A 62,307-nucleotide genomic window follows, 5' to 3' on the forward strand; every position below is an offset into this window, starting at 1 on the left:
ACGTAAATGGAACATCTGGCAACAGAGGAGCTTCGTCCAGCAGCCAGGTATTCAACCCAATTGAAGGGGAAGACGGTCAGGTACTTGGAGGTCGTCATCCAGCAACTGACCACCACAACGACAGTAACCAACAGCCTGAGATTGGAGCTACAGAAGCAAAACAAAGGAAGAAATGGACAAGAGAAGAAAAAAAGGAAATATGGAGATGCTACATCAGAAGCACCCACGGAGAGAGGATATAGAAGAAGGTTGGTCAACCATCTGGAATAGAGGAGGTAACACTCCCCAAACATAACAGAGGCTGGCAGACCAAGTAAGAAACATAAGGAAAAAGAACTGGCTCTCCCCAACAGGAAGAGAAGAACTGGAAAGGGAAATGTCACACGACAACGAATTACACAAAGACGAACTGAGCGACGATGCCACAGAAGACGACAGGGATGATGAGGTATCAAACAACGACACACGAAGAAACACCGACGAAGTAACAGAGAGGACGGAATGGGTAGAAAAGATTAGCCAATGGATGGAACCAGATACAGAGAGAACAAAGATCCCCTCCATGAAAGCCTACAACGCCAAGAAATTAAGGGAGAAAACAAGTGAAGTCAATGAAATAATGGGCATAATACACACCACCAGTATCAGAGAAACAAATAACTTGGCATATGCAGGAGCAAGATTAGTAGCAGAACTGATGGGTATACAAACACCAACACCACCAACAGAACCAACCCAACAGAAACCAAAACAGCAACCGCCTTGGAAAAGGCGCCTGGAAAAGCAAATCATGGTGATGAGAGCTGACTTGAGTAAACTGAAAGAGATGGCAGAAAAAAGGCTAAGAAGCAAGAAAACAAGGGAGGAACTCAACGAGAAATACAAAGTACAAGAGAGGGGACTAAACAACATGATAGAAGATGTAAAACAGAGGCTTAAGGCCAAAGCACATAAGATCCAACGGTACATGAACAGGAATAAGGGATACCAACAGAAAAAACTATTCGGAACTAACCAGAAAAGACTAAACAGCCAACTAAGAGGGAAAGACAACCACCAAGAAATTCCTGAAGCCGAACCAAGTAAGAGACACTGGGAAAACATATGGAGCAATCCGGTATCACACAACAAACATGCAACATGGCTCTAGGAAGTCAAGGAAGAAGAAACAGGGAGAACAAAACAAAGATTCACAGAGATCACGACAGACACAGTCAGACACCAACAAAAGAAAATGCCAAACTGGAAAGCCCCAGGTCCCGATGAAGTCCATGGATACTGGCTCAAAAACTTCAAGGCCCTACACCCACGAATAGCAGAACAACTCCAGCATTGTATCTCAAATCACCATGCACCCAAATGGATGACCACAGGAAGGACATCCTTAGTACAAAAAGACAAGAGTAAGGGAAATATAGCCAGTAACTACAGGCCTATCACCTGCCTACCTACCAATAATGTGGAAGTTACTAACAGGTATCATCTGTGAAAGGCTATACAACTAACTAGAGGAGACAAACACCATCCCCCACCAACAGAAAGGCTGCAGAAGGAAGTGTAGGGGCACAAACGACCAGCTCCTAATAGACAAAATGGTAATGAAAAACTATAGGAGAAGGAAAACCAATCTAAGCATGGCATGGATAGACTATAAGAAAGCCTTCGACATCATACCACACACATGGCTAATAGAATGCCTGAAAATATATGGGTCAGAGGAAAACACCACCAGCTTCCTCAAAAATACAATGCGCAACTGGAATACAATACTTACAAGCTCTGGAATAAGACTAGCAGAGGTTAATATCAGGAGAAGGATCTTCCAGGGAGACTCACTGTCCCCACTACTCTTCGTAGTAGCCAGGATTCCCATGACAAAAGTACTACAGAAGATGGATGCCGGGTACCAACTCAAGAAAAGAGGCAACAGAATTAACCATCTGATGTTCATGGACGACATCAAGCTGTATGGTAAGAGCATCAAGGAAATATATACCCTGATCCAAACTGTAAGGATTGTATCTGGGGACATCAGGATGGAGTTTGGAATAGAAAAAATGCGCCATAGTCAACATACAAAAGGGCAAAGTAACAAGAACTGAAGGGATGAAGCTACCAGATGGGAGCAACATCAAACACATAGATACATCAAACACATAGATGAGACTGGATACAAATACCTGGGAATAATGGGAGGAGGGGATATAAAACACCAAGAGATGAAGGACACTATCAGGAAAGAATATATGCAGAGACTCAAGGCGATACGCAAGTCAAAACTCAACGCCGGAAATGTGATAAAAGCCATAAACACATGGGCAGTGCCAGTAATCAGATACAGCGCAGGAATAGTGGAATGGACGAAGGCAGAACTCCGCAGCATAGATCAGAAAACCAGGAAACACATGACAATACACAAAGCACTACACCCAAGAGCAAATACGGACAGACTATACATAACATCAGGAAGGAGGGAGAGGACTACTAAGCATAAAGGACTGCGTCAACATCGAGAACAGAGCACTGGGGCAATATCTGAAAACCAGTGAAGACGAGTGGCTAAAGAGTGCATGGGAAGAAGGACTCTTAAAAGTAGATGAAGGCCCAGAAATATACAGAGACAGGAGAATGACAAACAGAACAGAGGACTGGCACAACAAACCAATGCACGGACAATACATGAGACACTAAAGAACTAGCCAGCGATGACACGAGGCAATGGCTACAGAGGGGAGAGCTAAAGAAGGAAACTGAAGGAATGATAACAGCGGCACAAGATCAGGCCCTAAGAACCAGATATGTTCAAAGAACGATAGACGGAAATAACATATCTCCCATATGTAGGAATTGCAATACAAAAAAGAAACCATAAACCACATAGCAAGCGAATGTCCGGCACTTGCACAGAACCAGTACAAAAAGAGGCATGATTCAGTGGCAAAAACCCTTCACTGGAGCCTGTGCAAGAAACATCAGCTACCTTGCAGTAATAAGTGGTACGAACACCAACCTGAAGGAGTGATAGAAAACGATCAGGCAAAGATCCTCTGGGACTATGGTATCAGAACAGATAGGGTGATACGTGCAAATAGACGAGACGTGACGTTGATTGACAAAATCAAGAAGAAAGTATCACTCATTGATGTCGCAATACCATGGGACACCAGAGTTGAAGAGAAAGAGAGAGAAAAAATGGATAAGTATCAAGATCTGAAAATAGAAATAAGAAGGATATGGGATATGCCAGTGGAAATCGTACCCATAATCATAGAAGCACTAGGCACAATCCAAAGATCCTTGAAAAGGAATCTAGAAAAACTAGAGGCTGAAGTAGCTCCAGGACTCATGCAGAAGAGTGTGATCCTAGAAACGGCGCACATAGTAAGAAAAGTGATGGACTCCTAAGGAGTCAGGATGCAACCCGGAACCCCACACTATAAATACCACCCAGTCGAATTGGAGGACTGTGATAGAAAAAATAAATTAGAATAATATCAAGTTAAGACAATCTAAACTAACAGGATAATCAAGCATGAAAAGATGAAATATTACAAAAGATTCTATTACAGTATATGATGATAATAATTATGAAGGATAAAAAAAAGACAAAAAATATAAATATAATAAAATACTCAAGAAAATTTCTATAGAAAAAAAAAAAAAAAAAATAAAAAGAAATAAAAGACATATACATATATGCTTAAAAAATCACGGTAGATGCACGTGACTTCATAAATAAGCGAATCCCACAGGAAAATGATAGTTAGAAATCCAAGCGCTTTCGTCTTTACTCAGACATTGTCAAGGAGTTAATACAGTACAATTAACTGGAGTCAAGCAAGAGCCTTAATCCCATGTAATGACACTAATATGAATGTTCTAAATTTAAGTCTTGGTTTATTTAAACTTGATGCTTTCATTTTGAAAAAAGTTGTAGATAAATATAAGCAACAAAATTAATATATTCAGTTTTTACATGTTTTGACTGGAAAGGTACTTTGTAACTTCGGTTAGGTTTGTGACCGTGTGATATCGATAATCCTGGATTATCTCTTTTAATTTTTATCCTTTTGACAATTAACCATCTTGAACTTGTTTTGTACCTGAGACCTTTCTCTCCAATTGTACTTCATTAACTCCTTGACAATGTCTGAGTAAAGACGAAAGTGCTTGGATCTCTGACTATCATCCTGTGGGATTTTCATATATATATATATATATATATATATATATATATATATATATATATATATATATATAGTGTGTGTGTGTGTGTGTGTGTGTGATAAAAGTTCTTCACATTCTCCACTATTTTTAATTTTCAATCTGCATTTTCCTTGGCCAAATTTCCACAAAAGCACAGAAAGGAGTATATAGAAAGTATAGCATACAAATCTATTTATTGTCTTTTGAGTAATGAAAATGTGCCTATTAAATCTTAAGGTAACTGAAGTTATAAGGTAATGTACTGACTTATTATTATTATTATTATTATTATTATTATTATTATTATTATTATTATTATTATTATTATTATTTGGGAATCACTCCCAATCGCAAGAGTATAGTATATAAAGTTCTAAGAGGTCCACAATAATTAAATATGTTGCGAGTTCGTGTATAATTTAAAAACCCTTTACAAAGCTTTCGAACCCTTCCCTGGGTTCATCTTCAGTCAAAAAAAAAAATTAATTAAAAGGAGTTCGAAAGCTTTGTAAAGGGTTTTTAAACTATACACAAACTCGCAACAGTTTTTAATGTTGTGGACCTCAAAGAACATTATTATTATTATTATTATTATTATTATTATTATTATTATTAATTATTATTATTATTATTATTATTATTATACAGAAAAGTGTAAACAGCCAGAAGCTGTTCAGGCTTTAAAATAAAGCTTATCTAAGCCCTCATTTGATAGGGGGTTAACAATTTTCTAAATGCAGTAAACTTCGTCTTATTAACGAAAAACTTTAATGAAACCACCTTATTTGACTGTATACAAAGAAATAAAGCTATTTTCATGTTATTAACAATGAAGATGTTTCCGATTAAGGGATATCGAAGGTGGAAAAAAGTTAAGTATATCTTAGTTTTACCAGACCACTGAGCTGATTAACAGCTCTCCTAGGGCTGGCCCGAAGGATTAGATATTTTTACGTAGCTAGGAACCAATTGGTTACCTAGCAACGGGACCTACAGCTTATTGTGGGATCCGAACCACATTATGTCGAGGAATGAATTTCTATCACCAGAAATAAATTCCTCTGGTTCCACGTTGGCCGAGCCGAGAATCGAACTTCGGACCACCGGATTGGTAGTCGAGCTCGAAATCCACTTATCGAAGGTGGAAAGTACCGAGATTAATATAAGCGAGAAACAACGGGAAAGGGATTCTAGAGAGAGAGAGAGAGAGAGAGAGAGAGAGAGAGAGAGAGAGAGAGAGTCTCAAATTAAAGGCTTGTGTACTCTCTATATGTTTTCTCTCTATCCCTGTCTCTTTATATTTTCCCTCTCTCTTTCTTTCTCTTTACATTTCTCATTGTCTCTCTCTCTCTATTTCTCTCTCTCTCTTTATATATCTCCTGTCACTCTCTGTCTATCTAACTATATTATAGCTCTCTCTCTCAGACTAATAATAATAATAATAATAATAATAATAATAATAATAATAATAATAATATGAATATATATATACCTAGATCGATAACATCTACTCCATCCCCCATCTTTTATTGCATCCCTAATCTTCCCATCACCTTCCCCCATCTTCTATTGCATCCCCAATCTTCTACCCATCCACCATCCTCCCATCACGCATCTCCTGTCATTTAGGTTATAAATCTCTTGAATATCAGTTACTCTTGCCTGAAATATTTATTATGGAAATAAACCTTCTTAAATATTCATTTAAATACATTAATTTAAATATACTCATTTATACACTCATTCACTGTTTTGATTATATATCTCAACGAACTGGAATATATTTAGAATAAATCATTGTTGTTTGCGTGAAATAAAAATGCTCCCATCACTTTTATTACACATGATACATGGCTTTTCATCTGGTTGAAGTCTGATGCACCAACCTCTTAACACTAAACAATTTCAGGACATCCATATCTTAGTTTCATTTCAGCAACCCGCAAAAAATTGGACATTAAAAAGTTGGGAGTAATGCCTTAAAATTAAACACTTTCAAGTATTTCCAATCATTTTCATCACTTTTTATTCTTTTTTAACTTTGTAAAGTTCTAATTACTGGAAATAGTTGAAGTATCATCCAAATCGGGCCAGTATTAATTAAGAGAGATATGCCTTGTAAGTTTCACAATCGAGCGGCCGCCATCTTTAATGACGTCATAACCGGAAACCCTACTAGATGGCAGATGTCCTACCAAGTCAAAACTACTTACCAAGATACCTACAAAGCATTTCTGAAGTCAAATTCGCCATACTCAAATTTTCCTACAGAACCATACCCAGCACCTGGACTATATTAGTTCTTTCTGCTCATCTGTGGTGATTGTCGCTGGCAAGGTCTGAGAGAGAGAAAGAGAGTATAAAAAGCAATAACATAAGACAAGGGGGCAATGCAAAGGAGTTGTCCTAATGTCATTACTATAACAGAAATCTGACATATATCTCTATGCATATAGGATTTTATATTCATATACGTATGCATACGTATGAATGTATGCATGTATGAATGTGCATATATATAAATGAAATGTTAAATATCTTTATGTATATGTGATTTCATATTCACACACACACATACACACACACACACACACACACACACACACACATTATTATTTATATATATATATATATATATATATATATATATATATATATATATGTATATATATGTATATTATTATATATATATATTATATTATATATATATATATATATATGTATATATATTATATATATATAATATAAATATGGTATGTATATATATATATATATATATATATATATATATATATATATATATATATATATACATAAATAAAGGTTTTTTGCCACGAAGGAAAAAATGAAAAAAGCGAGATAGCCAAGTACTTTCGGTCCTGTTCGGACCCTTTACTGAGGCAAACAGATTTTACAAAGAACAACATAGTCAAAAGAAGGCTTAATATACAAACTGACACTACCAGATTAGCCATAAGGGCGATTTTCATTCTACAGAAAGGATGAGCCGCCAGAGGCTAGCCACATCTTGAAGGATACCCGCAGTAAACAAGTGATCCTTCCAGAAAACAGTACATTTTTGAAAAAAACACGGGAGCATATACAATTTAATATCATGAATTTTTTCACAAATTTTCCCAACAAAAATTATTATTAATGAAAAGACGAAAGAAGATATAAATATTATATATATATATATATATATATATATATATATATATATATATATATATATATATATACATGTGGACTAATTTATTAGTTGTTCATTTATTTTGATGTCCTTCATAAACATCTTACAAATATATGGGTCCAAATGGTACATTCCCAGACTAAGATTTAGGTATTTTTTATTAATGATTTGTATAATTGCCGATTCCAGTAAATTTCTTGAAACATAATCATTAGATCTAGCAATTACCGAGGTATCACCCCAATTAATACAATGAGATTTTTTACTCAGATGGATAAACAGTGCATCTGAAGTCTGGGCTGTTCTAACTGAATACATATTAAAATTTCAATTTTTTTCGTCTATGTTCCTACGCGCTTTGCGTATCACGAGTCCACAATATCTGGACCAAGAAATAGAATACATAAAAAAGATAGGAAACGATCTCTGCTACCCACCTCATTTAATTCATTTATGTTATCAAAAAGCTCACAAAAAGTTTTATAATGTTGCTATTAATGAAAAAGAAATGCCTAAAAATGTACTTAGCTTACCTTATTTTCGTGGATTTGAAACCATAAAATCAATATTTAAATCGTTTAATGTTAATGTAGTGTTCTATTATAACAATACCATTAAAGATATGCTAATTAAGAATAGTCCCGTAACAAATAACAACATCATTTACAAAATTCCTTGTAAGGATTGCCCTTCGTTTTACGTTGGTCAGTCAAGTAAAAATTTATGTGTACGCATAAAGCAACATATGTATTCAGTTAGAACAGCCCAGACTTCAAATGCACTGTTTATCCATCTGAGTGAAAAATCTCATTGTATTAATTGGGGTGATACCTCGGTAATTGCTAGATCTAATGATTATGTTTCAAGAAATTTACTGGAATCGGCAATTATACAAATCACTAATAAAAACAACATAAATCTTAGTCTGGGAATGCACCATTTGGACCCATATATTTGCAAGATGTTTATGAAGGACCTCAAAATAAATGAACAACTAATAAATTAGTCCCACATGTATATAGTTATTATTTCTCTCTCTCTCTCTCTCTCTCTCTCTCTCTCTCTCTCTCTCTGTCTGTCTTTCTCTCTCTCTCTCTCTCTCTCTCTCTCTCTCTCTCTCTCTCTCTGGTTCGATATTCTCTCTCCCTCTTTCTCTTGCTCGATATATATATATTTATATTTTCTTTCGTCATTTCATTAATAATAATTTTTGTTGGGAAAACTTGTGAAAAAATTCATCATATTAAATAGTATATGCTCCCGTGTTTTTTTCAAAATGTACTGTTTTCTGGAAGAATCACTTGTTTACTGCGGGTTTCCTTCAAGGTGTGGCTAGCCTATGACTCCTCCTCCTCTCTGTAGAGGAAAAATCGCCCTTATGGCTAACCTGGTAGTGTCAGTTTGTATATTAAGCCTTCTTTTGACTATGGTGCTCTTTGTAAAATCAGTTTGCTTCAGTAAAGGGTCCGCACAGGACCGAAAGTACTTGGCTATCTCGCTTTTTCATTTTTTTCCTTCGTGGCAAAAAACCTTTATTTATACATAGCATCACGTTTTATATACTTCGTGATCAAGTTATTCATTCATATATATATATATATATATATATATATATATATATATATATATATATATATATATATATATATATATATATATAAATGTCACATATCTAAGCATAAAGAATTTTATATATATATATATATATATATATATATATATATATATATATATATATATATATCTATATATATATATATATATATATATATATATATGAGTGTGTGTGTCTGTGTATGTATACATTGAAAATGAATTCTTGTCAATACACAAACGTCAGAATACAAATCTCGTTTGATATGTCATTTATTAAATCTCGGGAATAACTTACACCAAAGTGGAATCATAAATAATAAGTGCTTTGTCATCAGTGGGATTGGAACTGCCACTGCATGGTTGGGAAACGCTTAAGAACAGTCACTGTGACCACTGAGCCAACCAATTAGGGAAGAAGCCCTTGCCACTTATAATTCCCATTGGGTGCGAGGTATTCCCGAATTATATTGAACTGGATATAAAAACGACATTTGTGGCTTTATATAAATAAATATTATTTATGCATACTTACATAAATAAATATATATATATAAATAATGAAGAGAAAATGCTCATAAAACACTATTTGAACGTAGCAACCATATATTTAGAGCGCTTCCTTCTGTGCTCCAGATCAAATAGTGTTCTAATGGCATTTTATCTTCATATTGTACTGTTGTATTACAGTAAAAGACATTCATATATACAATACATACACGCGCACACACACACAATATATTATATATATATATATATATATATATATATAGTATATATATATATATATATATATATATATCAAGGGCAGGAACACCAAGAGATTCACATTATGCTATAATCCTAAGTTTCGTGACAACATCGCCACATCTTCAGGGATTTTTCTACAAAATAAAGTATAATATGTTAACATAAAATAAGAGCTGATTACAAGATCCCATAGTTGAAAAGTTAAAACATTTTAATGGTAAAATTACAACTCTCACACTTAAATTACATGCACACTTGATTAAAACAGACCAGAAGTACCAAACAACTTACAAATGACGAGATGATCATTTAAAGATCTCTGCTAAATTACGCATATACATAAAAATAACAACAAATACAATAAAAAGTAAAGGTCATATATTCTTAAAACCACAGCCAAAAGCAGCTCTACACTAAACCAACATTTCAGCATCAAAGATAAAAAGACACTAAAAATAAACAACGTTAAGAGGCACAAGGAATGACAGAATAATTAGGCTAAAAACAAGGGGACAACAGAGGAATGGTTGTTTAAGGTGATGTTCAGAGATTCAACGAACTGTTGATTTTGGAAACTCTGAACATCCCTCCACTGTTTCTCCTCCTCCATCCCCTGTTTCTCCCCCTCCCCCTCTCCTGTTTCTCCTCCCTCCCCTGTTTCTCCTCCTCGCTCCCCTATTTCTCCTCCTCCTCCTCCCTTGTTTCTCCTCTTCCCGCTCCTGTTGCTTCTCCTCTGTCCCCTGTTTCTCCCCCTTCTCCCTCCCTGTTTCTCCCCTTCCTCCCTCCCGTTTCCCCTCACCCCTCCTCTGTTTCTTCTCCTCTCTCCCCTGCTCCTCCTCCTTCTCTCTCACCTGTTTCTCTCCCTCCCCCTCCCCTCTTTCTGCCTCCAATGCTTCCCCTGTTTCTCCTCTCTCCTCTGTTTCTCCTCTATCCCCTGTTTCTCCCCTAATGCCTCCCCTGTTTCTCCCCCTCCTCCCTCCCCTGTTTCTCCTCCTTTCTACCTTGTTTCTCCTCCTCCCTCCTCCCCTATTTCTCCTGCTCCTCTCTCCCATTTTTCTCTTCCTCCCTCCCCTGTTTCTCCTCCTTCCTTCCCTTTTCTTCCCCTCCTATCTCCCCTGTTTATCTTCCCCATGCCTCCCCTGCTTCTTCCCCTCCTCCCTCCTCTGTTCCTCTTTCCCTAACCCCCTCAGCACCTCTTTTCTCTCATTCTCATTCTTCCCCATCCTTCCTCTCCTCTAACTGGGTCATTAATGAGCTGGAACAAATTGAGGAACTTGAAATGCTTCCCATTCTGAAAGTCAAGTTGGTTTTCGGGTTGTTGCAATATAACAACCATGGATTACTGATGGAAAGCAAGACAGAGGGATATCATCCTTCTCTCTTACCTTCTTCCCCTCTCTCAGCATCATCTTATGTCTCTCATTCTCATGCTTCCTCTTCGCCCCATACCCCTGAGGAATTTAAAGCTCTTGTCAATTACATCAAAGAGATCTTTCAGGTGTTACGAATGAAAGGCCAATTAAATCGATTGGTAGAAGCGAAGCAGAGAAAGAAGAAGACGAAGGAAAGGCAAAGAAAACGGGAACAGCGCCTGGCTAAAAAACAAGGTGAAGATGTCAATCAACCTGACCCAAATGCTTATCCTGGATATGGACAAGGTTGGGAACAGCAGGGATATCAAGGAGCCCCAGTGGGTCCAGGATATAAACCAGGCATGGGCCCACGAATACCTGGGCCTCATATGTACGTTGCCTGGCGATCCTCCAAGATACAGTGGTCCTCCACAAATGGGACCCAATGGCCAAAGATACCCTAGTCCTCCACAAATGGTACCCCGTGGTCAACCATACCCTGGCCCTCCACAAATGGGCCCCTATGGCCAAAGATACACTGGTCCTCCACAAATGGTACCCCGTGGTCAACTATACACTGGCCCTCCACGAATGGGTCCTGGTGGTCAACGATACCTTGCTGGTCAACAATATCCTGGAGGTCAATGTCCTGGAGGTCAACAATACCCAATACCCTGTTGGTCAACACTATCCTGGAGATCAAATGTCAACCATACCCTGGAGGTCCACAATATGTCCTGGTGGCCAAAGATACCCTGGTCTTCCACTTCCCAGAAAGTAAAGGCAGTAGGTACTTCTCTTATCTTCCCACCCGGCCCCTTCTCCCTGGCTTATAGGTTAGGTTAGTTTAGTTTAGTTTAGGTAAGCTTGTAGGTTAGGTTAGTTTAGTTTAGGTTAGGTTAGGTTAGCTTATAGGTTATTTTAGTTTAGGTTAGTTTATAGGTTAGGTTAGTTTAGTTTAGTTTAGTTTAGGTTAGGTTAGCCTACCTTATAGGTTAGTTTAGTTTAGGTTAGGTTAGGTTAGCTTATAGGTTAGTTTAGTTTAGATTAGCGTAGCTTAGCTTATAGGTTAGTTTAGTTTAGGTTAGCTTAGCTTAGCTTATATGTTAGGTTAGTTTAGTTTAGTTTTGGTTAGCTTAGATTATAGGTTAGATTAGTTTGGTTTAGGTTAGGTTAGCTTAGCTTATAGGTTAGGTTAGTTTAGTTTAGTTTTGGTTAGCTTAGCTTATAGGTTAGGTTAGTTTAGTTTAGTTTTGGTTAGCTTAGATTATAGGTTAGATTAGTTTGGTTTAGGTTAGGTTAGCTTAGCTTATAGGTTAGGTTAGTTTAGTTTAGTTTTGGTTAGCTTAGCTTATAGGTTAGGTTAGTTTAGTTTAGTTTTGGTTAGCTTAGCTTATAGGTTAGGTTAGTTTAGTTTAGTTTAGGCTAGCTTATAGGTTAGGTTAGTTTAGCTTATAGGTTAGTTTAGTTTAGGTTAGGTTAGCTTAGCTTATAGGTTAGGTTAGTTTAGTTTAGTCTTGGTTAGCTTAGATTATAGGTTAGATTAGTTTGGTTTAGGTTAGGTTAGCTTAGCTTATAGTTTAGGTTAGTTCAGTTTAGGTTAGGTTAGCTTATAGGATAGGTTAGTTTAGTTTAGTTTTGGTTAGCGTAGCTTATAAGTTAGGTTAGTTTAGTTTAGGTTAGGTTAGCTTAGCTTAGTTTATAGGTTAGGTTAGTTTAGTTTAGGTTAGCTTAGCTTAGCTTAGTTTATAGGTTAGGTTATTTCAGTTTATGTTAGCTTAGATTAGCTTATAGGTTATGTTAGTTTAGTTTCGGTTAGGTTAGCTTAGCTCTTAGGTTAGGTTAGTTTAGGTTAGCTTAGCTCTTAGGTTAGGTTAGTTTAGGTTAGCTTAGCTTATGGGTTAGGTTAGTTTAGTTTAGATTTGATTACCTTAGCTTATAGGTTAGGTTAGTTTAGTTTAGTTTAGATTAGATTAAGTTAGGTTAGTTTAGTTTAGATTAGGTACCTTAGCTTATAGGTTAGGTTAGTGTTGCTTAGGTTAGCTTAGCTTATAGGTTAGGTTAGTTTAGTATAGTAGGTTAGCTTAGGTTAGGTAAGTTTAGTTTAGACTAGATTACCTTAGCTTATAGGTTAGGTTAGTTTAGTTTAGTTTAGATTAGTTCAGGTTAGGTTAGTTTAGTTTAGATGAGGTTAGCTTAGCTTATAGGTTAGGTTAGGTTAATTTAGGTTGGGTTAGATTAGCTTAGATTAGGTTAACTTAGCTTATAGGTTAGGTTAGTAACAACAACTGAACACAACTTCGGCTATGAGAAGCTTAACCTACTAACACATCTGTTTGGCACAAGTGAAACCACAGAGAAAGTTCTTCGTATTCGAGAGACAGAAAGGGTTGAAAATCAAACCCCAAAGACTATAAGGACAAAATACGTAAAAAAAAAAAAAAAAAAAAAAAAAAAAAAGACTAAAAATGAACCAAGGAAATGAGCCTGTTAGATACTAAACTTTTACTTTCTTGGTTTCAAACCAGGTAACAATGAGTCAAGTGGCACTTGATGATACCCTCGCCTCGAGCAAATAATACCCCGTTTTAGGTGGGGGGGCGGGGGACTTGGAACTAGAAACAAAGAAAAAAAACACTAAGAACTATTAGAAAAAAGGAAGGCAGTCTGAACTAAGCGCTAGTGAGTATTTAACATTTGTTTGTAACATGTTTTTGCTCAAAGATAAGTTTTTTCCACGAGTGCCAAAAAAAACACACACACACTCACACACTTGTTGACTTTTCGCTTTTTTTTCCACTTCAAACGCTAACTACTTTTTTTTATTTTAAGTCCAATTTTAAAGTTAAATATACCATTGGAAAGAGGAGAGAGAGGCGAATAGTTGTTGGGGTTATATTTTTTTTAGGTTGACGAGGAACCCGTGATAACCAAATAAAAAAATAAAAAATAAAAAAAAAAATTTTTTTTTGGGGGGGCCGGGAATTCCTCCTCGCCCCTATCCAAAATAAAAAATAATGGAAAAACTGTTCCCAACGTGTTTTTCCTACGCTTACTGATCACAAACCCATTTGTGATACGTTTAAAAAGAGAACTTTTACCTGTAACATAAAATTCAATAGATGGTTCATTAGTGTATTAGAGTTTGCTCCAGAATTCAGATATATTCCAAGGATATTTAACACTTTAGAAGATGCCTTATCCAGATCTCAAGAAGAAACAGAAAAATGCACTACAACTAATACCTTTTGTTTTAGTTGCAAATTGTAGATTTAGATTTAGAATGAGTGAAAATACAAAAAAAAAATAAAGATGCAGAAATCAAACAAATAGTAGGACAGCTATTACTTAATGAATCCTTAAAACCTGATTTTCAGTTAATAAACGGTTTGTTGTATAAACTACCATCAGAGAAAAATGGTTGTTCTCTACTAGTATATATCCCAAAAACACTAACCAGAGAAGTTTTAGAACCACACTCATATAAGTTGGCAGGACATCCAGGAATTAAAAAGACCACCAGAAATTATTTTTGGCCACACTATAGTGAAGATACGAGGGACTTTGTACAAAATTGTGTAGTTTACAATCAACATGAAGGTAACGTGAATTGAATCCATTTCAAGTAGTAACTATAGATTGTTTGGGTCCATTTCCAACAACTATTAAGGGAAATAAACAAATATTAGTCTTCTTAAAACTATCTAACCAGATATGTAGAAACAGTACCTGTAAGAAACAGAGATGCATACAATAGCCGAAGCTTTTGAATCTAGAATTATCAACAGACATTCATGTCCACAAGTTCTTTCTGATAATGCTGCTGAATTTACTAGTGATCTTTTACAGAAAGTATGTGAATTTTATGAAATAAATAAGTGTCAAATAACCGCTTATAAACCCAGTTCAAATGGAGCAGTGGAACGAACAAATCATAAAATAAAGGATATCATGAAAACTTTAGTAAAACCACATACAAAAGATTGGGACTTAGCTCTAGAAGGCGTACAGTTTACACTGAATGATACAGTAAATGAGATAATAGGAGAATCCCCACATTCTATATGGTCATCAGAAAAGAATGCCAAATACATTGTTAGGCGATGCAACACCACCCAGACATACTTATAACTATGATGAGTATGTTGCATGGAAAACCAGGCATACTTACGAGATCATCTTAGTCTCGTTGCACGTGCAGCAAAGATGGTCAGAAATCTGAAGGCTACAAATAATGGAAGAAAATTAGAAATATTTTCCATAGAATAGAGAGATGTCGTGGGTCAGCTGGATATTTTCACACCATATTCTAGAGATAATAAAATAAATCACGTATTTGCATCGTCCATAGATTTCGTACAATACAATGTATATCATACTAACGTATTCTACTGTGGTCTACAACGTATTTCTTCTTGTTATAAAAAGAAAATCTTGCAAGTCATACGTTATCATAATTATTCATGTGCTAAAGTACAGTTTTAATCGATGTTTAAATATGATACGAATACCAATGCTTACATCACTATATCTGCTTATTAATACTAGGATCATTTTGTCCATGTGTTGAAGTCTCTTCTGATCACGAAAGCTTGTTCAAGTTAATTCCTTGCAAGTACAAGTTATTCAGTAGTGAGCCAGAGAAAATTAAATTACCCAAAAAGCATTTTCATTTAAAATTAGCATTTACCTTATGCTTCGATTTAATGTATAATGGCTTTTATAATTTTCATGTATATCTAATAAGTCAAGAATTAAGTCAAGAATAAAGTTTTAAGTGTTACGTAATTTATACTTTGGGTGAAATTTTATATTATAATCAATTTCATGGCAAGTCTCCGTTCGCTGCCCAGAGCGGACATTGACATATTGTGCTCAGTCAAAACTCTTTATAAGACGCTGCCATCAGGACGAGCTAAAGAGATACTTCCGTAAGTGAAACACTAAGTGGGTCATTCATCAAAGTTTTAAAACTCGTAAATATTGTCAGGTATTGAAACACGCTCATTTATGCATTCATTCGCTGTTTTTTTTTAAATTGCACACAACGCAACAGACTGGAAGTTAACTGAAATATTAACGGAACTGACTGATAGATGTTCATATTTATATAAAGCGATCATGACCAACTTTTCGAATACTGTATCCATACAATTACCGTGCGCGCAATTTACTTTTAGTTGCCCTGCAGCTAATCATTGCTCACAGTAGAGGTAAACAGAATCATTAACTGCCTATGGATTCGCAACTTGTAAATGGCAATTGGTTACTCATTACTTTTGATTATTTTCTCTTCTGTTATTTGTAGGAGAAAGGCAAATGATCCGAATCCCATTATAACATAAATTAACAAATTGCACGGCGGAATAAGGAACGGTAAAATATACTAATTAATTACGGTTGTTAAAATTGCCCGATTTTGCTTAAGAGTTCGTGATAATTTTTTTGCTGCTTATATGTTTATTACGCTGCCATTTCGACAAATATATCCACAGATGAAACTCTTGAGAACTCCCTCTAAGATAAGAGAAACTCCCATAGCTAGTCCTAATATCATGAATGTAAGAAATCATAGGGTTATTATGCATATTATTTGTACCTAATTTGTTTTTATTTTATTTTATTCAAGTTAAGTATTTTTACACTAACACGACCTCCTTATATATCCACCCTACATTCTAACACGTATGAAGCATTAAAATTCACAGACTAAAAAAATTAATTGAGTCTACTGGGTGTCATTTCATATAGAATAGACAAGTAAGGATAAAACAACACGAATACTATTGTTCATGGAAATAGATCAGGGAGCAATGGACCACACCTTTTGAAATGTCCACACGCTTTTCCTTGTATTTTATGTGTATAAAATATATTGCCTTCAGTCACAAGATCTTTCATGAAAATGGCCCTATGTATCTACACAAAGAGGAACGTATTATTTTCGACTTGCCCTTTTAATTTTTACCGTAAATTCTTGCCTTAATTTTTACCTTAATTCCACGATGTGGAAACCTTAGCAAAAGCAACAATCATGATAACTACGCTTCAGAAAACAGCAAGCAGAAATTTATGTATAGGCTTTTTATTTATTCCTGTGTGAGTTGCTTTGTTAATATATTTTCATCTGGGTTATGTGATCTAACAAAGAAGATTCACTGTCAAAGTATATCTTTAAAAAGTACCTCTTGTTATTAAGTAACGACATACTCGTCTTTTAAAAATATGCGAATCTAATGACATGCGAAATCAAATAAAAATCGACATTGTGGAATTAAGGTAAAAATTTATGGCACGAATTTACGGTAAAAAGAAAAAGGGCATAACATATTTTTCGATCAACAACTAATAACTACAAAATAGACAAGCTTTTACAAGTCCACCATGAAGAGTTACCTTCCATCCCACTGAATTTTGCGAACCATTTAACAAGTATTTTGAAGAGAGGAATATTCGTCATTTAAAAATAACAAACAAATGCTTCTCTTGCACAGTCCTATAAAAAGCTTTCGTTTCCAACTCCCTGGCTGGATGCAATTCATAATTGAAGGAATTATGAAAGCCTCTTGGCTTTTATCGCCCATGCCTGCCTGGATTTTATGACATCGTATGGGGGGATCTCGGCCAATAAAATTCGGCCATAAAGGGAGGGGAGAATTAATTCTGCAGGGCTAAGCAACGGAAAAGAGAGGTGACCTTCGAACGAAATTTGAACCTTTGGCTTGCTCTGAAGATTCAGAAATGTGATAAAGTGGTATTTGTGTGGTTTTATGCTTACTTGTCGATTCTCAATGAAATATCGCCCAGTAGACTAAATCAATTTTAGAAATCTGTGAATTGTAATGCTTCATACGTGCTATAATGTAGGGTGATATAAAGGGAGGTCATGTTAGCGTAAGTATACTTAACTTGAAGAGAATGAAAAACAAATGGAGTATAAATAATATGCATAATAACCCTATGATTTCTTGCATTCATTATATTAGGATTGGTTATATTATTATTATTATTAACCAAACAAAAACTTCTTTCAGTTTTCTTCTGAAGATTGAAAAAGAAACCCACAAATTCAATTTGTAACTTGTTTACTTCTAAGTATTTACCATTAAGTTTACTCCACACTCGAGTACTTCCAGGCCCTTCTGTGGCCCATTCTCAAGAGATGTTTGGGATGTTAGCCTGGGTCAAGGCCACAGCATCCTTCTGGAACTTCTTCTCGTTGTGCTGTCATTTATGCGATGGCTGTTCTGGTTTTCTTGAGAGTTGCCAATCCCCTCTTGTCGCTCTGATATCCTGAGCTGATGGTCAATGGGATTCACCCTTGTGGTAAGGGTGTGGTCACCGAAAGTCTGTTGGGCAGGAAACCTAATCTCCAGGTCAGCAGGGTCAATCTTAGCTTCTTTTAATATCAAAGCTCGGCTTATGGATCTTCTGAGGTAAAACCTTTGTTTCCTTCAATTACTTTGATCCTCTCTGATAAGCGCACCCTTCTACTACCCTCCTGTGACTAATTTTGTTGCTTTTGTATATAAGCCTACTGTTTTTGAAATCCATCCTATGGTCATTTTCCCAACAGTGTCTAGCTATAGCACTCCCCTGAGAGTTAAGCTGTACTGCCCTTCTATGTTCTTGGACTCTAGTCCTTATTCCCCTACCTGATTCCCCCACATATCTGTCTCCACAATTATTGCAATTGATTATGTATACCCCGCTACATCATCTGTATTACTGTCTTCTCCTTCCAATTTATTTTTACATACTTTGTTTTTTAAGGTATTATCAAAATGTATATACAAATTTATATTGGCTTTCTTTCATTTTTGAAGTGATTTGTTTCATTTTAGGCATAAAAGGAAGGGCAACTATTTTCTTGTTTTCTTTATTCCATGTACTCTCTACATTCGCTCTGTAAAATATTTTTCTAGCTTTGTTGAGTGCCCTTTTTCTGAACCATTCCGCGTATGCTAATGCATCGAAGCTTTTATCGATGTAATTTATTTCTTGCTCTATCTTGCAAGGGTCACACGTTCTCATTGCCCTAAGAAATAAACCTGTTAGAACCCCTATTTTTATATCATGACTATGAAAAGAGAAGAAATGAATATATGAGTTTGTATGTGTGGGCTTTCTATATGTGCTGAATTCATATCCTGTTTCTTTTCTTTCTATGAGTATGTCTAAAAAAGGGCAGTTTATTATTGTTACTTTTTCTCTAAAGTGAACTGGATATTGTTATCAAACTTATTGAGCTCATCTAGAAAAGTTTCTATTTTATTTCCATCCCCTTGCAGAATAGCAAAAATATCATCCACGTATCTCCACCATCCTTGCAGTTTTAAGTTAGGGACATTCACATTAGGAACTAGATTAGTTTCGAAATATTCCATATAGATGTTTAGCGAGTATAGGTGATAATGAGGACCCCATAGCTACTCCATATTTTTGTTTGTAAACATGTCCCTCAAACGTGAAATAAGTATCACTGACACACAATTTGATCAACTCAAGGAAGACGCCTATTTCGATGTTTGGATTGAAAATACCCTCATTATGTTTTAGTCTGTAGGAATTCTAATACTTTATCTAAGGGGACATTGGTGAATAATGCTACTACATCAAAACTAACCATGTGTCCCTTTATATTCTTTTTCTTAACTTTGCAGGGACTACAAACAATATTAACATAGAATTCAACAGCAAGATTAACTACCTTAATGTTGAACATCACAATGATTTAGCTCCGTCTCAGAGGAGTGATGATAGGAAGTAATGAAAGCAAACTTGGAGATATCTTGCCAAGGAGATTTAGTATCGCTCTGAAGGGATTAAAAAAGCTACAAAGATATTAGAATTATGAAAGCTGACAAAGGGGGTAGTATTGTCATCATGAATAGCTCAGAATATAGGGTTAAAATGTACAGGCTACTAGATGATGAAACTACTTATGCTAAAATAGAGAATCCTCCACAATCCAAAAGCTTCAGAATACCTTTAATCAGAATGTGAAGAAAATAATCAGTAGACTAGGTAATGGGAAGACATGCTATGCACTAAATTATTCTCAAGTAAAATTACCTGAACTTGCATATATATATGGCAGCCCCAAAATACACAAGGAGGGCTGCCCACTACGCCCTATTGTTTCTCTAGTAGGAAATCTCCTAACAAAAACTTAGCTGTGGGTTTAGCTGGAGAACTAGGAATATACTTAGTATATTTTCAGAATCCCATATTAAACATTCAGTAGATTTCATAGACAAAGTTAAGAAAAAGAATATAAAGGGACACATGGTTAGTTTTTGATGTAGTAGCATTATTCACCAATGTCCCCTTAGATAAAGTATTAGAATTCCTACAGACTAAACATAATGAGGGTATTTTCAATCCAAACATCGAAATAGGCGTCTTCCTTGAGTTGATCAAATTGTGTGTCAGTGATACTTATTTCACGTTTGAGGGACATGTTTACAAACAAAAATAGGAGTAGCTATGGGGTCCTCATTATCACCTATACTCGCTAACATCTATATGGAATATTTCGAAACTAATCTAGTTCCTAATGTGAATGTCCCAAACTTAAAACTGCAAGGATGGTGGAGATACGTGGATGATATTTTTGCTATTCTGCAAGGGGATGGAAATAAAATAGAAAACTTTTCTAGATGAGCTCAATAAGTTTGATAACAATATCCAGTTCACTTTAGAGAAAAGTAACAATAATAAACTGCCCTTTTTAGACATACTCCATAGATAAAGAAAAAGAAACAGGATATGAATTCAGCACATATAGAAAGCCCACACATACAAACTCATATATTCATTTCTTCTCTTTTCATAGTCATGATATAAAAATAGGGGTTCTAACAGGTTTATTTCTTAGGTGGGCAATGAGAACGTGTGACCCTTGCAAGATAGAGCAAGAAATAAATTACATCGATAAAAGCTTCGATGCATTAGCATACCCGGAATGGTTCAGAAAAAGGGCACTCAACAAAGCTAGAAAAATATTTTACAGAGCGAATGTAGAGAGTACATGGAATAAAGAAAACAAGAAAATAGTTGCCCTCCCTTTTATGCCTAAAATGAAACAAATCACTTCAAAAATGAAAGAAAGTCAATATAAATTTGTATATAACATTTGATAATACCTTAAAAACAAAGTATGTAAAATAAATTGGAAGGAGAAGACAGTAATACAGATGATGTACGTATACATAATCAATTGCAATAATTGTGGAGACAGATATGTGGGGAATCAGGTAGGGGAATAAGGACTAGAGTCCAAGAACATAGAAGGGCAGTACAGCTTAACTCTCAGGGGAGTGCTATAGCTAGACACTGTTGGGAAAATGACCATAGGATGGATTTCAAAAACAGTAGGCTTATATACAAAAGCAACAAAATTAGTCACAGGAGGGTAGTAGAAGGTGCGCTTATCAGAGAGATCAAAGTAATTGAAGGAAACAAAGGTTTTACCTCAGAAGATCCCATAAGCCGAGCTTTGATATTAAAAAAGAAGCTAAGATTGACCCCTGCTGACCTGGAGATTAGGTTTCCTGCCCAACAGACTTTCGGTGACCACACCCTTACACAAGGGTGAATCCCATTGACCATCAGCTCAGGATATCAGAGCGACAAGAGGGGATTGGCAACTCTCAAGAAAACCAGAACAGCCATCGCATAAATGACAGCACAACGAGAAGAAGTTCCAGAATAAGACTGCTGGGCCTTGACCCAGGCTAACATCCCAAACATCTCTTGAGAATGGGCCACAGAAGGGCTGGAAGTACTCGAGTGTGGAGTAAAACTTAACTTAAGTAAATACTTAGAAGTAAACAAGTTACAAATTGAATTTGTGGGTTTCTTTTTCAATTAGTATTAGTATTAGTATTAGTATTAGTATTAGTATTAGTATTAGTATTAGTATTAGTATTAGTATTAGTATTAGTATTGTTATTGTTATTGTTATTATTATTATTATTATTATTATAATGTACACGTTTACATAGAAATAATAACGGTGCATATTTGAGTCAAGGAAATAAATAATCTAAACGTAAAAATAAAGAATAATAAAAAAAAAAAAAAAAAAAAAAAAAAAAAAAAAAAAAAAAAAGGAGTACGTCGATTTATTAAATTCTTCCATTACTGATAAAGCTACATGTTTATTCTTATATTATATGATATATATATACATTATAGTCATTGATATATATATATAGTAATATATATTATATATATATATTTATATATGTATATAATGTATAATATTATACATATATATGCATATATTATAATTACATTATTCTATAGTATATATATATATATTATTATATATCAGTATATATAGATATATATATTATAGTATTATATATGTATATATGTGTGTGTGTGCTCATCTTCGTCATGTTGCCACATACCTGACTTTCCACTCTCCAACTTTCAATTTCTTTTTGAAATATTCAACCAAGCAAAAACGTCTTACCTTCTTTCTTCTATCAAATACATAGCCACCACCCACCTCTTAGTCTAATGGATCTAATGCTTTTGGACTAATGTTTGATAAATCGGCCACGTGTCTCACGGATAAGTTTAATTGGACTCTCTTGACCAAGCAAAAACTCCTGACTGATTTCAGGAAAGTTGGATGTGACCAGATTGCCACGGTAATTGTCAATACTTTGAACGAACTGAAGCATTTCAGACAACAACTGCAGTGTAGAACTTGCTGCAAGAATATTGTACCTTCGTTATATACTGAGATGATTTCAGTCTAGACCTTGGATATACCAGATTATTTACTTAGCTGAGAATGATACATTAATATGAAGATACATGTTACGTGAGGTATTCATACTGGGTGTCCATAAAGACTCAGTACTATTACAAGTATTTATTTACTGTAATGTTACTGGGACTGTATGGACACCCTGTAGAATAAAGAACAAAAAATGGAGCAAGGAAAAATCAACGAAGCAACACAACCTTATTGTGGGAAAAGGGATAAATAAAAGAAAAAATCAGCAAAGTAGTTGGACTATGGTGGTCCATAAGATTTGCTCGAGAGCGTGGGATGTACTTTCGATTGATGCAAGTCTGTATGAGTCACGCATCCGTGTTATGAAACCATAAAAAAAATTAAGTTGAGGATCAAAAGGACTCAACTGGTACTTATACCCACACACAAACCCAGAGCTATAAAAAAGAAAAAAATGTAGGTGACGATCAAAATGGCTCAGTTGGGACATACCCACACACACCCGCATATATATCCCCGACGCTCCAACATCCTGAACAAAGCCCTTGAGGGCAAAAGACTGGAAGATATTCCCGGAAGGTATCTTCTAAAATAGACCCGAATAAGTCGAATGAATGATACCGGATAAGTGTGACAAAAGGAGAACCGAGAAACCTTTCAACTGAAAGAAAATGGATTGAGCGCCCGACCGGCAGATGGAAGGAAGATATTCATGCCACGGGGAGGTTCGATTCATCTCTCACGAGATTAGGAAGGCTCGGATTGCATAGGACAGACTAATCTGGTAGAAAATTTGTCCGTTCACGTTACTGGTTATAGAATGGAAGTGACGAGGCGGAGTTTTTCGTTCCCAGTAATGTAATTACATAGCAAGACTGCTGGAACAGAAAGAGCATATCAGGTAAAGGCACCACTGAACGCTGTGAGTTCTCGTGTTCAGTGATTCGAGGCCGTAAGGCGACAAACTTCTTAACTATAATTCCCTTTCAGTACACACACACACACACACACACGCACACACACACACGCACACACACACACACACGCACACACACACACACACACACGCACACACACACACACACATATATAATATATATATATATATATATATATATATATATATATATATATATACACGCACACACACACACACACACTCACATATATATATATAATATATATATATATATATATATATATATATATATATATATATATATATATATATATATATAGACACACATATATTATTTCCAACGTAGATCTGAAAGTGTGGAAGGCCCTGAGCTGAGTGAGGGCTTTGGATGCCCGGTCTCATGAACTTTTCGACACTATATAAATTCTCACTAGGTTAGGAAGAGAGAGTAGAGAGGGAGGAGAGAGAGAGGAAGAGCGAGAGAGAGAGAGAGAGAGAGAGAGAGATCTGTCAAATTTCAAGGGTTCTCAGAATTATGTCTGATTAATTTTAAGACCATATTAATGACATTTCCTATTTATTGTGATTACTGAAGGAAAACAATCTAGGCCTAATGCCACCGTGGTTTAATTTTTTTATCCATTTTACCATTAGCTGGCAAGATGGCACTTTTATTGTACTCATAAATGTCGCCGATATTGGCATTATCTTTTATGCCAACTGACACTGTAATGGGAAAATAAGGTAGGAATAGGGCGAGTTTACAAAAGTCACAACCATGAAATGGTGAAGATGTGGATTAATTTATGATATCGTTCATTTCCTATTGGATTCATTCCTGATCTTCGCAAAGCCTAATACGAGGACTTGCTAAGGCCCCACAGACGTACCCCTTCCAGGGGAGGCATAATAATGGAATCTCGGGTCAGCCGAATTTCGCTTGCATTAGTGATCTCCAACTGAAAGCATCTACTCCAAAGACATAAGGCTGTTGTTTGAATTATTTTTATATCTAGATTCAGGTGACATATAGAAACGGTAAATTAAAATATATACATATACAAATAAGGACAGCTGTTATCCATTATGATTGGTGACAGAATTTCCCATACCTTTGCTGAGTTTGTAAAAAGAATTCATGAATATAGCGGTAGTTTCGATTTATGTTAACTAATGTTCATATCGAATATCTATAATAAAAGAATATGTTCCGTGCATGTCGACACTATTAAGAGAGCTGAATATACATCGGTGACATACAACAGGGCATTAATTTCGTTGTCAAGATGTGGCCCGTTCATAAACAGTTTTTGCAGGGCTTCAATAATTGATGACAAACTTTTCTGACGGAAAATGTGGTAATTATATAAGATATTAGATGTATTAATTCTTCTTGAAACAAAAAAAGAAAAAAATAGAAAGGGAGAAGAACGAGGGCCACGTAATTAACCCCATTTAATCTAAGAGCAATTACTCTATTGTCATTATTGTAATGAGCTTGTCATTACCAGTAGCGAGCAACGCGTAATTATTTCCTTCTCGGTTGTTTTCATATCAGGGAAATGAGATCTGTAGGTCAGCGTGACCTACAAACGACAACAATAATTTAAAATAATATTAGTACGTCTTTTATTAGCAATAAAAAAAGAATGATAAAGGATTTGGTTAGGAAATCTAAGAAATTGGAATATGCAAATGAAGTGAATAATCTCTTTCTATGTAGGTTTGTGCTGTCTAATCGTTTTAAGTGTTGCTGCAAACTATATTTTTAAATTATTACTAGTACTATTAGGCAAGTTCATTCACTAAAGATGGAATGTGGACATAAGGAGCTAATTTTTTATTTATATAGATTTTTGGTATTATGCCAAACACTGAGGCAACTAAGGCCATTCAGCGCTCAAAAGGAAATTGAAAGTAAAAGGTTCGAAAGGTGTAACAGAAGGAAAACCTCGCAGCAGTTGCAATATGAAAGAATTGTTAGGAGAGGGTGGACAGCAAGATGGAAGAAAGCGAATATGAATGGAGGTACAGTAAAAAGGAATGATAGTTGTAGCTAGGGGCCGGAGGGACGCTGCAAAGAACCTTAAGTGGTGCCTACATTGCACCGAATGAGGTGCACTGACGGCACTACCCCCCTATGGGTATAAGGAGCTGGTTTCAAAACGCACAATATTTTCTTTTGACTTTACTTGATTGTCATCGGCTGTAATCGCCGGCATAATTGTCATAATGTCAGTTCATGAACGACAATACCAGCAGAAATTGTTAATAACACCTTCCCTCGTGTTCCCTTTCGAGAGGAAATTAATTAGGATATTCTTTCTATTTTTGTTTAAGATGTAATGGCAAAGGTCCTCATCATTAGAATTCCTGTTTCTCGCGATTTTATTGTTTAAAAATAATTCATGTACCTAAAAGTGCTACTATTAATCTTGTTGTGCATGTGAATTTCTTTATTCATTTATATTTAGATAATATTTAAATCCTCAAAGCACCATGGAATGAGCTACCACGTCCTTCAATCCTTTTAAAGATTTTTATATTTCATTGTTAGAAAGTATCAAGATTTTTTTTCTTCTTAGTCTTCCAAATTTCCTTTGATTCCTTGGAAAAAGAACACGCCACAGGAAACAGCAGACGCAGCTCGAGACAGATTACCGGAAGTGGAAAAGATGCAGAGGCTGAATAGGCGGGGTGGCTTTCTTTCTTTTGTTTCGATTCAGTGTTCTTCCTCCGTAGTGTGAAGAGCGCTAACGATTTCTTCATGTAAATGAACCGCTATTTCCATATCGTTCACAATGCGCAAGACTCATTAATGACAACACCAGACAAAGGCATTCAAACTTAAGGCAAGCTGCCATTTATAAATCCATACATAACAAAAGTACCTGACATTCGATATTTTTCTTTCCTTTACTTATCAGCATTATAGGTATGAAGTTGTCTTTGTATAAGAGATGTAATTCACTCTCATTCCGTAATCCCCTTTATTTATAAAAAAACAAAAAAACAATAGAGGTTGGCCCGTTAAGTATCGTTACCGCTATTTGTTTGTTTGTTTGTATGGTGTTTTGACGTTGCATGGAACCAGTGGTTATTCAGCTACGGGACCAACGGCTTTACGTGACTTCCGAACCACGTCGAGAGTGAACTTCTGTAGTTTTTGTGTAAAATATATAGATTTGTGCAATTTTGTAATTCTCATACCCCGGAAAGGGTCGATAGAATAAAATTTGCCTTTGCCTTTGTCACCAGAAATACACATCTCTCACTCCTCAATGGAATGCCCGACAATCGAACTCGCGACCACCGAGGTGGCAGGCCAAGACCATACCGACCACGCCACTGAGGCGCTATAAGTATTAGCACGATCTATTTATGCGTATCCCGTTTTGATTCCTGTAATGGGATTCATCACCAGATGTTTAATACCAACTTCAGTGTCACTGTGGGCAAGAGTTCTCGTAATTCGTGTTTGGAACCGGTACCAAAAGGCAATTAAAAACCCCGGAAGCAAATACTGGCTCGTTTGATGTTAACCGTTTGATTCTATGTACTTCATGATGAAGACTGGTGCATTTCCTCTCTCTCTCTCTCTCTCTCTCTCTCTCTCTCTCTCTCTCTCTCTCTCTCATATGGTGTAAAGAAGAACATATTCAGTTCGTGAAAGAGATACGAGTAATTGCTAATTCAAGTTAAACTGTTTCTTTGAAGGTCAAAAGATGAAAAAGGAGAGAGAGAGAGAGAGAGAGAGAGAGAGAGAGAGAGAGAGAGAGAGAGAGCTCTTTCTGTTATTTGCATCATACGCAAAACCGTTGTGATCGGATATAATTATGTATATTGGTATCTATGGCCCGCTATTCTATGGTACTTAATATAAAAAATATATTAAGAACGATCGATGTTCGTTGATAAATCTGCTTCTTTATATATATATATATATATATATATATATATAGATATTTTATATATATATATATATATATAGTATATATATATGTAATATATTATATAATATATATATAATATAATATATATATATATTATATATATATCTTTGATTTATCTTAGACACGAGAAGAATCTGAGTTACATATGCATTTGTCTCTTATGTATAAACGAGGAAGGCTTTTCAAAAGCCTCTTTATATTAGAGTGATTAAACCGAAAACCTGTTGTATTGCAGATAAAAGCGATGCATATCTAATTTCTAGGGATCATTCTTTCATACCAGTGTATTATCTTGAATTATTATTTATAAAAAGACATTTACGTTCCAAGTGAAATTTTGTGCTTCTATTTTTACTTTCTTATATACACGTTTTTAGAAACGAACATTTCACAAAGAACTGTTCTAAGCTAGTGATAGCTCGCTATCGTAAGCCTATACAGCAATGCTTTGCGAGACTGCTCGTGTGCAAAAAGGCTCCAGTAGAAAGAAGAAAAAAAAAAAATTCAACTATGAGTGTATTTCCTTCCTCTCTTGAAGCTTGAATTTAAAGTCGATGTCACCATTAGGGTAACTCTAGGTGATATTAGGGTTAATTTTTTTGATAAATTTTCACATTTTTATAATCGTTATTGCCATTACGATCTGAAAGTCATACTGATTCATATGCAATAATAATGTATACAAAACTGGTAATAAATTCGCAGGCAAAAGTCCACGCCAAAGTAAAGCACTATTTCGCAAAGGAGGGAAATGATTAAATTTTCAGATTGAAATTTGAAAGTGACCGCAAATTGAATAAATATGCAACAAAGCATAAACAATAAATGGTGAAAATGAGAAACTACATGCACACACACAAACATACACACACACACACACATATATATATATATATAATATATATATATACATATATATATACATATATATATTTATTTATTTATTTATTTATATATATATATATATATATATATATATATATTTATATATATATATATATATATATATATATATATATATAATGTATAACAGTATAACAGTATGTATGTATGTATGTATTCGAGGCTTAAAGAAGAAATGTAGATACAGGGCCCCTCCCCCATCCCAAATGCTCTCGCTCCTAGCATTCAGGAGCAGCCTTTGAACTCCAACAGGGTTTGCACTGCTGAGTCACCAGTAAAGGCTGGGGTGGTCACTTCCGGATTTTACGTTGCATAGAACCAGCGGTTATTCAGCAACGGGACCAACGGCTTTACGTGACTTCCGAACCACGTCGAGAGTGAACTTCTATCACCAGAAATACACATCTCTCACCCCTCAGTGGAGTGTGATGGGTCTGTTAATGGAGTGAACATTGGATGTGGAGTTGTCATACGAGAATTTGGGGATAGTACGTTTACTGATGAGATGGTTGTTAAACCAATGCAGGAGAATAGTTCTGCGACAACAGCAGAGTTACGTGCAATCCACGAAGGACAAAATTGTCTCGGGTAAAAAGCGAGATGTGCATATCTTTGTAGTTTCCTGAAGACTTTGTCTGCACTGTAAGGATCCTTCTAGTGCTGATTTGGTATACTAATGTAAGGCTTTAATACATGAGATAGAACGAAGTGGTTTTTATGTTCAATTTTACTGGATACCTTCTCATATAGGTTTACATTTAAATGAAGTTGCTGACAAAATGTCGAAGTATGCAACGTGTAAAACCTCAATTGATATTGTTGGTGTCGTAAGTTTTCGTCAAATAAAGAGGTTACGAGACATCAGAAAGCTGCAGGGCGGGGGCGAGGGGGGTGGGGGTGCTCAGGGATTTTAGCAGCTGGCAGAAATAGCATGAGGCATCATTTGTATGTCTCTGGAAATAGCCGTACTGCAAGTAGCAAAGCCCTTTCTAAGATTGACATAACAGGCTTAAGGTTACGATACAAGTATTCGTGGGAATATGTTGCTGATGGTAATGATTTTTCGTGTAAATTATGTGACGAGCCAGACTCTCATACATTGTTCGTTACGTATTATATTGTACCGAACTTTCAGAATTTAGGGATATATCATTGCAGATACAGTGCCAGAGTTGTTGTGTCATTTGCTTAACAATATAGTTTTAAGAATTGTGAAGAAGTTCCTCAATTTCTATTAGAACAGGTAGTTTTGCAAGGAGAGTGATGTATTGTTAAAATATTTTGATGGGTGTACCAGCATATTGATAGTATTTGATACATCCCATATATGTAATATATGCCCAAAAAAATCTTTTGAATTTTAATTTTTATTCACGAGGCCCATGAATACCTAAGAGGATTGTTCCACTAACTGTCTTTTCCCTGAGAATCTTCTGAGGACCAGTCGCCTCTCGAAGGAATCAGTTGGGGATTTCTTAGTTTCTGTCTTCCGCTATAATAGGATAAAGTATCCTTTCTCATATCCCATTATTCAGTCATTATTTTCCTTAAGCTTCTATGCCTTCGTATTTATTTGAGTTAATAAATTGATTGTTCAATATTTTGCTGCATCGCGGTGACTCTTGTTAAATCCAGAATGCTTTCATTTGATGCAAAAAATAAACTGAAGAGATTACAAAGCTACAAAAAGGAGAAAAGAAAGTATAGTGACAAACGGATTACACTAATCGGATTATGGTAAGTTTAGTGTGTTGAAATACCTCACACAATATATACTGAAAATTAAATGGTAGTAAAATTGAACGCTGAGCAAAATAAATAAATAAAATACATAAATAAATAAATATTTCAAATTGCATGATAACATGTAAAGACTGAGCTCAAAGGGGTTATTTGTTTATTTAAAGTCTCGAAAAACATATCAGTCGGTCATATCACTGGACGGGATCAGAGTAGAATAAATGAATAATGAATATTCACCTACAAATAGAAACAAGTGAGACGGTCTATGGATATGTGGATTAAAAAGAGTAATTGGAAAATTACTTAAAAATCCAAAGGTTGATAAAAACTTTCTAATGAACCTTTATAGGTTAATTATCCCGAGGAAAGCCTTAAGGGATTATCAGTTATTCCTTTTTCATATTAGTTCGGAAAATGAGCAGTCTACTACTGCCCACAAGGTACGTTAGGTGAAAGAGAGAGAGAGAGAGAGGGAGGGACAATGAGAGCTCTACCACTGCACCACAAGGTACGCTAGGTGAGAGAGAGAGAGAGAGAGCTCTACCACTGCACCACAAGGTATGCTAGGTGAGAGAGAGAGAGAGAACTCTACCACTGCACCACAAGGTACGCTTGGTGTGTGCGAGAGAGAGAGAGAGAGAGAGAGAGAGAGAGAGACTTTCACGTATCACCTTGTACGAAATTTCCTTTTTCTATTCCTCTGTCTTTCAGTAGACTCCCAGCAGAGACGATTAGCGGAAGCAATCCTCTCACTTCTCTCTTCTCACCTCCATAACCCTCATTTCCTGATTTTTAACCAGAGTTCTAACCGATTGTGCTTGTTCCTAAAAAAAAAGCTTGTTGCCTAACTTAGTACTGGAGAGTATTACGTCACACAAAACACACACACACGTACGTGAGAACGAAGTCCCAGAAAAAGTTTGGCATGACTAAAATTCCCTCAAGTACGTCGATTATTATTCGCACTAACGAATCGAAAATTGATAGTAAAGCGAAAATAACATATGATAACAAAACTACCAGAAAAGATTATATATATATATATATATATATATATATATATATATATATATATATATGTATATATATATAATATACATACATTTTTTTCCATGGTTACTCTATTAAATAACCTTTTTGACTTGTTATGAATGTTTGTACCTAGTAATTATGATAACTTTCAACCAAGCACTCATTTCTAACACGATCTTGAAAGCCTTCGACAAGAATTATTTAGCGCTGAATAACACAAAGAATCGATTGAAACTTTTTTTCAAACGTATTTTTCACTTAAAATTTGCTGACTCCTTTATTTGGTTCTATTGTTGTTATCTGGTCTGACCTTACGTCAGAGCAGTTTGTCACTCCGCGATATTTTCGAAAAATTTTCTAGGGAAAATTCAAACTGGTTTGACGCTACAATACTGCTTTTTCTTCTTAGTATTTTGTGCTCCTCTGCTTTGGCAGTACTGCTACCACCACCAATTACTGATCATTTGTAACCGCAAAATCAGCTAATTACGAATTATGGGAAATGGATCGTAATGTCTTTCCAATTTGTTTGAATGGTGGTTTCACGATGCATGGAACCAGTTGTTATTCACCAAGGGGACCAACAGCTTTACTTGACTTCCGAACCACGTCGAGAGTGAACTTCTATCCTCAGAAATACACGCCTTTTCAATTATGAAATGATTGATGCTAAATACTATTGCAGAAAGGTTGCCTGTACTTCAACGTTAGTTCGTATGGAATGAAGAGTAACTAAGGTCACTGGGTATTTTTTGATTTCGTGCGCAATTTTATATGGGAAACTGACACCATTGTCTTCAAACTCACGCAGAGCTATCAAACAAAGTGACAGGTCACATGTACAATTAATAATGCAGTAAATCCCCATTCACCATGAACGAAATAAAATGGTCGTACTCCACTGGAGGAAGACTCGACATTGTTTCTGCGGCTGACTCATTTCAGAATTCATACTCCACACTGCCACCTCACCCTCGAGCAATTCAGAAGAAATTTCGGTAAAGGCGAAACGTTTTATGCGCAGCCTGACATAAATTTCAACTGAACTCACTATGCAGTTAAGAGAACTGCCAGTTTCTAGAACTTTAAAATAGAACTACCGCCTAACAAGCTATAGAACACTAAACCACAGCAGTTTAATGTACAGTAAACAAACATATTATTGCAATAAAGGTATGCAGTATCAACATTCAAAAATTCATATGATTGTAACGGGATTCTTCGATAAGTTTGCAAACTATTTAAGTTAACTACAATTGAATTGCGGCAAAATAATCCCTAAACTAGCTAGGTAATTTAACAGGGTAATTATTACAGTCAAGGAACTGTGTGTATTCTAGTTCACCGCCATTCAAGATGTAGCGAACAAGATGGATTTTCAAAAGGTAACCAAAACCTAGAGTAATATGCATTTGCAGGTTTTTGCTTCAGCAAGGAGGATCTCCAAAAACTATTTATTGGCCAATATGAAAAAAAAAAATTGTCGAATAAATGACAGAATTAGCAGACCTAACAATCCTACTGAAGAAATGCTTTCAAATATAATTTTACAACGCCAGACTTAGCGTACGCCTTTTATGCTACAAAAATGGAGTAAATCGCTTGTATTCTTTATGCAACATCACCAATAAACGATAAAAAAAATATTTGATCAGCTTACCGTAATGATGACTGGGAAACTAGTGTGAAGTTTGAACATTTCATAGCTTCATAAAAACATTGACGTTCCAATATGTTCCCGGAAAGCTTAAGAAACTGAACACGATGCAATTGTCCTTCGTAATGCGAGACTTGAAAAAATATATATATATCTCTATCACTAAATAACGTACGTGGTAGCCAACACTCATCAGTTTTCTTGAGTAGTGATCTAAACGCACCAAAAATATAAAAAACGAAAAAGTTATCCATCCAGGTGGGAATATTACCCAAACTTACTTTTTTTGTGCTTCACATCTCACCGAACAACGAGCAACTGATTCGTGTAGTCGCGGCGTAGTCGACAAAGACAGAAACTGAGGATCATGGATTATAAAAAGCAAGGAAGATGCCCTAATTCCTCGCGTCATTCTTTAGACTATTACATGGTATATAGTTGCCTTTTTCAGTAAGAGAGAGAGAGAAAAAGAGAGTGACTTAGAAAGTGCCAGCGAACCCGTTTTCAACAATTATTTTGGGGGATGAGGTTACTGATACCACGTCCTTGTATAGCCTGGATATATCAACTATAGTCGACCGACTTCTAGTTATACATAATTCACTGTTATGGTCAACATGTACACAGCGGTTTTGAATTTTTTTTAACAAGCGAAAATCACTGATAATGCTCTTTTTCCCTATGGGATCGAACTTAGACACACTCGCTGGTGAGGTCATGTTAGCATATAAAGGGACATGTTTTTTTTTTTTTTAATTCAGCTCAGATCAAGATTTGAGATTAGCAGGAAAGAAGGAAATGGAGTGACTAATCATACCAGTTGATACTGGGATTCACGACTTTCTTCTGTTATCTGCGGGATTTTAGATTATAGAGATAAACAAAACGGTGGAGAAGCTGATCGTACTGGTTGTTCCTGGCGTTCATGACTTCCATCTTTTATTGATAGGATTGTAAAATTTAACTTACATTTGCAAACTCCTGTGAACTTTGTCCACGATAAAGCATTGGCAAATATACAGAAAAACAAACTCCATACGTGACGAAGTTATCCTATGTTATTTTTCTGTTTATGTAGGGATAAACGCGATATAACTAAATTCCCACCGCTAGATATTACGTAATATGCCAATTCTAGTCAGGCACCACAGTCATGAACATATGGAAATGCTTACAAATTGCCATGAATAAAGTCAATACCGCGAGTCAATTTCTACGCTGGTGCCGTTTTCATTTAGCAAAGGTTGGGACAAAGTGAATGTTGAATATGCATGTTCCCAGAGATTCAAACTGGACGTTCAGTAGTCCTGCATAATAGTGTTTCACATGCGCGAAAATAACGTGACTAAATTTATACTCGATTACATATAATAATTGCGAAGATGTTGAATACATATTGCATACTTTTTAATTTTTTAGGCACATAAAACAACATTGACGTATTTCAAGTGTGCCATTTCATACCTGTAACGTAAACAGAGACAATTTTTTAAATACATTATTGTTCAGGTTCAATTATTATAGGACAAAAAAGGATTGCAATAGTTCCACTACATTAACTGCAGGTATTTATATGATGTTCGGGTCAGTAAAAAGAAACGCTTTACAAAAGAGGAAACAGATGCCTTTGTTAACTTGAGAGCGAATTTAGTTATGATATGTGGCTATTAAAAAATAATTAAAAAGAAAGAATAAATAAAATTTCCACTAAAGCCTATTAATTACTGTCTTTCGTACACAGTAACTACAGCAAGATGTGTTAATTGTCAGTTTAGAGGGATTATGTTTATGTAAAGAATTGCCTATATGTATACACTTTGTTGATGTATACTGTAACCATATTGCAAATAAAAAAAAAAACTAACAACGGTCACTTTTTCATGATTCTAGGAATGGGGCATTAGGCTATGCAGCTGCCAGATAGTGCCTTTGTCAAATCATGCTATTTCATCACCTGTGATGAAGTTCAAGAGATATCTCAGTGTATTTCCAAGACAATTCATTAAATCAGAATTATTCCTTTTACTAAAAATGACTTAAGTATCTTATGACTTTTAGTTAAAGAAAAAAAAAACACGCATCCGAGGCGAACAGTGGAAATATATAGTCATACATGATGTATAAAGTATGTTACTATAATTTCATAGCAAAATTCCTTTACTTATATATTGCTGACATCCCGTAACTTCTCTCTTTTCACTTAGGAAACATATTTTCATATATTATTACGGTTATCGCTCCGCCGGGTAGTTAAACAATAAATATGTTGTGATTTCTGTAAAAGCTAGTGATGCTTCGTTCTCAATAATAACTCGATCACAAACGCCCAGCGAGCCTTTTGACTTTTTATGAACACATCCTCTTCTAGAGAATGATGCCAATCTTGGACTATCAGCCAGTGAAGTCATAAAATATTCAAGTTTTATTCAAACTGATATGCAAAAAAAAAAAAAAAAAAAAAAAACAGCACAAAAATACAGCACCAAAATAAATTTTCAAAAAATGAAAAATAGTATCACGAATTTCGGCGCGCCATTCATATCAGAATTCCAGAATCTGAGTCAGAACTTTCCTTTCAGTTCCTCCAAACCCAACTTCACTTCTTTTCCTTTTAAGATGACTTCCCCCTATTTTCAGTTCCCCATCTTCATCTCCCTTCCTTGGTCTACTTCTCCTCGCTCCCCTTAAGTCGTTCTACGATTCAAGGAACAAAAACAGGAGGAGAGTCCGGTCGAGTTACAGAGACAGAAAAGGGTCGAGATGATTCTCAGAAATGCTTCGGAAAACAGAGTTGTCAAGAGTCTCGAGAGTACTTCAGGTCACTAGAATCACTAGAACACGAAAAACAGCTCGTTGCTTGAAATACTATACTGTATAATGCGTAAATACACAAGACTCCGTATATTTACATACACACATTTACTTACACACACACACACACACACACACACACACACACACACACACACACACACACATATATATATATATATATATATATATATATATATATATATATATATATATACTATATATACATACATACACACACACACACACACACACACACACACACACACACACACACACATATATATATATATATATATATATATATATATATATATATATATATATATATACACGTGTGTCCTGAAGAGTTGTAAAAGCAACGGCAAAGTCAATAAATTACGTTATACTTCGCGTTACACTTCACATGCTCGGTTACAGAATTTTTTGAGTAACACTAACAAGCAGATGGAACATAAGAAGAGAATTGCATTGTTTATATAATAGGATAAAAATGCTTAACGATGTTTTTGAACAGCTTTGGACCTTGTTCGATGGACGATAGCAAAGGCATTCAACGATTTATTGACAATCAAAATCATCTTTTTACTTGTAAAACAATGGCAAAATAATTGCAATAGGATCCGTTTATTTATTTTGTATTTATTTATTGTCTTAAACGCTCTTTTAGCCTTTACCTCACAGGCATAATAGTTAACTTCATGTTTTCTTTGTGTGTGTGTGAGAGAGAGAGAGAGAGAGAGAGAGAGAGAATCGATTAATTTGGAATTGAAGGTAAAACCATTATTTCGGTGAAAGTGATGAAGGGAAGAGACTTCCGCTCTTTTATTCAAGTTCATCTCTTTTTATTATTCCTTTCTGCTTTTATTTAAAAAAAGGCAATGCAACGTTATGATTCATATTAGTAAAATGTTTATGTCTCATGGAAAGGTCAGTGTATTATTTTCATATAATTTTCAGAACCTTATATTACAATTCAATCCATGTTAAATCTAATTAAATTATATATTTAAGATTTCACTGCTTCATTTACGGATCCCCAACGAAATTATTTATTCAGCAAAGCATAACATATCGTTCCAGATACAAATACAAAAATGAAGACCTACCACAATATACTTGCCATTTCACCTCATACCACAAGAGGGGATGTCATTCGCAGAAAATTAACCTGCTATAACTAATTGCTGCCTTCCTAAATACCTTGAGGCTGGTGTCGATTATAAAAATATATATATATATATCATATTATATATATATATATATATATATATATATATATATATGTATGTATGTATGTATATATGTGTGTGTGTGTGTGTGCACATGGTGTGTCTATCATATAACGAGAATTTAAATAACTCACCTTCATTTATATGTATTACAAATTGTTCAATATACTCCCATTTGCACTAATACATTGCTACTAACTCCTTTTCCACTGGTGGAAGCCATGGAGGAGTTACAAGGATTAGGTTGTCTCAAAGAATTGTTAGTCCATCCGAGGAGACATGGTGTGCTCACTTATCTGTAGGAGCAGGTTTTGCTGTTTATTCACAGTGTCCTAATGATTTTGTCTACCATTCTTTTAAATTCTTCCACACTGTTGCTGTTTACAACTTCTGGTGGCAGTTTATTCCATGTGTAACATATCTTGTATGTAAAGAAGTTCCCACAATGGGATGTGTTGTATCAATTTATGACAGCTATTTCAATACATCGGCCTTTTTTTTATCTTTCCAGCATCAACTGACACAAAACGTGTCCTTTAAGCACTGATTTAGCTTTTGGGAAAAGATAAAAGTCACACGGTGCTCAATTGGGCGAATATGGAAGGTGTCTTTGTCAACGTTCACGATTCAGCCACCATTCGAACACCGAGTCGGTGGTCTCTTCGAAGAATCAGACTGAATTGTTCAACATTTTCTTTGGTTCTTGAAGTTGAACATCATCCAGGGCGTTGTACATCATCTTTGACAATTTTCCGTCCTCAATATATCTTTTGTGCCACACAAACACAGACACAAACACACGAGACAGTCATTCCCATAACCTGTACTAAGCATTTTGAGAACTTTCTGTTGGTGTTCTGGGCAATTTTACTAAAAAATTTCAAACTGGCACCTTTATTCAACTTTTAAACTTAGCATTTTTTCTTTTTGGTCAAATACAGAAAACACAACCAAACAATGGCGACTTACGGTCAACTGAACGTCATAGGGTTGCTGCTTGTCATGCAGGCATTCAGTTACGATCGGTTCTGAATGATTGTTTACTTGCAGGTGGAATCCCAGTCTCGTTATTTAATACACACACACACACACACACACACACACACACACACACACACACACACACACACATATATATATAATATATATATATATATATATATATATATATATATATATATATATATATATATATATATATATATATATTATATATATATATATATATATATATATATATATATATATATATATATATATCGAGCTACAATGTCCTTTAATATCTAATTCGCTCTACCTCGGAATTAATATATTTTCATATATGCTTAACAGAAGGGGAATTTTTTCTCGATAATAGATTTACCTGTACTTGGGCGCGAACGCAGGTACATTATAAATCCAGGAACGTTCCTGGATTTATAATGTACCTGCGTTCGCGCCCAAGTACAGGTAAATCTATTATCGAGAAAAAAATTCCCCTTCGGTTAAGCATATATGAAAATATATTAATTCCGAGGTAGAGCGAATTAGATATTAAAGGACATTGTAGCTCGATATATGTATATGAATCACGGTAATGTGATATGACTTATGTAAATGCTACGTGCTGTCAAAAGCGCTACTTAACTACCGGAGTCGAGGCGGGTTGATGTTGTCTCCAAACCAACGAATTCTTCAGCGCGAGAAAGTATTTGAGGTGAGAGACGACATAAACCTTTAAGCCTCTCGCGGTAGCTGGGTGGTATCGCTTCCACTGACGTTCCTGGATTTATAATGTACCTGCGTTCGCGCCCAAGTACAGGTAAATCTATTATCGAGAAGAAAATTCCCCTTCGGTTAAGCATATATGAAAATATATTAATTCCGAGGTAGAGCGAATTAGATATTAAAGGACATTGTAGCTCGATATATGTATATGAATCACGGTAATGTGACATGACTTATATATATATATATATATATATAATATATATATATATATATATATATATATATATATATATATATATATATATATATATATATATATATATATATATATATATATATATATCTGCTATCTGTTGAAAAGGTCACCTATCCAAATACTGACCCGATCCATAGCAGCTTAAGCATTCTCATAAGGTTGTTTCTTCTGAAACGAAAGGACCATCAATACGCCATGTGAAACAGTCATCTTGGATCATATCCCTGTTTTTTGAGGAATGGTTGCATCATTTTTCATTTTATAACGAAAAATATTGTAAATTGTTTATTATCTTAAGAACTCTTAAAGAAAATTAACCAGATACATACTAATGTTAAAGTTGGGTCTTGAATAACATAGGCCTATAATACTGAAATCGCGGTATTTTCACGTCCAATTATGTTCGGCTTATGCTTCTTTCTACCCTACAATTTCCATAACCCTTAAATTAGCTGTTAATCGCCCTTTCCGCCCACCGGAGTATATTCTGGACTAGTATTTTGAAAATAAACTGTAATGAGATAATGGTTATTTGGTATAAAAGCTCTTTATACTTTACCTGTAGCGGAACTCCAAAGGAATATGTTGTAACAACTGATTTCATTACTAATATCCAATAAAATTACCATTTAATTATCGGTTCTTGATTCTCTGTTCTGCAATACCGCAGCTCTTTTATGAACTCATTCTCGGTAAATGAGAAATTTTATGGAAACCAACGAGCACCAAAATCCTCATTAAATTGTCGAGAGGGGAGGAAATTATAATTTCGCAAGTTCTCCTTACTGATCCTTCCTCCGTATTTTTTTTCTCTCTCTATCGGTCTAGCTGTCTGTCCGTCACGCCAGTCTTCGCTAATAAGAACAAACACCCAGGACGTTTACATTCTTCTTCTTCTTCTCGATTTCTGATCAGATGCTGGAAACACGAATCACGGATCTTTTCCGTCTGTCTTTGCAGCTTCCCACCTCGTGTTTGCTCACCTCTCCAAGTCTTCCTTCGCTTTTACCGATGCCCCATTTAATATCAGCATCAAAGGTAACATTCCCCGTGACTATTGTATCAATAGACGAAATAATCTGTTAACCACTAGCCTGAATTGTCAGGCTTTCTCCACTCAGTTATGCTTGTTAATGAAATTAACAAAACCAATAAACACTATTTAGACATCAACTAATGATGATGGCTGGGCTGGTGCGTGTTTACACTGGTCATAATGGGGAATGTCGTGGGACACTAAGGATATTATGACTGCAGTTTGAAATTTTAATAGGCTAGAACAATTTATACACACATATAGTATATATACTATATGGTGTGTGCGTGTATGTCTGTTTGTATATATATATATATATATATATATATATATATATATATATATATATATATATATAGTATATATATATATGTATATATCTATATATAGTATATATATATATATATATATATATATATATATATATATATATATATACTATATACTATATATATATATATATATATATATATATATATATATAGTATATATATATATATATATATATATATATATATATATATACATATATATATATATATATATATATATCTATATATATATATATATATATATATATATATATATATGATATATATATATTATATATATATATATATATATCTATATATATATATATATATATATATATAATATATATATATATATATATATATATATATATATATATATAGTATATATATATATATATATATATGTATATATATATATATATATATATATATATATATATATATATATATATATCTAAACATAATATATACATATTATAATATATAAATATTAATATATATATATATATATATAAATATATATATATATATATATATATATAATCTATATATATATATATATATATATATATATATATATATAATATGATATGTATAAATATATATATATATATATATAGATATATATATATATACATATAGAATATATTATATATATATAGATAGATATATATAGATATAATATATATATATATATATATATATATATATATATATATATATATATCTATATATATATACTAGATCTTTATATATATATCTATATATATCTATATATATATATATTATATATATATATATAATATATATACAATATAGATATATATATATATATATATATAAATTATTATATATATATTATATGATATATATATAATATATAATTTATATATATATATATATATCTATATATATTTATTATATATATATATATATATATATATATTTTAAGGTATATATGATATATATCTCTAAATATATATATATATATATATATATATATAATAACTATATATAAATGGCCCCATAAAGATAAAAAAAGGGCCCATAAAAAAAAACCCTATTTAAAAAAACCTTTCAACCATATATAATTAATAATAAGGTCAAAAATCACCTGGGAATAGTCTAATTTCCACCCTTCCTGGGTCACCAACAGAGACTTACTGCCACATCTACATATGTTTTTGTATGTATACTCTTGTAAGACATCCTATGTCCATAGTTTACCAGTGATCAGGAGCACAGAAGGAAGTGCTCGAAATATATGGTTGCAACGTTAGAATAGTGTTTTATGGGCCTTTTATCTTTATATTACAACGTTGTATTTTACAGTAAAAAGACATTCACCTATGTTATATATATATATATTATATATATATATATATATATATATAATACATAAACATACATATTAATGTATATATAAGGATATAGATATATATATATATATATATAGATATATATATATATATATATATATATATATATTATTATATATATAATATATATATATATATATATATATATATATATATATATTCTCTAGTTATATAACATATATATGTATATGTATACATATATATGTATATGGGAACCATTATTTAATATATATAAGATATATATATTATATATATATATTAAATATATATGCATATACAAAATGTTTTTTTATAAATTCAAGATACGAGTACATTAAAAAGGCAAACAACCAGGTACATACATATACAAAAACTGCTTAAAGAATAATTTATTGAAATTAACCATCATAAAATAAAGGAAAACATAACTAATCGACCAATTACCAAAGGTTTGTTGCAAGTACGAGTGGCGCATCAACCGAAGCACTGTTACTGTAATTGCCAGTCTGGTAGCAGTGATGGGGTAAGAGTCGATCACTGAAGTCAGAGGTTCCTCCTTTGTCCGGTGTGTAGCCAGTTCTCCCAGCAAGACGATGGCACTGAATACTAGTCCTATAATAATAATAATAATAATAATAATAATAATAATAATAATAATAATAATAATCGCTTTCAGACAGTGTCCACTTTTTGTTCCATCACTAATCTATATCTTTCTCCCTATCTTCCTAGATAATAATAATAAATAATAATAATAATAATAATAATAATAATAATAATAATAATAATAATAATAATAATAATAATCGATTTCCAACAGTGGTCCAGTTGTTGTACCATCACTTACTAATCTGTATCTATCTGCCTATTTTTCTATCTATAAATCTATATATATATATATATATATATATATATATATATATATATATATATATATATATATATATATATATATATATATATATATATTTTTTTATATTTATTTATATATATATATATATATATATATAAATATATATATATATATATATATATATATATATATGTACATACATATATATATATATATATATATATATATATATATATATATATATAAACGAATGCACTCTTACCATACATACCTCCCAGACAGAGCAGGAAGAAGCCGCCAAAATCAGCCAGCGAAAGCACCAGTGTAGAAACTCCGTCCTCCTTCCCGGGCCTCACCATGCACGCCGTAGCATTTGCCGTGAAATCCTGAATGTATCTGCTTATTATACCGCCCTCCTTCAGCATCGTAACTCTTAAATGACAGGGAAAAGCGAAAACAGTCTTCCCAACAAAGTACTAAGGATGCATTATACTAATCGCTCCACAAATAAACATTGTGTGAGATAGGGCTGGGTTATATTGTGAAGGTAATGCATAGAAAACGGGTGCAAAGGGTGACAGGAATCGTGCAGTTAAACATATTAGTTTTTAAATATATGAGGCCCGAAACTCGTGAAATTTAGTAGTATTTCTATTTGCTTACAGTCTGTTAAAGTGTGGTATGATCGAACTTTTCTTAGGGAAAGCAAAGGCAACACTTGATACCAAGATGGGCTCCTTTGCAATGTAATAGTTGCACTGGCCGGTTTCACTGTAGTCGTCGCTCATGATCTGAGGGAAAAACAAAACAAACACGGAATTCGTTAAGATAAGAGTAATCAGGACCAAGAATGTAATGGATCTTCAGGTCTTCATAGATAAAAAGGACAATCTTAACTCATCTTTTACGCATTTGACAGATGCAGTTTATTACACACCATTTATAAACATTGTTATGAAGGAGCAGTTGAAAAGTAAGGTCGCTATCAGAAGTATATGCAGCATCCCTCTCTGAGGACACAACCATCAGGTATGTCTATCATTTCCCCTGACAAATTAGGCTCCTGGAATGAACTAGTAGACCAAACTTGGGAACTGTCACTATTCCCAGTACTCAGGTCTTGGATATTTGGATGATCTAGTGATCCACACCAGGTGGCCTGTACACTTTCACACCGTATCGAACTTACAGGTGGCCTCGAGGTAAGTGGCTATGCTGGCATAAGGACAGATTAATCTATAAACAGCTAGGCCCTCGTCCCTATACCGCTCTCAGTTTACATCCCATTCTTCTCAACCACCCTACTCCCGAAAGAAAAGAAAACTATTATGTAGATAATGTATGAGTTTACTCGATTATTCCTGAGTGCCGTTGACTACTGGAATTTTGAATCTCCCAGTATTCTGCTTCCAGAATATTTAAATCTTCTATTTCCTGAATAGTTAAGGTATGGAGCCACTTTCAATAAGAACTCAGTTAAGGCCACTTTTCCCTCCCGGTCGTCTTATCATAAGAACGAAAGACTCCTACCTTCCTCATGGAGAAGAAATCACACAATATGGCGAACTTCTCAACCTTCATCCGGTGGCGTTCGTCGTAAGAAGCTGTGATAAGTAAGCCTTTGTCGTTTATCACCTTGTAAATGCCTGATTTAGCGTCCTGTAATATAATTAAGAGCAGGTTATTATCCTTGTTTCCAACTGTTTATAGTAAAATCTCATGTATAGATATATATGTCAGCAACTCTCCGAATGCAATGTTTGGTGTCTGTTACTCTATATTGCTAAGGATTGAAACTCTTTTACTGCTTATGGGTTTCCCTCTTTCCCACTGCCTCCATCCATCATAAGGTGTTAAGAGTCCCACTCCCTCTGATCAACAAAATCTGGTGTAAACTTTAGTTTCTTTTGCAAGACACAGCTAAGAATCATCTTACCCCAATAAACTGATGAAGAGAGGTTCCACGTTCGGTAGCCCAAGGGATCTTGCCATAGTCAACCAAATCTTGCGGAGAATCTACAGGAATTTCAACCTTCGGTATTGCCAGAAGAGAGGTCAGAACACCTTGGTAAGCTGAACTTAGAATTAAGGTTGCTACCATCCACGTTCCCATAAACAGTTGACCAGTCAGCATCATAGGTGGAAGCTCTACACCTACGACAGATGTATATGGTTATTTTATCTAACTTAAACAGCTAAACTTAATACGACTATTTACTGTTTGATTGCTAAAGATCACTCATGTTTAGTGGTCAAATTATCATTGGTGTCAAAGGAAGCATAAAAGCCTCAACAAATTCTGAAACCATAACAACGCCCAATTCCTTTACAAACCCTGATAATCCCCCAGGATTCAGTGGGGAGTCCCAGAGCAAGGACCCTCAGGTAAACTTGGGTCCCAGGTTCTCTCAGACAAGCTGTGATAATAATCGCGACTTGGTTTAATATTGGGAAAACACGCAATTTGACTTATATGTTCTGAGATCTCTTGAGGATGCTAGGTCCATTCCACCAGCTGTTCCTTCACCTTCTAGAAATTAAGGCTTAAATGGGAGCCAACTTCGTTCCTACAGAGAAATGAATCTAAAATGGCCCAATGCTAGATTGTTGAATGGAATGCTTTTGCAGAATCACAGGAAACAGTTGCTGGGTTTTGTCTTCTATTCTTATTAGTCAATCATACTTAATACTGGAGACATTCTTCGGCTATTCTGGCACTTTCCAATGGAATCCAGAGCCCACTGTTTTGCTGAATGAATAGAAACTCAGAAGTTTGAAAAGCAATTATGTCTTTTACGTTATTGTAATCCATAAGTGTAATTAAATTGGCATAATTCCTCTCCCTCAGTTCATGGTTAATATTGCTACTCTACTAGAATTAATAAACAATTCCATTTCTTTCTCTCCATTTTTCCTAACCTTCAAGCAGAAGTAACCTGATCAGCCAAACAGGTTCAAAAGTCAGCAGTGGCCAAATCTTTCCTCGAAACTCCTGGAGACCATACTCCAGCCTTACTGGCCCCCACTGTTGAACAAACCATCTCATAGCGACTCCTAGTACCATACTTCCAACAACTGCCACTGACAAAGCTATCCATACCTGTAGTGGGGTAGAAGAATGGGATGGGCAGGCAATCAGGATAAAATACATAAGAATGGTGTCAATACATTGTTGACACTTATGTATAAGTGTTATTATATTTGAGTATTTGCATGCAAGTATCTATCCTTCCTATCTGTAATTACTAAGATGTATCAGTTCATGAGAATAATCTTCAGGTAAAACATAACTAGCTAGTGACTAGATGACAACTTTTTCTTATTCGAAATTGACACAAACTGTTTTGAATATAAATCTACATACATTCAAACTTGTAGATAAATACACAGTGAGGAGCCTTTCATTTCTGAAGGCGTCTTACCTGCCAGGCAAACGGCTTAACAAAACCAGTGAGGTCTCGTTCGCGTGCAGGCCTCGGGAGGAATATACCTTCGTTTGTTGTCGATGTAGGACAGAACGGAAAAGTCGATCAGAAGGCTTCTCGGATATGTTATGCTGAATGGGCCTAGAGCCATGTCAACTTCCTGTGTGGGAAAAATTACTTTTGTTGTATTAGTGTATATATATGTGTGCGTACCTACATACTTACATAGAGGAATATATGACAGAGGGATATTGCCAGGAATTAATGAGACTAATATTAGACTAATGTCCATTTGTAGGCCTATAATTGGATCCCTTACCTTCCTGTGACATTGGCCTATCATTCCAGTTGTTGATCCGTTGGGTAATATTCGACCCCACTCTCCTTCTGCTGCTTCTACTAGAGAATATCTGAATCAAATTTGTAAGGAATAGGACCAGTGATTCCAAAACCGGTTTTTACTTTATTATTATTATTATTATTATTATTATTATTATTATTATTATTATTATTATTATTATTATTATTATTATTATTATTACCAAAAAGTTTGAAAAGAGCATGGGCAGTGATTACGGGGTAATTTTCCTATAACTATTGGGAGGTGCATTTGGACAGAATAGCAATGGAGAATATTTGTCATTTAAATAGAAACGAAAACTGTAATTAAGAATATGCAAACATTGATTCCTGTTATTCTTATTTAAAATGGTGGGAAGGAAAAATTATGTAATTGCCTTGGCTCAGTAGTTAGAAACATCACCTCATCTGTGAGAAACATGGGATTGATCCCCCAACTTCCAAGTTATCTGAAAGTCTGTCCTTCTTCCAGAACAAATGTCAGCCTTTCCATCCCCGTTCAGAATAAGTGTAAGTCCATCCGTCTTTGCTCTCAGCAATTATCAGCCATTCATTTGTCCACAGAAAGTGTCAGCACGCACTCCTTCGTCCACAGCAACTGTCAGCCCTTTCTCCTTCATATATAGTGAGTGTCAACCATTCCTTTGTCTACTGCAAGAGTCAGCCCTTCCTATATCCATAGGAACTTTTACCCCTTCCTCCTTTGTCCACAGCAAGTGTCAGCCCTTCCTCCCTCGCCCGTACTTACGTGAAATTGAGTTTGTGAGCGAACGTGTCCATGAAGTCGATGAAAATCCCGGTCGACTTCACCAGGCGGCCCTGTTGGTCGTGCTCCATCAGCACCCAGGGGTCCCACACGCCGGCAGCAACGAGCAGATGCTTCCCAGAGAGCGCCATTGGACTAGACTCCAGAAAGTATCTGAAATGGTGATTTTGCTCGAGTTCCTTATCTGAAGTGATCGATTCTACATAGCAAAAGGAGTAAAATATAATCAGCTTCAAATAGTTTGGGTAGGTAAAAAGGCGTCGCAGTTGTTTTGGTCACCGACACCGAATCTGTTTGGAATATTCCAAATGTGGTGACTAAATGCAACTTATTACTGACGAAATTTCACCAAGCCTTGCTATATACATAGTATCTATCTGATCTGGAGAAGTTTGGAAGTTCTACGTGATATATAATTATCAAATAATTCAGAAGTCTCATCATATATATATATATATATATTATATATATATATATATATATATATATATAGAGAGAGAGAGAGAGAGAGAGAGAGAGAGAGAGAGAGAGAGAGAGAGAGAGAGATCATCACAACTATGTAACTATTAGGTTTCCTCCCATTCACCGCTTAGGAATCTGTAGCGTATTTACATGATATTCTGGTGTTTACTGCCAAGGATTATACTTGATCGTTCTTTCTGGACGAAGAAATGAACATTGTCTGTTGTTTACCTATCAGGGTCAGCGCCCTTTGAGACTAAGGCAGCGAAGTAATCACTGGCTTAGTTCGGATGCAGCAGAGGAGCATCGACTCGGACCCGACCCAGAGTTTAGACATGATGTCCCCTATCAAGTTAGTCATTCGCAATGGTTCGTACGCGATCCAAGTATTTTTGTTAGTTACTCGACCTTACCGGAGGTCTTGGAGGTAAGGCCACACAGCAAGCAGCGAGGCTAGGTAGCGTCTCGTGACGTAGCGGAGGTAGCGTCTAGCGATGCAGCGGCAAGGTAGCGCCAATTCGTTGCATAACCACACCAGTCTTGGGCCTCCGAAGACGCACGCGACACGTTGGTCGAATGTGATCATTAGTGCTAACGTGTCATCATCAAATTTGTTAAGAAAATTATTTTCATTTGAAAATATCTCCGTAACGTTAGACAAAATACCATCTAAGTAAAAAACTGAATAGTGATTTTAACAAAAGAATGGAATTTGGCATTCTATATAAGGTCTCGAACGTATGATGACGAATTTCACGAATACTTGCACATAATAGATTTAAGTATATTGATCTATACAAAAAAAAACAAAAAACATGACTATATATTTGTTGATTTTGTACATAAATTACATATATTGTATATGTATTGAATAGTAAAATGAACTTTCAAATGTATCTTTTTAAAAGAAAAAAAGAAATATTTGCGTACGAGCTTAGGATTGTTCGATTCATTGCTTAGCAAAATTGAAGAGACTGAATAAACCTGTAATAAACTTCACAGACCTCATTTCTCCTGATGCAGGATGTTTTAAAACATCCTGCATCAAGTAGTACGAGGAGCGCTACTCGAGTGTGGTCTAAATTGGCGCCAAGTCCCGCCATTCAAGCAGAATGCAGTGTCGCCGTACCATTACGTGGGAAATCGCAGACTAAGCGAAGTGAATCACGACACTTACTCTTCTTCAAAACAGCTTATTAGAAGGTACGTAACTTTGTTTTTTTATGGAAAAGTGGGGAATCAAGTAAAAACAAAAATTCTAAATTAGTGAATTTCCTCTACATCAGCCCCTTCTTATATATGGAGTATTTAGGAGCAATTTTTATGAAGCGTTGCTAATAAGCCGTTAGTTTCTTTTTTTTCTCTAGCGGATTTAACGTTGTCATAAATTAGTGATACTTTCATCAACATAAATAATATCCATATGAGAATTATATATATATATAATATATATATATATATATATATATATATATATATATATATATATAGTATATATATATGTATATATTTTTTAAAGTGTCCCAGCAGTGGCTTCAGCTAATGTATGTATATATATATATATATATATATATATATATATATATATATATATATATATATATTATATATATATATATATATAGTTCTCGTAACGCCTTATTCTTTGTAGCTTACTCACAAAAAGGTTATACAATCAATGTTTTCCCTTGGGGAATACAAATGAACTTACTTTGCAATGGGTCCTTATGGCGTCAGCGGGCCCCTTAATTGAGTGAACGTGGAGGTAAGATGGTATACCTAGCCGAGTCTGAATGCAGCTGAAGTCAAACTGATTCTTATAAGACTTAGAAAACCTAGACTGGAAAGAATTCGAAGGCGTTGATTATTCGCTCCCTTGTAAACGGGTGGCTAATTTAGCGCCAGTCATTACTCCAATAGCAACTCTTCTCTGATGACGTGGCGCAGTGTCATTGGCCAGATTAAAGAAGTGTGATGACGTCACGGGGCGTCCCTGATAAGCGATAACTCTTGAGTCTTCCTTGTCATTATTATGGGATTTCGCTGGTCAATACGCAAACTCTGACTCGGTTCTTTGTGAAATGTAATGAACAAAGAGAGTAACTTGAATCTCACGCTTTGAATGAGACTGAACACTATGAAAAATCTAATGAGCCTTGGCTCACCAAAGCTGTGAATATTATACACAATAACTGGTAGACAGTAGCGCTTTCAATAACGATAAAAAAAATTACATGAGACATCTGGTTTTCCGTATCGATCACCCATCCAAACACTGACTGGACCAACCATTTTGGATCTTCGTTAAACTAACGACCATCAGTCTATCTACAGCAAAATATACAGATAGACAGATCAATTGGTTCATCATAATTACATTAATTTTGAGCCGTTAGTCAAATGTTTATTGGAATTCACTGGATCGACCTAATGATAACTATGTCATTACCAGAAATTATGCGCTTTATTTAATGTAATTACTGATGAAAATACAAAGCGTATACATTATTTCTATTGAAGAAGAATGATTCTAGTTTTCGTTCCTTATGAATAAATTTGAAATGAGTCAATGGTAATTATGAATGCGTCAGGAAGTGTCATCATTTGTATTTTATTGCCGAATTGTGGTTATTCAAAAATTCTCTCTCTCTCCCTCTCTCTCTCTCTCTCTCACTAACGCGCGTTAGTTACCGAGATACTTAAAACAGAAGAGCAAATGCCAGGAAGGTAAATTCAGACTTATTTCAACACCCTTCGACGAATACGATAAAGGGCGAATGAGGATTAAAAGGTCAATAAGAAAAGAGACCTTTTTAACCCCATCTCCATTAGTTTTTAAATTAGCATAAATTCTTTCCTTCTCTCTCGTTGTGTTTGGTAATGTCACTAGCATCAAATAGATATTACTATATAATTCTATAATATCTATAAAGAGGGTAGGTTTTGAAGAAGTATGCATATCCTATAATAAATGAATCAATGACAATGTACTCATTCTTCAAACAAGAACTGACGTTTTAAAATCAAGTGAACATAACCACTGCTTAATTAATTTATTTCAATGTCTGAATTCCTTCCTTTTATCTTGTCTAATGAAGCAGTACAGAGATCTTAATAGATATTGATGAATATGAAAGTGACATATTGCAAATTACCTTCCAATATTGACTTATTATTTTATTTTAAGATATACCACTCGAGTAATGCATTAATGATGCAAATAGATATAAGAATAAAAAAACACTCATTTTTATATTTGCTTAAACAAAGAAAAAGATATAAGAATAAAAAAACTTATTTTTTCTCAAAGTTCAAATCTCTATTCCTTTACTTTCCTTGACATTAAAAGAAAGAGGGAGGTCCGCTTTTGTAAAGGGGTCGACCATAGGAACCCTGGTAAACAAAAAAGGTAAAAAAAGTCACATTAATCTTTCGTAGATAGTGACCCGCAACGGTTTTAACCCGGCTTGTATCCACCTTGACGGAGTGTTTAGTACAAACCCGTTGGGATGACCGTTAAACATAAATAAAAAGACTGTATATCATGAAGATAATGACCCCCAAAAATTATTAGAACTAGATAACGACAACTAAAATCCTTGGGGGTCACCATCTAGGAAAAATCCAAAATATCTGTTGTTGTATTACTTTAATTGCCACCATAAATTAATGTGACTTTTATTCCTGTGACTATTTTTCCTAGCCAAAATTGTGACTTTTTTTCCTGGTACTCTACTACCAGTCACCATTAATAGGACACAGAAACCCTAAGCAGTCTGAGAGTTCCTAGGTTCACTAAGCATTTCAAGTTAATTTCATCTAGGTTTCTAATTTACCTGTTTTTAATATTATGTTTTTAGTCTTTGAAATACAAAGTTCCTTTTCGCTATGTATGTATGTACGAAATGTGAACAAACGCTATGTAGGTATGTATGTATGTAAGAAAAAATGTAGACGAATGGTGACTGCATGTACTATTAGTTTATAAAATTAATTGGAGCCTGTTCGTTTTCTACAAAAGGAAGATGTGTATATATATATGTGTGTGTGTATGTGTGTGTGTGTGTGTGTGTGTGTTTCTGAGTCTGTGTGTAAGGATATATGTATGTGTGAGGTCTCCTCTATTCAAATAAGAAATAAAGTAATAATAATAATACCGTGTACCGATACGTTTCAAAACAAGAACCAGTTATCAGACACACCGATAAAATCCGATGTCTCTGAAAGACCCACAGCTTCTAATTGTTGGTTATTGGCAATAAGCGCTCCAACGTTCTGAAATGCTTTTCCGATATCACAATACCCAGAGACCTTTTCTGCTAAAACTGGAGAAAACACTGCAGTTCTGCGTTGTTGTTTCGATGAGTGAGTCTCATAAGAAAATTTTTCAAACGAAGTCTTCCGCATCATCGATGGGCAAGGTCTTTCCACTCGTTAAGGTAGGCGGTCTCATACACGCGGACGAAATATCAGCAGAGGACACGAACATTATTAAACAAGCAAATGTAAAAGTGTCCGCATAAATAACAATTAAAAAAATTGTTCAGACTCACGATCATGTCTAACCTTAACCTTGAATGGAATTGAAAAAAAAAAAAAAAAAAAAAATACAGAGGCTAGAAGGCTGTAACTTGGTATGTTTGATAACTGGAGGGAGGATGATCAGCATGCCAAATTGCAACCCTCTAGCCTCTGTATATTTTGAGACATGAGGGCGGACAGAAAACGTGTGGACAGTCATACAAAGGCATATCAATAGTTTTCTTTCACAGAAAACTAGAAAGAACGTTGCTTTCTTTATGGGCTTTTCCTTCACGTTCAATAGCCGAGGCCATTCGACTTTGTTACGGTCCCAGGATGTAAAAGTGAAGGATGGGACCTTTTCATGGGAAAAGACGATTATTGGACCTCTGAACCTCTGACCCGCACAAACTTTGTTGTATATAAAGAAAAAAGTTTTATTGGTATATACTGTCTTCCTTTTCACAACGATAATCAAAGATGATGTCAAAACACAGAAGCATGCTTGCAAATCATAATTTATGCTGCGAGTTAATTTAATGTACATGGAGTTTTTTTATTGGGCAGCTATCAATTAACCTTCAAATCGTTTAAGACAGATGAGCTCTAAGAATTGTTATTTTCTTAGGAGGATGCTTTCTTTTCAGTGAACATAGCCTTGATGAAAACAAAATTTGAGACGTAATATGATCCCTTCATCCATAGCCCACTTACTATGAGATTCAGGGTCTCTGTAACACGGTTTTTTGGACTTTGCTCCTTGTCAAAGCATCGGATGTAGCTGAAAGTTGACATATGTATATTTTACAACCACACACAAATTTTGTCAGCATTATCAATAACCTAAACCCGATGGTTTTGATTTTTATAGAGTAAAAATGAACTAGCCGACGCCACGGCCAATGATTACGAGCCAAGAGTCGAAAAACATTCATTACGTAAGCAAGGTAAACAAACACCTCTTGACTAAATGTTGCCCCGCCCATCCACCAGACAGAAATTCCATCGGCTCTGAAACCCAAAGACTTTATGAATGGCGGAACGATACATAGATGTGGATGGAGTATCAGTGCTAGCGTAGTAATACTACTGTAGCAGTAGTGCCGCAACAGTATAGCAGTAAAATACATGAATTAAACGTTTAGACCAACTGCTGGGATCCTTGAGGATCATTTAGCACTTCTTACAACTACTCGAGAAATTAGTTTTTATAGCCAGAAGTTAAATTTTCTAATCCAACAATGCCCATGGTAGCCTTCAGTGTTATCCTGAATTATAACGAGGCGAAAGTGGGTGGAGCCTCATGAAGTCACTATTCTGACGATAATTATTGGTGAAGGTTTAAAGCCAATATACGGTACCGGCTATTTTTTTTCAGTAAATAGGTAGATAGCCAATAAATAAAATTGCTTGACATAGGATATAACAGTTATCAAATCAAGCTTGTCTACTATGTTTTTGGTAATTACCAACTATTCCCTACATCTTGTCAATCTGATTGTGACCTATAAAGTAGACTGTAATTTCTTTGGAAACTTATTTTGGGAATTAGACTAATAATCGAAGTGTTTTTGTATTTATTAACATATTTTGTTGGTTTGTTCATTATGACAATTATCAGTGGGGAGGTTCCAGAGTTCATAAAGGTGTACTGCTTTGCTTGTATTTAAATTTGTATGTCATTGTTGCCAGAGGTTTAGCCTTCGTTACGTATAGCCAATCATCCATCGAGAAACAGGGAAGAAATGATGTCATAAGTTACGTAACGAGTGCGTTCGAAACCTTTTCTCTAAGTAAGTTGGCCCGTCTTCAAAAAAGGTCACTTTTACATTATAAGTACCAAATTTATTCAACCTACGTAATGCAGAATACATTCAAAATTTATGTGTTGATATAATATGTATTCTGAATAAGCGTTATATTTATGAAATGCATAGATAAAAAGTTATTGCGAAAAAACCGTGTTACAGAGGCCCTGAATCTCATAGTAGGTCTCTCACTTTTCAGAAATCACAAAGACAGATTCAAACAAACTGTAAGCAACCTTTCTCTCCATCCCTACGTAAAAATAAAAGAAGAAAATCAGATAAAAGGAGAATAGATGAAAGATCTTTACATTTATCAATTCATCAACATTCTTGTCTCCTTTGACCTCAGATAAAAGGAGGATAGATGAAGGAGCTGTATACATTTATCAACATTCTTGTCTTCTTTGACCTGTCCCCACCTTTGATAGCTTCCTTTCCTCTGATGTAAAAATGTCGGATGATTCCTGTTTGCCAGCATCATTCCTGAACGATGGAACCTGCCCAGAAAACAAACGATGAAGCGGCTCGTGAATCTACTGAAGGTTTTTGAATTGTATGTATATGTTTGACCTCGAATGATGCTCCACATCTCTGGAATTTTATCGGGTTGGTTCAGTTACCTTCAGTTTCTGCCACCCCCTTACTCTCTCTCTCTCTCTCCCTCTCTCTCTCTCAGATTTGCTCTGTCCGTGTTCTCTCTTTTCATATTCGGATAACTGAAGTCGACCATCAAAGTATTCTGGAAATTTGTCTCATTGTATCGTATATCGCTTTCAAGTAAGGATCCACAGGACAGACTGTGATAAAATAGTGAATAGCTCAACAAACAGGAGAGAAAAATAGCTCGTATAGAGGACGAAATCGTAAAATAATTATACTCACTTAGAGATCTAGCATCAGCAACAACGCAATCGCTTAGAGACATAACAGTGATAAAGAACCAGAACCTTTTTTTAGTATATCCTTTAAAAATATATATTGCGATATTTTTTAATATATTACAGAAATATATTTTGATGTTAAGAAAATAAAAATAGTGGTGACATCCAAGTAAGATTGCATAAACTTCGTAAATGGTAATGCGAAAGTTTTTTGAACAAATTAAACTGATTATCATTGGTGTCATATTTGTAAATACTATGAATGGCTTTCGTTAATTGCTCCATATTGAAGCTGAAAACTTTTAAACGAAGAATACAGTAATTGGCTGTGACTTGCAATATAACACTTCAACAACACTGGTTAATGGCAGCAAAGGTTCAGCGCAGTCACCCACATCCGATACTTATTCAAGATGCTTTTCAGAAACCTTCCAACACCAATAGAGGAGCAATTGAGATTAAGTGAATTTTGTATTTAGAAAGATGCCGATAAACACGTTTTCTAAAAGACCCCAGCTGAAAAACAGTACGGAACTTTTCAATACTGTCACTGAATCGGGTGCTGAAAGTGATGAAATTTGATTTTACACATAAGAGACTTATTTCGCTTCTCTTGAGCGTAGTTAAAGGGCATTGGTAATCTGTGGGTTATAAGGAATCACAATAAAAAAAAAGGAAAAATGTTCGTTGTAGTAGATTGCTCATGACGTCATGCACAGGAGGCCAAAAAACTGGGACGGTCTTTGCGTTTCCACGCCAACCCTCTCTCTTATCGATGGTTCAGTCGCTTAGAACGACCGTTACTTAAGTGAAAAACTAAAAGCCACCAACTTTCTCTATCCTTCCTCTCTCTCTCTCTCTCTCTCTCTCTCTCTCTCTCTCTCTCTCTCTCTCTCTCTCTCTCTGAGTACCTACATGAATTTCTGAAAGGTTAATAAGATGCATTCATAAATAGAAAGCTACCTATCCAGATGTCATCCTTAACAATCTGCGCTATTTGTAGACAAACCTATGGCAAACTGTTTAGCAAAATAAACAGGTTCATGTAAAAGTTCCTTCGGTCCCAGTGTATGGAGAGAGAGAGAGAGAGAGAGAGAGAGAGAGAGAGAGAGAGAGAGAGAGAGAGAGAGAGTCCTGTTTAAGACAAGTGTTTATTGTCATTCGTCCTAATCAGTCTGCTGGAAATAGACCCATTTCATCATTGGATTTCCTTTACCTAAAACCTCAGCCTTGACACGCACATATTTTTTTCTTTTTAGAAACGCAACGTTAATAAATTCTTAACCATCATAGCTTGAGAGTTATCACTATTGTCTGCAGACTAGGTCTAGGGAAGCACACCTCAAGTATAAGCTTTCTAGATATTTCAATTCGGTAATATATTACTTAATTATTTAAATCTAGTGGAGAATATTACGCCATCAGTTTTGCCAGAAATGTGTAGCATTAGTCCTGTGTATTTTTTTTAGTATACTTTCTGCAAAGGACCTACGTAGACTATCTGCTGCGTCAATTCACTTAAAAATGGGGAAGTATAAGCCGTAAGAAAAGTAAAGGTGGCCCCCCCCCCTCCAAATTTGCCTATTAAAGACAGATGTCTGTTCTCATGTACAATGCATAATAATCAATAAGGTTAAATAAGAACTGGGCTTTGGTCCAATTATTTATGAAATGGAACGTAAAGCCAACTTTCACTAATAAAACATTTCATAAAAAGACAGGATATTTGCTTAGGCCTATACAAAATTGTTTGCTTCCCGCGGAAATATATTTTTAATTATTTTATTATATGATTTGGACTCCCAACGATCTACAAATAGCACTGCAGGGTCCAACGGTGAAATGAATTAGGTCTATGCATAGTTTATTCATAGTTTGGTCCGAGCGGCGAACTGTCACGACCCCGAGTCCGAAATCGTTGCTTAACCGTCCACACATTCGATCGCCTGTCTGTCGGTGGAAAGAACTTTAGGTAATGTCATGATGGCAGTGCATTACGAAGTTTTAACGCCAGATTCGATGAACTGACAGGCAAACCTGATCGTGAATACCCGGCCTAAGAAGATAAGGTGAGTTACAGAGGTCACTTTTTCAACTCTGCCACGCAGGACGTCACATGGAGCCTTCATCGTTTGCAGATGGACAATCTAGTACCTACTTTCCCTTACTTGTGGGAATAGGTAGACGGGAGTTTTCACGAATTTGTGACCTTTATTGAGGTTTTTGGCCTTTAGTGCATTACTGCCATGGTGATATGTTCTATTTATGGATGCTGTAACGGAGAAAGGGACAATGTATGAAGTGAAAAGGTTATCTTTTACCGCTTCCCTATAGATCCTGAATGTGTACGAAGTGGGTGAACATCTGCAGAAGTGACCATGTAAACACAAAAACGCAAAAGTGCATTAGGTTCATTTTCGACAAAGCGATTATGCAAGAAACCTTGAGCATGAACTCCTGAACTACTGCCCTGCAAATGCAAGGAAATGGAAGGATGATGCCCTACCGAACCAACGTTTACCTCTGCATGACAGTGTCACTGTACTTTCAGGTATTTAACATATTGACTCTAGTTTGGTTTAGTCAACCTTTACATTTTAAAGTATGGATAAATATATTAACTATAGCCATATGACTACTTCTATGAATTAGAGTGCATAAACATATCTTCATTCCGAGTCCTAAAGCAAGTAAACCATATTTCACTGGTTAAGAGTATAAGATTGAAATTAGGCCTAGACCTATGTGTTATTAATTATGAATAACCACAAAGGGGATATACTAGTCAGCACGAGAGAAAGTGAGAGAGACACGAAAATTTCATTGAAATTGTTTTTACGTGCATGAAATGGGTCATTTATTTGTCGGGTAAAGGAAGGGCACAGCCATTTTCAATCGAGAGATAGAGAGAGAGAAGAGCGTTTTGCATAAGTGAATGAAGCATAAGTTTATAGAGATAATTCTCGCAACTAAAGAGCATATCCTGTGTGTGATTTCATTCATAATATTGTTAAGTAAAAAAACCATGTTCACTGGTTAAGATTGGACTTGGCCTAGACCTGCGTCTGTTGAGAATAAGTTCAAAGAGAAAATGCTAGTCAACACGAAAGTGAGAGACTCACCTCCACTTCTTGGGCGAGAACATTCTTGCATGATAATAAAAATATGAACCGAACTTAACCAAAGATAACCCCAGCGTTATGCTCACGAAACAATGGAAAAAAATACGTTGTTTTCCTTGTTATAGTTTATAAAGTCTTAAACAAAGTCCTAAAGAGCGTCACAGTCACATGCAATAGCTGTTGCTGTTTTACCAGACCTCCTGTAGATGGCTCTGCCGATCCCGCCTTCTGTGATGACGTCAAGGAGTTACGGGAAACTTAGTTAAGTTGGAGTAACTGATGTTTCGTAACGTCACTAGTGCCGTCTCTACGTTAGTTTCCTCTCCGGAAACACCAGAGAGACTTCGATTGTATGCACACGCTTCTGATAATGGAAACAGGTAATACCTTGTGTTTAATGTAACGTTACTCAGCGTCCATCATTTAAGTTCCATATCAAGTAGGATATAGTGCGTTTAACATCACCAGCACTGCATTCATATACCTGTATTTCGTAGATTACATGGTTAACGTTAATAGCACGATGCAACAGTATTCCTATAGTTTATGAGAAAGCGGTATTTATTTGTTAAGCGTGATGTAAGGAGAGAGAGAGAGAGAGAGAGAGAGAGAGAAAAGAAAGAGAGAGAGAGAGAGAGAGAGAGAGACATCGAATTCCGAGGTAGAGAAGAAATTCTCAAATTCCAATGTTCTCTTTAGATTTTATTATTATATATATATATATTCATGAATCTAGTATACACTCAAGACGGACTACTAACGTAACAATAGGTAGTTACCGCGAAGCACAAGTTCGGTCCGAATTGTGTAAACATTTTGTTAGGTCAGGGTCCAAGGAAATCACTGCAAGGTTACCGTGAAGGATTCGTCGATCGAATAACTGGTTTTTACTTTCACGGAGAAATCAGCGAGGTTTAGGGTTTGTTTGGTCATATTCTTTGCATGCCTATGTAGTTAGAATTAACGCCATGAGTTATTTCTTAATAGAAGGTAATATATTTCTCTTTTATAGCCATGATTTAATTTAAACGCCTGTCGTAAACATGAAACGATGGCCTCATAAAATAAAGCTCCGTTAACATGTTAAACAAATTTCCACACGATAAAAGACCCAAATTGGATTAGAGAATAGGGGACCCATGGGAAAAGAGGTGTAATAAAATACGGGAGGAAACTGCCAAATAAAAATTGAAGAATCAGTGAATAAATCAATCAAAACACTCAGGATAAGATTAGGAACATTATTCTGTGTTTATATAGCATTGGCTAACCACTTTGTCCTCTGGCAGCGGAAATTGATTACCTTTTGATTGATTATGCATTCATGATCAACGCACGTTTTGGATTAGGCACTCCACTTAATCCAGTACTGTGTATTCGACAAGATTTCCTATACACTTTTCTAATTGCCATCCCTTTAACAACTCGCATATGTTTCTTTTATATAAAAATATAGTATATATAAAAATGAAGGTTTGTAACTTATTTTGTGCTTATGCGCTATAGGAATCCGAACGGCTTGACCTATCTAGACGAAATTGGGCATGTGGCCGTCAATTGACCCATCTTGGATAACAGGGTAGATATCAAACCCTTACCCCCACCCTTTTCCCCTTCCCCCATCTCCCATCCCTTTGTAACTTATGTCATTTGTTCAGGTTTAATGAGGATGTGTTTAGGTTTGGTGTGGGGGTGTTTAGGCTTGGTAGAAAGTGCGTGTTTAGGTTTAGTGGGGGTGCATTTAAGTTTAGTGAGGAGTGTGTCTAGGTTTAGTGGGTATTGTGTGTTTAGGTTTAGTGGTGATATGTTTAGGGGAGGTTGGATTTAGGTTTAGTGGAGTGGTGCCTTGGTCTGGGGGAGGATGTTTCTAAGTTGGATGGGAGGGGTGTTTAGGTAGGAATGTGCTTAGGCTTAGTGCAGTGTTTTAGATAAGGGGGAGTTTGTTTAGGTTTATTTGAGAGTGTTTTAGGTTCAGTTGGGGTGTGTTGTGATTTAGGGGATTTTTAGGTTTAGTGGGGGAATGTTTAGATTTAGTGCAGTGTGTGTTTAGGTTTATCAGTGGTGTGTTTAGGTACAGTGGGGATGTTTTTAGATTTAGTGAGGTGTGTGTTAAGGTTTTGTGTTGGCTGTTTGTTTAAGTTTAGTGGGTGGCGTGTTTAGGTTAATGGGAGGGGCGTTCATGTTTAGTAAAGGTGTGTATAGGTTTGGTGGAATGGGTGTTTAGGTTTAGTGGGGGATGTGTTTAGGTTTAGTTAGGTGTTTTCATTCGAGGGCATTTAGGTTTAGTGGTGCTGTGTTTAGATATAGTTGTTGGTGTTTGTTTATGTTTAGTGGGGTGTGTGTTTAGGTTGAGGGGTGTGTGTGTGGTGTGTGTGTGTGTAGGTTTAGTGGACGGTATGTTTATGTTTAGTGTAGGTGTGTTTAGGTTCATTGGGGGCGTTTCAGGTTAGGTTTATTGGGGGGTATGCCTAGATTTAGTAGGGGTGTGTTTCAATTTAGGTGTATAGGTTTAGTTGGGATGTGTTTTGGTTTAGTGGGGGTGTGTTTAGGGTCAGTGGGCCTTGTTTCGGTTGAGCGGGGACATGTGGCTTTCTAAGGCTTGGTCAGCTAGAATAACATAAATGTAAGGCATAAGATGTTCATAATTACCGTGATTAATCTATTTCAGACAGTATGGCAGACATCAGCCTCACATGAGAAAAGTGATGATAGCCAATCTCCCATCATTCCCAAATCTGGAATAATTCATTATATTGTATCGTGAAATGCTCGAATTTAGTTGATCCAGCTGAATCATGAAATTAAAGATGATATTAAGATCTGGAATCCTCTCATTGCTAGTTGAGATGCATAGTTATTACAATTTGTTATAATGTGTGAAATGAGAGAGAGAGAGAGAGAGAGAGAGAGAGAGAGAGAGAGGTCAATGAAATGAAGATTTTGCAGCACTGGAAGTGCCACTCGAAAAATAGGAGCAAATAAAAATGCTTCAGTGAGAGGGGAGAGAAATTAAAGAGATGAGAGAGAGAGAGAGATGAGAGGAAGACGAGAGAGAGAGAGAGAGAGAGAAAAGGGAGTTTTTATGTGGAGATTGTTCAAGATAGGAGAGAGAAAATGCACGAAAGGGAAGATTGGGATTCTACTTCCAATTTCTCTTTAGTCGGCAGTTCGGAGTTCGTGGCGTCAAATTGCTTTATATTTATATTCTTATCCGAGCGACTGGTCAGATCATGCAAGTATTACAGACAATAAGAACTCTGTAAGCACGCGTTAGTGTAGGTATTGCCTTTAACCATGCGTAAAGAAACATTGTAATGTACATAAAAAGTGGAGACACGGTTGTACTGTTAAATTTCCCTGTCCCTGTGGCTTTTGATATTATAATAGATTTACATCAACCGTGCATCTAATGTGTAGGCCAGTCCCTTACAACGCTCCTGATTGGCTGTTGATATGCCAATCACAGGGCTGGAAACTCTCAGTCCCTCTCGAGAGTTCACATAGGCAGGATGTGTGTTCCACCTCTACTGAGGGATACGTCTTCCAAAAGTATCCCTCAGTAGAGGTGGAACATACATCCTGCCTATGTGAACTCTCGAGAGGGGCTGAGAGTTTACAGCCCTGTGATTGGCTTATTAACAGCCAATCAGGAGCGTCGTAATGGACTGGCCTAGACGTTGGATGCACGGTTGATGTGTATCTACTATAGCCGTCAGTAACGTTGCAAAGAAACATTGCACTGCGCTTACAAGTATAACCACTGTGTTATGATATTATTCTGTAACTTTTGACAGAGGTCATGAGTTACTGTACTTCCGTCAGTATTCTTTATTCCATCTTACTTTCAACCCTCTTCTAACAAATGATTCATAGTGCAACTGCGAGGTTTTCCTCCTGTTACACCTTTCAGACCGTTTTACTGTCAATTTCTGTTTCAGCGCTGAATGATCGCATAGGTGCCAGTGCTTAGCTTTTGCCTAATTTCCATATTATATTTATCTCTCTATCTCTAGCCATAAGTAATGTTAGAAAGGGTCATATATACTTTTTTGCGTAAGAATAGCTTACCCACATTAAAAAAAAAAGTATTATCTGCAGTAAATTAGTGCCGCCAGTCCAGCTCTCATGGTGCACTGTAGGAATTGCTAAAGGTTGTTGGCAAGGTGCTTTTAGCCCGAGGCTGCGCCCTCTTCGTGGTTAGCTGTTCAGCTGTATATATATATATATATATATATATATATATATATATATATATATATATATATATATATATATATATATATATATATATATATATATATACATATACTATCTGCAGTATGATCCTCAAACA

General features: G+C 35.3%; 1 protein-coding gene across 1 annotated transcript; it reads right to left on the reverse strand.

The window, feature by feature from the left end:
* Positions 1-42,930: 42,930 nt before the first annotated feature.
* On the reverse strand, positions 42,931-47,416 carry LOC135226137 (glutamate receptor ionotropic, kainate glr-3-like). The gene is made up of 7 exons (XM_064265579.1): positions 47,163-47,416; positions 46,374-46,464; positions 46,104-46,214; positions 45,549-45,729; positions 44,566-44,783; positions 44,160-44,288; positions 42,931-43,420 (listed from the first exon to the last, which is right to left on the reverse strand). Exons 1-7 carry the CDS (start codon positions 47,309-47,311, stop codon positions 43,289-43,291), a joined length of 1,011 nt encoding a protein of 336 aa, XP_064121649.1. The 5' UTR covers positions 47,312-47,416; the 3' UTR covers positions 42,931-43,288.
* Positions 47,417-62,307: the final 14,891 nt, after the last annotated feature.

Source organism: Macrobrachium nipponense, chromosome 14 (assembly GCF_015104395.2).
Source record: "Macrobrachium nipponense isolate FS-2020 chromosome 14, ASM1510439v2, whole genome shotgun sequence".
Classification (NCBI taxonomy): domain Eukaryota; kingdom Metazoa; phylum Arthropoda; class Malacostraca; order Decapoda; family Palaemonidae; genus Macrobrachium; species Macrobrachium nipponense.

Excerpts from the sequence above, each read along its gene's own strand:
- LOC135226137 (XM_064265579.1), bottom strand. The coding sequence starts at position 47,311 with ATGGCGCTCTCTGGGAAGCATCTGCTCGTTGCTGCCGGCGTGTGGGAC. Across the intron at positions 46,465-47,162 it reads GCTCACAAACTCAATTTCAC|ATATTCTCTAGTAGAAGCAG; the intron begins GTAAGTACGGGC and ends AATTTGATTCAG. Across the intron at positions 44,289-44,565 it reads CTCTTCATCAGTTTATTGGG|GACGCTAAATCAGGCATTTA; the intron begins GTAAGATGATTC and ends ATTATATTACAG.